The sequence below is a fragment of the Brassica napus genome, chromosome C3, assembly GCF_020379485.1.
Source record: "Brassica napus cultivar Da-Ae chromosome C3, Da-Ae, whole genome shotgun sequence".
NCBI classification, from domain to species: domain Eukaryota; kingdom Viridiplantae; phylum Streptophyta; class Magnoliopsida; order Brassicales; family Brassicaceae; genus Brassica; species Brassica napus.
The window spans coordinates 8,028,386-8,099,704 of record NC_063446.1 but is presented as its reverse complement, the minus strand read 5'-3'; the positions used below and the strand labels follow the sequence as shown (position 1 = coordinate 8,099,704).

The window sequence follows — 71,319 nt, the reverse complement described above, 5'->3', positions numbered from 1 at the left end:
GTATAATTGAGAACCCCGTTTCTATCAAGAGTATCGAGTGTTCTATTATAGATAAAGCCTTTGAGGAAGGGTGGATGGTACCAAGACCTCCTCTCACCAGAACTGGGTATACTTTTGAGTCTATTCTATGCTATGTTTAGGTAGAGTTTACATTTTGTTGATTAACATGTCTTTGCTTCTGGTGTTTGCAGGAAAAAAGTTGCTATTATCGGAAGTGGGCCGGCTGGACTTGCTGCTGCCGACCAGCTGAACAAAATGGGCCACTCGGTAACTGTGTACGAGCGTGCTGATAGAATTGGTGGGCTTATGATGTATGGAGTACCAAACATGAAGACCGACAAAATCGACATTGTTCAACGCCGGGTTGATCTTATGACCAAAGAAGGTATCAACTTTGTGGTCAATGCTAACATTGGAAAAGACCCGTCTTACTCTCTAGATGGACTTAAGGAGGAGAATGATGCAATCATTCTCGCTGTTGGCTCAACTAAACCAAGGTACTTGTTTAGCAAATTCTCATTACTAGAATTTGGAACGGTTTATAATGATTCAACTGTGCTATTTTTACAGAGATCTTCCAGTGCCTGGTCGTGATCTATCTGGTGTTCATTTTGCTATGGAGTTTCTTCATGCAAACACCAAGAGCTTGTTGGACAGCAATCTTGAAGACGGCAATTACATTTCCGCCAAGGGTAAGAAGGTTGTGGTTATTGGTGGAGGTGATACCGGCACGGATTGTATTGGAACATCTATCCGCCATGGTTGCACCAACATTGTGAACCTAGAGCTTCTTCCTCAGCCACCTTCAACGAGAGCTCCTGGAAACCCTTGGCCACAGGTTTGTTTCTACACCATCAGATTTATGCATTCTTAGATTAAATAGCTATTGACTAAGTTAAGTTCCTTGTATTGTTGTGAGTACAGTGGCCTCGTGTGTTCCGTATTGACTACGGTCACCAAGAAGCTGCCACCAAGTTTGGAAAAGACCCTAGAACCTATGAGGTCTTGACCAAGCGGTTCATAGGAGATGACAATGGCAACGTGAAAGGGCTTGAGATTGTGCGTGTGAGTTGGGAGAAGGATGAATCCGGAAGGTTCAATTTCAAGGAGGTTGAAGGCTCCGAGGAGATAATCGAAGCGGACCTTGTTTTCTTGGCCATGGGATTCCTTGGACCTGAGCCAGTAAGTGATTCATTTTCTACTCTATTATCTCTCTTACATTGTTGGCTATGATGATTGAATGGCTTGCGCTTGTATTCTGCAGACACTTGCTGAGAAGCTTGGACTAGAATGCGACAACAGGTCGAACTTTAAGGCAGAGTATGGCAGGTTCTCCACAACTGTGGAAGGTGTTTTTGCAGCGGGTGATTGTAGGAGAGGCCAGTCTTTGGTGGTGTGGGCTATCTCGGAAGGGCGTCAAGCTGCATCTCAGGTGGACAAATTCCTCAGCAAAAACGAGGATGACCTAGTTGACGCAACGGTTGGACAAAATCTCAACGAGGTGAAGCACCAACACTAGGAACAAGAGGAAGCCTTGAATCTGAAGCAAAAGCTTAGGTTGTTTTTGTCTTTTGTTTATTATCGTTCATATAGTAATAATGAATGTGGATTACATTTTTCTTGGTAGGGTTTCCTTAGCTTTATTCTGTTAATGCTTTTGGAATTGAATTTCTTTTGTTTTCTGCTTTGTATTTGAACATAAGGAATGGGTAATGCATAGTTCCTGGTTGTTCAGTCTTTTCTTTTTCTTTGTTTATTTTGAGCTTCTTAATCTATAAGCAATTGTAAATCTTATTTACATCAGCAAGAACTAGTTTACAGTATATAGTCAAATCTTATTTTGTTGACAAATGTAGTTCTTTTTCTGTTATATCGAACAATGTACAGTAGTTCTATGAGATGACCTTACGAAATGTTCACTTAGTTATAATTGTTAAAATCAAGTTGGTTTAGTGTTTTGCCAGATTGCAGACTAATTTATGAACTGCTTATGCCAGGAAACAAAACATAAAACTAAAATGGAGAACAGATTGTAAAACAAAATATGCGCATCCAGGGAATCGAACCCTGGTCAGTACCGTGGGAGGGTACTATGATACCACTACACCAGATGCGCTTTTGATAATATGAAATATTATTATATGTTTATATCGAATATAGAACATAAATGCACACTTAGAATTTACATAATAAAATTATTTATGTACTTTGATTGTTATATTACTGGGCCAGTTCACTACACCACGATTCAGCTATACACCCCACCAGTCCACCGCTATACTGGAATAACGCAATGGCCAATTTATTACACCGCAACCAATATTGCATTTGAGTTGTCTGTCTTCGGTTTACAGAATATGATTATCGATATTTGTTAGTTTCAGAAGGGATGGTTCATAAAACAAAAACAAAATCAAAATTACTAATTTGATCACATTACTCTACAAAAGGTTTGGCTGTATAAATTTACAGACACGAAACCCCGGATCCTCTGTCTGAGTTAGAGGTGACTAACAATCAATTGATTCTTGTTTCCTCTTCATCATACATAAGTGGAAATCAAATCCAAAAAATAATCTGATATAACTTACCAAACGACAACGTATCAAGCAACGAACGAATAGACACTACGAAACCAATCACTACCGTTAGAAACATTTTTCCTACAGCCACAACCACTCCTCCATGATCACTTGATGTCTCTTCATTGGACCCCACAAATCCGTACTCTTTTGAAACTATCTCCTCCAACCGACAATTACTGCCAAAAAAAAAACATCTGTTCCTCTGCGTCTACCGATGAAGTCTCTCACTCACCCTTCTTGATACATCTCCACAGGATGATAATTTTTACGAGTAAAATAGCATTTTGAGTCTCTTTTTGACTATTGGACAATAGCAGAAACGGTTCTGGTTTTTCCTTGTGGACCCACCATAGCTTCAAAGACGTGCCAGAACCATGTGCTTGTTCCTATCAATAAAGGAACAATGTCACCCTTCAAGTTACGGTCACAGGCAAGCCGTAGTTCTGAAATGTTCTGATCCGTCCGTCCCAACCACCTGTGACAATGACCATACCCCAAGCTAGAGAGCTACTAGTTGCTCTCTGGTATGAGGACTTGAGAAATTTGTACTGAGATGCAGTCATTGAAGAAAGAGGATTTTCGGTTAAATTTTCCTCTGGCCACGTCGCGTTTCCCTTGGGAACTGATCCACTTTCCTTGAGAGATAAGCAAGGTGGTGAAGAAAACGGGATAGTTCTGTTGTGATCTGAGAACCCACACCAGGTTGCTGCCACGGATGCATTGGTGGAGAAACGTTCAAAAGATCTAATCCTTTTGGTTTGAGAATAAAAAAAAGAAGAAGAATCTGACTCTTTTCCATTGCTCCATATATATACATTGGAGTCCTCACAAGCTGAAACAATGTACTTTCCATCAGACTTAGGAGACCCTAATGTGAGGCAAAAAAAAGAGAGAGATGAGACTAGTTTAGAATCAACCATAGAGGGGTGAACAAAACAAAAGAAAAAAGAATCAACCATAGAGGTATGCAAAAGAAAATGAAATTTGAAAATACATAACATCACTAGCAAAGGAGATTAGGACCAGAGGAGTAGTATTTTTCCATGTAAACCAAACATAATCAGATAGAGTTGTTATTCGGAATAAAACATTATTTTAGTTGACAAAAAAAGCAACAAAATACCTTTGTATCTTCTAACAACATCGTTGCCTTGGAGAATTCTGACTTTGGAATCGGCTGAAACAACCAAAACTTTGCTAGGGTCTTGAGGTAAAAACTGGAAGGAAAACATTTGTTAATATCTCACAATGGCAAGAGAAGTAAACAAAGGATCAAGGCAAGTATAAACAAAGAGTGATAATATAATTACCTGGAAACAAGTGATCCGTTTATTTGGAGATATCTTTTTGTTATGAAAATGTATCTGAGAGTCCAGCTCTAAATACTCTCCAGACATGTTAAAGAATCTGCAACTTCCAGTTAGAGAACCAACAACTCCTCCTTGTCCATCAGGACGATAACACACTGCTGATATAATGTCTTTGACATCCGCCCAATCAACAACATTGCAACCAGGAATGTTCCAGATTCTAACTTTTCCATCAACTGAACCGCTCATGAAGTAGTCCTCATTCACAGGGTTGAACTGAACACAAGTTACTGCAAAAACAAAGAAAGAAAGATAATGTCAGATCAAAGTAGTAATTAATTAATATGTAATAAAAGTGCTGAATTGGAAAGGATCCTGGCCATTGTGTCAGAGGTCCCCGGTTCGAGTGACCACTGGAAGGAAACTAATATTAAATGTTGCGGTTAGGTTTCGGGTGTAAGGAGATTACAGTATTCGGCATTGAACCTCCTTGTATTATAAAATAAAATAAAATAAGATGTAATAAAATTGTAAAAGTAACAACATACCATAACTATTGTGAGGGAAGACTCCAAGACAAGCATTGCTACCGACTTTCCATAGCCGAACAGTTTTATCCATTGAAGCTGAGAGAAGATACTAACACCAAGAAATTACACAACAAATCCCTTAGTTTTTTTTTTTTGTTTACTTGCATTAAAAGCAATATTTGTAAAGATTTTGGAAGCTTACATTATCCTTTGACCATGAGATGTCCAAGACTTCACATGTGTGGCCGCGGAACTCATGTAAAGGTTTCTCCATTATCCGGAAAGCTTTAGGAGGGAAGACAACACATGCTGAATCAGATTTTTTCTTGAACTTTTCTGTGGTCTTGTTTGGTTTCAACTGGGAAAGATCGTTTAGCTCAAAGTACATATACGAAGGGTTAAGGTAGTCCCTTGGTAGTTTAGATCTTTTTTCCTCAGTGACTTTCCACACGCGTACGATCCCATCTTCACCAGAGCTTGCAAGATACTTCCCATCGCAGCTAAATTTCATAGCTGAAATGGAACCATTGTGTGCTTTAATGTCTTGACTCTGATAGAGAGATGAAAGCTCTTTGGTCTGTTTCTTGTAATGCTTGACCTTAACTCTTGAAAGAACACCGGATTGGATTTTTGTATCCGCGGAACATCCCATTGAGAGCAGCCTCGTTAACCATCTTTTCTTGGAACTAGTGAGTCGGCTGGTGATACTTCTATGCTTCTCTGTTTCCTTAATTTGACAACATGTAGGATCAGAACACGGTGCCAATGAAGAGCTTTGCCTTCTCGTCACATCGCATCCCCCAACGTTTTTGTCCACTCTCAGAGACAATTCCTCACTTGAACCAGAGGAAGATACCTGAGTAGAAGAGAAGCTGCACCCTCCAGATCTCTTCTCAGTAGCTTCTACAGAATCTCCATCCAGACCAGAACCAACATCTGAATTGTTCTGCTGAACAAGAACTTGTTCGAGTCCCATCCACTCCAAGAACTTCTTCCGCCGCTCCACAACACTTCCAGGATCAAAATCAAAACAACTTGGAGATGCTTCTTCGTTGGCATCAAAGAACTGAAAATCTTCCTCTTGAGACAAGTGATCCATTGTTTATTGAGCGTTGTTCAAACCATGGAACCCAGCTTAAAGCACTTTTAAGTTTTTTTTTTTTCTTCTCAAAAGAGGAATGTTCAACTAAGGACCACAGCTGCCAGTTTTGCTTCCAACCAAGCAACCTACAATGGCTTTTTATTTATAACAATTTTACAAAATAAAATAATATAAAAAAAAGAAGTTTACAAAATAAGCAATCACAGAGTTCGAGAAACTGAGTTCAAAATAAATCAAAGCATTAAACTTGCATACGTGGGTTGGTTCTTCTTCACTTGGTTTCTTCGAAATGGGAACAAACATATCCCGAAGAAGAAGCAGTGGTGGAGAGACTAGACACAGACACCATTCTCAACTAAATTCTCTCTATGGTGACGACGAGACCAAACCAGACAGAATTAAAAAAGGACGAAATTAAAAGAAGTACGAAGAGATGAATTATTATTATTTTCGAAAAAGGAAGGATCAAAGGTTTATATTGAAAGCTGTGAAAGCAAAGAGACAGTTGGGAAGAAGAAGAAGATGGATTGTCCGACGAAGGGATTAGAGTTTTCTGAAGAGGACACGAATACTTGTGTTGTGTGTCACCGACCGTTTGCTTTTGCATTTTTTTTTTTGGGTGTAAAAACATCTTTTGGCAAAAGGGTTGCTGGCTTGCTGTCCTAACTTCGGCCACTGAGATCCAATTTACGCTGGGAAAACTATTTACAATGCTTGGATCCTAGCAAAAAAGTGAAAAAATAACATTTTCTTAATTGTTTCTGTTAATTAATCTACTAAGTATTACAAACATGTTTAGTTGTAATAAATTAGACATTTACTTGTTTATCATTTTTAGATCTTTTTGTGATCCCTCGTGGTTAGGAGGAATAGTTTAGACGTGAGTTTGGATTCTTTATTTTCTGTAACGGTTGTCAGTTTGTATACTCTTACTGTTTCATTTTACTTTTTTTTCGTCATCTGTTGGAATTTTGTAAATGATCGTTGTTATTTAATAAGTTTATAACGATTATACATTAATCTAATAAGTTCAGAGTACTAATTCTAGAAACAGCCATACGAACAGAGTGGGGTGTATCGTGTATTGATCCATTACATTGCATAATTACTGTTTACGTACAAAATTACAATGCCTGATGTATTCATTCTCAGGCGCATGCGTATTGTGTATTTGTGTTCACTCGACGTGGTTAAAACCTACCGACGTGTTCACTAGTCCACTACTCTACTTGTCATATTGCCTCAGAAAAATAGCAACTTTATTTCTCTTGTACGGATTCATTCAACATAGAATGGACCCACTAGATAGCATAATTACAATGGACCGTAGCATCTAGCCATTCGTGAAGGGAGATTGACGATACGTACGCACTTTATACATACGCGTATTTGGCTGTCGGGATATGTGAATAATATAGTCAAAGTTGACTTTGAATTTTAGGAGATGTAACATTGACATACATTAATTTCTGTGTTGATGCTAGTTATGCCGCCCATCAATTTTACGATCTCGATAGAAGACTATATAAGAGCATGATTAACCCCAGTCTCTTCGCCGGGGTTCTTAACTCATGATTTGACATTTTTTTTTTTTACACTTTTTGGCTAAGAGATGGTTCTTACCTTTTTTTAGTTAAAATATAAGAAAAGCTAAGAAACGTCTCTTAGCCGAAGATAAGAACCTCAGTTTAGAGACTGAAGTTAATCATGGTCTAAGTTGTTTGTTAAACCGTAGATGTCATAGATGATAAAACACTAATTATATGTATGAGTTAGAGCATCTCCAAAAGACATAAAAACATCAACAACCATCTTTGGTTACACAAATTTGTTTAGACAATATTTTGGAGGTGTTGGATCAAGTTTACCTGACTATTTTTTTTTTTGATAATCCAGGTAATCCAGACACCCCAGAGAGAACCCGACTAGCGCCTAAGTACACCTCCGCAGAAGGCATCTTGGAGAGCCGCCTTTTTCACCCCATTTTAATCGACGGTGGCCAGCGGGGCCAAAGCTCCCTCAAGACCACTGGGCCGTCCTCGCTTGGTTGTTTACCTGACTATTTAGTGTTGTTGTAATATTTAAATTTGTGTAATAGTTATGAGTAGTGAAACTTCAAATATAGTTTCACTCCTCAAATTTGAAGTTTTGAAATTTCGTTTTGGAGAGCAAAAAAACTTCATATTAGAAGTTATATAGTGTCTTTTGGAGATTCTCTTAGAAAAACAATTAGGCCAAAACAAATGATAATACTCGGATCAGCGTTTAATTGACTCCTTTTTGATGGAAATCAAGACGCTTCATGTGATTGTGTTTTAATTCGCTACGCGCATGAAAAAAACAGGGAAAAATTAGGTGAAATCACTATCGTTATCTATCTATACTATTATTTATGAAGTGATTTTGCTGATTTGTCACATTCTCCATAATTTTAGCTAATTTTACTTATTTGTCATATTATTATTACTTTTTAGCTTAAATATTTAATTTATTAATTTAAATAACATAAATATTTCAAAATTTCTAATTGGAATATAATTATTTTAACTTCCACAAGTTTCTTATTAGTTTTTAGCTTAAATCATTAATTTATTCATTTAAATAATATAATTATCTCGAAATTTCTAATTGGAACTAAAATTATAATTGTTTTAACTTTCACAAGTGAAGACCAATTCTTGTTTTCATGTAATGTAACATGTTTTAAATTTTATAGTTTGATTTTTCTCATTCATTCCAAGTTGTATCGGTTATAGTTTTTTTTTCATCCTCTAGGTATAATGTTTTCTAGTTGTTTCAATTGCTTGCGTTATCTTCATGATATCACTTTCATTCTGATGTGAACGTTCTCTTTTCAGTGGTTCAATCATTTTATGCAGATCAAACAATATTTTTTTATCAAACAATATTATTGGTGGAGTTGTTTGCATTAACGACTATATGAACAACATCAAAGCTTAACTCTCTCTTTAGCTTTAGATCCTTTTTGGGGTTCTTGGCACATATATTTATGTACTTTCGATATTTGTTTTCTGTTTAGTTGGACTTTTATGTTTTTCTTTCTTTCGTTGAGTTTAAAAGACTAGCAAGCAAATCGGTTTTGTTACATGTTCTAAATTATTTAATGACAGTTATTTCACTTATATGTTTTATTACTGTTTAATTTATAAGAAAACTTATTGTTTGATATTAAGTTTAGAGAGTTGCTTATGTAATCATGTTATGAACATGTGTTTAATGGTTTAATCTCTAAAACGGCTAAAGTAGATATATTTTTAATGAATAATTAGATTTATCGTTATATAATTAACTATAATAATAATAAAACTATCATTATCTATTTTTTTTTGTTTATTAAATGTAAACTTATGAAATATTTCGATAACTCAATGTATATATTTATCAAGTAAACCAATGAAATATTATCATTATCTCAATTTGTTTTTTTTTTAAGTTTTCTTCTAAATTATCATCGAACTTTATTTTTTATTTTATTTTTATTTGGATTTGTGTGTTTCAATGTTTTTTGGTAATTTAATACATTTTCCTGGTTCAAAAATACAAAGTAGATTAAGAGAGACCAAAAGTTCACATTCTTTGTTGTCCAAAAAAGAAGTTCACATTCTTATTTTAGTTTATTATGTGTAATATTTAATATGTAATTATGCTCTCATGATTTCATATTTTTATAGTTTTCCTTTGTACTAAGAAGACGTAGACCGAAATAAAAATTAAAAAAAAAACTAAAATGATTAAGAATATAAAGAATAAGTTATTGTCATGTTTAAATCATAAGAAATATATTAATAATTATTAGTAAAACGATTATGCCCGCATGTGCCGGAAAAACACCTAGTACTATAATAAATACTAAGAGAAACTACATTGAAATGTTATCGTTGCCTTGATTTGATCCAAAATTTGGTTGATCTAATTCATACTAAATCTGTCAAAATTCATGGGAAAATTATTATCTGAAAGATTGTGTGAAAGATATATGTTCTGTTTTGAAAATGGAACAGAATTTGATATAATATATATAAGCTTTAGATTAATCCACTAATTACAAATATATTTTAAACTGAAAATCTATGATATATTTTAATTTAACCTTGTGGATAAGCATCGCAATACGAACAATCCATTTTCTACGCTGGAAGTAGGTTTGAATTGAAGTTTTTTGCATTGATGGAAGTTTGGCTGGAATTCAAAATTGCAAGACACTACTCAATACTCAAGACAATCGGATATGGAGTTTTCTTTTGGCATTGATGAAAGTTAGGGTTTACTCAAACTGTTAAGACATCACACTCAAAATCCAAGACAATCGGATATGCATTTTCTCCGCAATTGAAAAAAAACCTAGATAGTTGTAGAAATTAAGGAAATTAATTGGAGATAAATAATAGAAGAGAGATTGTTCAAAAAAAAAAAAAAGAGAGAGAGCGGTTTGGTCCATGCAAGAGCAGTGAAAGAGTACGTGGAAGGACCACGAGATGTTAAGACCAGGTTTAATGGGAGTTTTTAGGGTAAAGTTTTTAGCGGAATATAAGAACCTGTTTCTTAACTTTTAAGAGCATAATTAACCCAGGATTTTTAGGATGTGGTTCTTAGCGGAAGTTAAGAAACTGTTTCTTAACTTTTAACTAAAAAAGCTAAGAACCGGTTCTTAAATAAGTATTTTAAGAATCGGTTCTTAGTTTTTTTAGTTAAAAGTTACTAAACAGTTTCTTAACTTCCGGTAAGAACACCACTCTTAGAACCCCGGGTTAATCATGGTCTAACTTTAAGATCCAGTTCTTAGTTTTTTTAGTTAAAAGTTAAGAGACGGGTTCTTATATTATGTTAAGAACTCCACCCTAAAAACCCTCGTTAAACATGCTCTTATGGACTTGCGAAGTTAGGAGTTAATTATGACATACCTCGACTTAAAACTCAAGACAGATATGTTCTCAGTTCTCGTACCAAGCAACTTGCTTAATTTAAGAATTACTTCTATTCAAATAAAATTTTATGACACTAATATAAACGATTTGGTTTGGATATTTTATTTTTGCAATACGGTCTTTTAAACCTGGTTTTATGTTTCATTTGCAATAAATATGTCATACAATTTAATACATGTATACACCACACCATCCATACACACAGCGACTCATGATCAGTTGTTCAAAAAAAAAAAAAAAAAGATAGATGCACAAGACCCGTCGGCAATGACAAATAGCCATCATAATTAATTCCAACTGTAGAGCGAGAAACTGAATTGCACTAGAAATTGATTATAGAATTATTTCAAAATCAGACAGCTGGTCGATATATACAGAAGAATAGAAGAGTTCATTTCATATGGAGGATTACTGGACAATTATGAAATAGGAACATTCTGTACGAGATATACTCTTAAACCCATTTAATCTCTTGATTTAGTCTAACATTGTCGAACACACAAAAACCTTCGTTGTAAATGTAAACAAACATTCTTTAAGTTCAAGTTTTTGTTTTCATTATTTGAAAAGGAATTTCCTCATATGATCAAAAGAACAAAAAGTGAGAGAAATGGTCACATCCCTTATGGACTGGACACTGGTCCTTCTAATCAAACCCCATTTGGCGAGGACCACCACTGACACCGTGTGGGCACGAACTAGCTGTCCTAAACACTTCTCTCCCTAAACCTCAACCTCAACCATTACCGTAACAACTGTCTTTCTTCTCATCATTTGTGGGTCCCATCTGAATCTGATTATAGGTGGACCTACATATATTTTTACCGTACAAGATTTCAGAAAAAGCAAAACCAAAAGAAAAAGTCAATGTCTGTACTTTGGTTGGTTAGTTTGTGCGCCTGTGGCATGTGGGGATGACATTTGGGAATCTTTTGCACATATTTTTAAAACGATGATTGAAACTATCTAATTGTTTTTTTAAAATGATCTGAATCATAACATTAAATATTTTTGTTTATTTATCGAAACAGATAAATTCAATTTGAATAAGAGTTTTGAATTTTCTTTTTTTGAAACACTAATAAGAGTTTTCTAATCTTTGATTCTTTATTAACAACATAGATGATGTATAGCAGCGGTCCAAAACTTTTAGTATCCGGCTCCTTCACATTATATCCGGAAATTAAAGACAGCCCAATTGATAAAATCTATTAAAAGCCTAAACCTAAATATCAGGTCCAGATAAAGCCCATAAAACTATCTAACTCTTGAGTTTTTGACAAGCAACCAGAAAACTATTTTGGCCAGCGGTTGACAATATCTAAGACTCGAGATTCTGTCTTTATCTATTCAGATATATTCGGATATTTAGGTTATCTGAATCCAAATATGAATCCGGGTATTTAAATTACAGATACTGCAAATCTAGATCCAAATAATAAAGAATTTTGAAAGTTGATATCCAGACCTAGAATAATGTAGTATATATAAAAAAAATTCAGTGTTATTTTTCTAACTATAATAAAGAATACTAGTGACTTTAAATTTTCAAAATAATTTTGCAAAGAAATTAACTTTGTTGGCAAAATATCTTTTAAAATTTTTCAGCATTTAACTTATAATTTTTTATCAACAATCCTCAAAATTATATATATATATATATATTTTTTTTTTTTTGACATCGCTCAAAATTATATATAAAAGTACAAAATCAACATTTAATCTGTAATTTTTGCTAAAAACTAGAAATTCAAAATAAGTTTACATCTTTTTACTATTCCAATCTTTTTTTGTGTGAAAATAAACTAGTATGATTTATGAAAAATATAATAGTACAATTTGAGAAAATTATTATATTATGTTTTGTGAAAAATATAGTATGATTTTAAACTTTTTATCCTAAAACGGATTCAAATGTCTGCTTTATATGCATATCCAAATTTTGGATAGCAAATATAAAGGTTTGATGGACTCAAAGTGTTTAAAAAGAAGAAGATGGATTCAAAATCTTCTGAAATTTATGGATATTGAAATTTAAAAAGAAGAAGATGGATTTCTATTTGGCGCATAGAGCTCGGAGACGAAATATGCAAATATACAAGAGACAAACACTAGCCATTTCTAAAAAATAAAAACTAAAGCTTTAGTAGGGGTTATTGGTTCTAGTACTTTAATAGATTTACAAATTCTCCTTAGATTTAGAAATCTTTGATAAATTCAATGATTTTCAAACCAAATAAGTGGATTTGAGAATTACTATAGTATGAATTTTAGAATAAAAATAAGTGAATTGTTATAAATCACTCAAATGAAATTTTAACTAAACGAGGAGGGAACGTGCTTAAGTTTGAAGCCGCTTACACATGACGTAGGAAGAATTACAAAGCTGAGTGAAAGAAAGACACAAACAACACCGAAGCATTGTTGCACATAAGTTACAGTCTGGAAGACCAAAAGAGTTGAAAATCATCTCCAAGAGAATATCATGTGTTAGCAAGAGAATATCATGTGTTAGCAAGAGAAGTAGGCCTTGTCCTTAACTAAGCAGATGATAGTCCAAGTCACTACTGTCTCAGGACAATGTCGTCCTATCATGTAGACGACGTCTATTACGTTCTTTCCATACCTTGTAAATGACCGATGTCCAAAACTGGATAATAGCAACAATTGCAGGACTGTTTCGCGGCAGAGAGAGTAACCACTGCACAACCTGATCCCAGACCCTTGGTATCACTTGAAACCCGGATTTTGACGCACACACTAGTCCAGCAATTCCAATTGATCTTTGTATTCATCCCAGAGACCACAAAGTGGACAAATACTTTTTCCGATCAGTATCTTGATTCCAAGCTTTTACTTTCAGTAATGTTGAATTCCTATTTAAAAGAAACAACCAAGCATTTGAAAAAATGTTTAGGAATGACAACACTGTGCCAGACAATCTAAAGCCCCTACCACTACAAGAAAACATCGGTATTCTGACGGACATTCCGACGGAAAATGAAATCCTCGGAATTTCCCGAGGAATTTCCGAGGAAATTCCGAGGAAACCCAAATTTTGGGTTTTCTCGGAATTTCCTCGGAATATACCGACGGAATTCCGAGGAAACATCAATCCGTCGGAATATTCCGAGGAAATTCCGACGAACTAGTGATCGATCGATGCGTTTTTGGACATATACCCATCGATCGATCACATTGTTACGCTTTGGTCCATCTTAGTGATCGATCGATGCGTTTTTGGACATAAATACATCGATCGATCCGTTTATAAAAAAACATTCGAGATTTTGAAACCCCAAACACTAGTTCCTCAGAATTTCCTCGGAATATTCCGAGGAAATTCCGAGGAACACTTGATATCCTTGATCGATCGATGGGATAATCTCATCGATCGATCACATTGTTACGCTTTGGTCCATCTTAGTGATCGATCGATGCGTTTTTGGACATAAATACATCGATCGATCCGTTTATAAAAAAACATTCGAGATTTTGAAACCCCAAACACTAGTTCCTCAGAATTTCCTCGGAATATTCCGAGGAAATTCCGAGGAACACTTGATATCCTTGATCGATCGATGGGATAATCTCATCGATCGATCACATTGTTACGCTTTGGTCCATCTTAGTGATCGATCGATGCGTTTTTGGACATAAATACATCGATCGATCCGTTTATAAAAAAAACATTCGAGATTTTGAAACCCCAAACACTAGTTCCTCAGAATTTCCTCGGAATATTCCGACGGAATTCTGAGGAAGAAAAGGGTTTCCTCGGAATTCCCTCGGAATATTCCGAGGAAATTCCGAGGAAATAGGGTTTTTAAACCGAAAACAACGTTTTGCGGTTTGAATAACACCTATATAACCCTTATTAAGTGTCTTACGTTCATTATGAAGTCAAAAATTTGTTCATTACCCTATAATAAACACTTTTCCGATTGTATGAACGAAATCCCCACAACATAAGAGAAACACTTATACACTTTAATGAACGGTAAAGGGAATACTTACAATTCATTTTGAAATTTGTTATTTCATGGTTTATGCTCATCTATACAAAGAATCCTCAATGGTATGCATTACAATTGTATAAGAAATGAAATACGGCAAAAAAAATTGATGTTTTGAAACCCCAAACACTAGTTCCTCGGTATTTCCTCGGAATATTCCGAGGAAATTCCGAGGAACAATATAAATTAATAGAAATACATGCACATGATATTCTTTTTCCTCGAATTAATGAAAATATTCCGAGGAAATTCCGACGGATATTTAAGTGGCCGTCGGAATTTCCTCGGAATATTTTCATTTAACCGGGCAAACAAGCCGCCAAATATTTCGCGAAAATTGAAATTGAAAATACTGAGGGAATTCCGACGGAAAATATCCGTCAGACCCAAAGTTTTATAAACTCGAACCGCATCTTCTTCCCCATTTCTCTCTTCTTCCTCATTTCTCTCTTCTTCCTCTCCGGCGATCTCTCTCTCCTTCCGGCGTTCTCCACCTTCTCTCGCGACGATCTCTCCGGCGAATCCTTTCCATTCCTTTACAAATCATGTAAGGACCTTATCTCACTCTCTTAGGTCCTATTTGTTAGGTTTTTAAGTAGATTTGATGATTTTAGAAGTTTTTTGATAGATTTTTGTTAGGGTGATTGGGTAGGATTGTGATTTGTTGTGTAATAGGTTTAGAATTGTGATTTGGTTGTGTTGAATTGATTTAGAACTTTTTTTATAAATTGTTTATTATTTTTGTATTTACAAAACGTTTATATAAATTCGATTTTACAAAACGTTTTTGTACATAAATTCGATTTTTGGATTTATAAAAGATGATTTCATATTTATAAAAATATTTATATTTATTAAAACTAATTTTTTATTTATAAAACATTTTTTGATTTATAAACACTATTTTTTATTTTTGTATTTATAAAAACTATTTTTAAATATACAAAACGTTCTTTGTATATAAATTCGTTTTTTGGATTTATAAAAGATGATTTCATATTTTAAAATTAATTTTGTATTTATAAAACATTTTTTGATTTATAAACATTATTTTATTATTTTTTGTATTTATAAATACTATTTTGTATTTATAAAAAGATGATTTCATATCAATAAAAATATTTATATTTATTAAAACTAATTTTGTATTTATAAAACATTTTTTTTATTTATAAACACTATTTTATTATTTTTTGTATTTATAAAAACTATTTTGTATTTATAAAAAGATGATTTCATATTTATAAAAATATTTATATTTATTAAAACTAATTTTGTATTTATAAAACATTTTTTTATTTATAAAAACTATTTTATTATTTTTTGTATTTTAAATATGTTTTCTATTTCAATTTTAATTTTATATTTTTGAATTTCAATTTAAAAAAATAAATTTATAAATTTTTTTTTGAATTTTGGAAATATTCCGAGGAAGTGTATCCCTCGGAATATTCCGACGACATATTCCTCGGAATATTCCGAGGAATTTCCGACGAAAAAAGTCCTCGGAATATTCCGAGGAAATGAATTTCCTCGGATTTCCGTCGGAAATTTCTGAGGGATTTCCGAGGAAAGATGAATTTCCGAGGAGTTATTTCCGAGGACTTTTTTCGTCGGTATGTCGTCGGAATAGCGTTATTCCGACGACATACCGACGATTTTTTCCCTCAGTATGCCGCTGTTTTCTTGTAGTGTACGAGTAGACCTTGTCTTGGCCTAATAGCTTCCCACAAACGTTTAGCAGAGAACCGATTGGTATCTCACCACCCATGTGATGGTGTCATGATGCAACCAAAGGGGAACCACATAAAAACTGAAAAACCCTAATAATACAAATGCAATGAAAATAACAAGGTTGAACTTGATATTTTTTCCTTTATATTTTCACCCTAATAACACTTTAAAATCCACTCAAATCCAATTCTAAATCAAATCTTTAAATAAATACTTGCCATTGAATAACACTTTGATTTTAAAATATGTTTCAAAATCATAAAACCAATAACAATGTATTTTAATTTGAATTTTAAAATCATAGAACCAATAACACTGAAGTTAGTTTAAATTTTGAAATCCATTAAAATACATAAACCAATAACACCCTCTTAATTGGTAGAGCATTAGCATTAGCATTATGCTCTACATTATCCAATCAACAATTGTTAGAAAAACATTTAGAGAAACATTTACTAAATGCTGATGTTTTCTGGCCAATGTTCTCATATGAAGTTTTAAAAAGAATATTTGCATTTATAATTTATAAAATTAAGAAAAATATATGATTAATTCATTTATTTTATTTAATAATATCATAAAATTATTTTTATGTCCAGAGAATAAAATTTTGATTTCTAAAATTAATTTACAATACAAATATTTAAAAAAATAGAATTTCACATTTAAAATATAATTTAATTTATTTTAAATGTGAAAAAATTATTTTTAAAAATAGATATTTAAATATTTTTCGATATAAACATAATTTTTAAATTATTAAATAAAATAAATCAATTATATATCATTTTAAATTTATATGTTAATATATTTATATAGATATTATAAATATATTCATTAAAAATAAATATATTATATATTATATACTAATTTTTATAATAATTTTAAATATCATACTCATACTACTCTACTAATCATCTAATTACACAGTTTAGCAAAAGTATAAAACTCCTGCGGCATATTGATACTGTTAATACTAATGTTAATCTAATTTTTTACCAATTTAGACTTTCCACTGAATTAATAGTAACTTATAGAAAAAAGTTGGCCGCAAAAATTTATAATTTTTAACGACCAGAAGCACGAGCTTCCTTTCACATTTTTCCAAGGCAAGCACTGTATAAAACAGTTTAGTTTTTGCTTTGTGCGTGGGGATGATACGGTCTTTTTTTTTTTTTTTTTTTTTTTTTAAGTTAGATATATATGATCACAAGTTCAAAAACTAAAGTTTATATGAACGTAGTCTTTTACTATAATTATGCTCCGAAAAATTTATAGTAGTTTATGCAATTTTTAGTGGAAATTAGTTTTTTAAATTCTTTTAAAGTTTTGTAAATTTTTGAATGTGTCCAAATATATCCAAAATAACTGATCCAGTATGTTCGTAGAATTCCTTTGACAAAAAAAAATTATCCGGTAGATTAATCATATACAAATAGAGTAATGCAACAAAATTAAAATGCTACATAAAAGAATTGTGACAAGATTAATTGCCTAAATATACACGTAAGACGTAGCATATGTGAAGAGATCGAGTCTCAGCAATTTGTCAAAACATTAGATCCCGATTGAACCGGTTAGACCAGTCCGACTATTGCCCCAACTATAATGTTGAGTCAATGTTCGGTGGGGTTTTCAAAACATTGCATAGATACACGAGTATAATGTTGAGTTTTAAACATTCTCGAGATTTTAAAAATATTTTTAAAAGGTAACAAACGAAAGCTAAATTTGATTGGTTCAACTTTGCTTTTAGATGATGTTTTCCTACTCAATTTTGTTTAAATATTTTTGGATAACAAGTGATGTTAACGATTAAGGTATATCTGTTAATTAATCAGTAAAACTAGTACATCGAATTTTACGGAAAAAGATGTGATTAGATTCAATAACGAGAATCTTCGCCTAATCTACATCTTTTTCTTTTCACCGTTAACCTTATATAAGATTCACCACACCTCCCACGATACTCATTACCAGTCCAAAAATAGCTTTCCTATCTTTTCCAATGGCGGCGACTGTAAAGGGGTCCACTGTAAAGCCCTCGACCGCAGCCATGGAAATAGAAGAAGGCGTCGATGAGTTAGACCGGTGCGCGGTGGAGGAGGTTGAGTTAACCGTCCCAAAAACCGATGATCCAACGTTACCGGTTCTCACTTTTAGAATGTGGGTTTTAGGTCTTGGAGCTTGTATCATACTATCGTTCATAAACCAGTTTTTCTGGTACAGACGGATGCCATTGTCAATAACCGGAATCTCTGCTCAGATAGCGGTCGTGCCGCTCGGTCATCTGATGGCTAGAGTGCTTCCAAATAAGAAGTACTTGGAAGGATCAAGGTGGGAGTTTAACATGAATCCTGGTCCTTTTAATGCAAGGAACATGTTATGATCACGATTTTTGCCAATTCTGGAGCAGGAACGGTTTATGCGACTCATATACTTAGTGCTATTAAGCTTTACTATAAGAGATCTCTTCCGTTTCTACAGGCTTTTCTCATAATGATCACTACTCAGGTAAAATGTTTCTTCTGTGCCCTAAATTTAAGCATGCAATCCCCTTTCTTCTATTTGAACTAAAGAATCGTTACTATCGTTTGTTAAGAATTTTAGAAATATGTAATTTGGTTGTTTTTGTTACAAAAAAGAAGAAGTAATTTGGCTGTTTTAAATTCGGATGTAGTTATATGTTACTGATTCTCTTTTTTCGTTGTTGTTCTGTTAGAGAATCCATCATTTGGATTGGTTTGCAATATTATGTATTTATTCATTCAATTTCTCTAGTAGGAATTTATATTATTTATATTCTAATAGTCAAGTCGAACATTACAAACATTTAACTAGCTAAACTAATAAATTTGTTACTTTATTTAACTTTTTTAAGTTAGAGAATTCATCGTTTGGATTGTTTGCAATATTTGTGTTTATTCATTCAATTTCGTTAGTAGGAATTTATATTCTAATAGTCAAATCGAATGTTACAAACATTTAACTAGCAAAACTAAGAATTTTGTTACTTTATTTACTTCTTTAAGTTTTTTGAAACTCATTTTTTGTCCAAGTCAAAGATATTGTTGGCGTTGGTTCGAAGTTTACTGATAATTACTTTTACAATATATGAGACCACTGGTGGATTATTTTCTTACATTTTTCACCTATGAAAACTCTTTTGTAGTTTCTCGGATTTGGGTGGGCTGGTCTATTCCGTAAGCACCTTGTTGAGCCAGGTGAAATGTGGTGGCCAAGCAATTTAGTTCAGGTGTCTCTATTCAGGTAATACTATTTATCACACATTTATATAAATATTATTGGGAAAATTATGTTTTTAGAACAAAAAAATGATAACTATTTCTTTTTATACTAATATCTATTTTGTGCCATTTTTGCCTATAATACTTTTTAATATTTTTGAAAATAAATTTAATAAATAGTTTTACAAACAAAAAAAATTGGAAAAAATAGAAATTATTGATAAAATACATATATGAACTTAGTGGTATTTTTTTAAGTTCTAAAAATGTTTAAATCATAAATTTTAGATTATGTTCTAAATAAAGTAGAAATGACATCGTACGAAGTAGAAAACGAAATCCACTATTTTCATTGAATCTACAATATTTAGAATACGTGATCTACGTAAATAAGAGTATTCTAAAAATATTTAGAATACACATTCCACGCTTAACCTACCGATCTAAAATCTTTAGAAATCAAAATCTACACATTAATATAAATCTAAAACACGTAGAAACCGACTTCTATAGATTTACTGTAAATCTAAAACGTGTAGAAATCAAAATCTACACATTACTATAATTCTAAAAACCTGAAACCTGTAGAAACTGATTTCTACATACTAGCTGTATTCTACGGATAAGAAATCAGTTCATAAAAATATGGAAACAAGATATTTGAGAATATTCACTTTTATATTTTGAAAAAAACGATTTAAAAAAAAACAAAAAAAAGTGGTAACCTTCTTCTCACACCGTCTTCTATATTCCATTGATTGTTCACAAAAATTTCACATTATTTCTACCATGATTCATATCTATGCTTCCACGGATCGATCGGTCTATAATTCGTGATCGGTCCATCTGTATGGAGTGAAATGGACCAGGTCGATCAGTATATGCTCCGCGTTTTTTTGTTCTGCATAATGATCAAGATCGATCTTGTAATTTCGGATCGATCGATCCCGCTTAATCGTACCCACTATTTATTATATTTAAAAATTATAATTTTAAGGGCATTATTGCCATTTTGAAAATAATTAGCCTAATGGGACATAACATATATGAGATTAGTCTAAAGGAACATAGTTTTCATTTTTTTGCTCTAAAAAACAATTTTCCCAATATTTTTTTCATGATTAGTGTTCAACTACTTAATTAGTTCACTATACCACTGTAGTGCCTTGCACGAGAAGGAAAAGAAGAAAAAGGGTGGCATGACCCGAATCCAATTCTTCCTCATAGTCCTTGTGACTAGCTTCGCATACTACATTCTCCCAGGCTATCTATTCACAATGATAACTTCCATTTCATGGGTCTGTTGGCTTAGCCCAAATTCGGTTTTGGTTAACCAACTCGGTTCAGGTGAACAAGGTCTTGGTATTGGCGCAGTTGGTATTGATTGGGCTACAATTAGTTCTTACCTTGGCAGTCCACTCGCTAGCCCGATCTTCGCTACCATCAACGTTACCGTTGGTTTTGTGGTGGTCGTGTATGTCGTCACTCCGATTTGCTATTGGCTTAATCTTTACAATGCCAAAACATATCCCATCTTCTCAAGTGGGCTTTTCATGGGGAATGGCTCGTCTTATGATGTTTTGAGCATCATTGATAACAAGTTCCATCTGGACCGAGACATCTATGCAAAGACTGGCCCTATCCATATGAGCACTTTCTTTGCGGTTACATATGGTCTTGGGTTTGCCACTTTGTCCGCAACTATGGTCCATGTCTTAGTCTTCCATGGAAGGTAACTAAACACAATCAATTCTTCATAATAAATTTTTTATATCTTGATTTTAGTTAACGAGGTAGTTTCCATAGACAGGGACTAGTCTTTTGGTATTAGTTTTTATTTTCTTGAACTGATCTTTTCACTACAAGAAAACAGCAAGGATACTGAGGGAAAAAATCGTCGGAATTTCATCCGACGACATACCGACGAAACAAGTCCTCGGAAATAATTCCTCGGAATTTCTTCTTTCCTCGGAAATCCCTCGGAATTTTCCGACGGAATTCCGAGGAAATAAATTTCCGAAAAAATTACGAGGATCACTAGTTTGTCGGAAATCTCCTCGGAATATACCGAGGGAGAACTTCGTCGGGATATTTCCTCGGAAGTTCATCGATCGATGCATTTTTGGACATATATCCATCGATCGATCCGTTTATAAAAAAACGTTCGGAATATACCGAGGAAGATCCGAACGTTTTTTATAAACAGATCGATCGATGGATATATGTCCAAAAACGCATCGATCAATCGAGTAAAAAATATAATTAATTTCCTCGGAATGTAAAAAATATTAATTTAAAAAAAAAATAAAATTTTTGAAATTTAAATTCAAAAATATAAAATTAAAATTAAAATTGAAATCATATTAATTAATATTCAAAGTTTCACAAATAAAAATAAAACATTCCGAGTTTTTGGAAAAAAAAAACTACGGGTCTGGCACGTCCGAGAACACCTCGTTCGGGTACATCCTCTGCATCATCTCCATCATTTGCTGGTTCAGCCTCCTCTGTGCCTCATAGCCCGCCTGTTGAGCCGCCATCTGGGTCTCCAACAAAGATATGCGATCATCCTTGTCCTTCAAGGATGCTGTCGAGGCCAAATAATAGTTTTTAATCACAAAAAAAGTTTTATAGATATTAAAAATGTTTTGTAAAATCCAAAAAATCGAATTTATATACAAAAAAGATTTTGTAAAATCCAAAAAATTGAATTTATATAGAAAAATCGTTTTGTAAAATAAAAAAATCGATTTTATATACAAAAATCGATTTTATAAATACAAAAAAAAAAAAAAAAATTTTAAAAAAAATTCTAAATCAATTCAACAAAACAAATTATTCAACCAAATCACAATTCTAAACCTATTATACAACCAAATCACAATCTTAACCAATCACCCTAACAAAAATCTATCAAAACTAAACAAAATCCTAACAAATAGAACCTAAGAGAGTGGGATAGGGTCCTTACATGATTTGTGTAAGAGAAGGGGGAGATAGCCGGAGATATCATCGGATTTCAGGGGGAAATCGCCGGAGAGAAGAGAGGAGTCGCGCAGAGGAAGAAGAGAGAAATGGGGAAGAAGAAGGGGCTCGCGGTTATAAAACCTAGGGTCCGACGGACATTATCCGTCGGAATTCCGTCGAAATTCTAATTTCAATTTTCGCGAAATATTTGCCCGGTAAAATAAAAATATTCCGAGGAAATACCGAGGAACTAGTGTTTGGGGTTTCAAAACATCAATTTTTTTGCCGTATTTCATTTCTTATACAATTGTAATGCATACAATTGAAGATTCTTTGTATAGATGAGCATAAACCATGAAATAACAAATTTCAAAACTAATTGAAAGTATTCCCTTTACCGTTCATTAAAAGGTATAAGTGTTTCTCTTATGTTGTGGGATTTCGTTCATACAATCGGAAAAGTGTTAATTATACGGTAAGGAACAAATTTTTGACTTCATAATGAGCGTAAGACACTTAATAAGGGTTAAATAGGTGTTATTCAAACCGCAAAACGTTGTTTTCGGTTTAAAAACCCTATTTCCTCGGAATTTCCTCGGAATATTCCGAGGCTTTTCCGAGGAAACAGGGTTTGGGGTAACAATGTGATCAATCGAGAACAAAATCTCGTACGTTTTTTTATAAACGGATCGATCGATGTATATATATCCAAAAACGCATCGATCGATCACTAAGATGGACCAAAGCGTAACAATGTGATCGATCGATTAGATTATCCCATCGATCGATCGAGAATCTCAAGCGTTCCTCGGAATGTCCTCGGAAAATCTTGTAAGTTTTTTTATAGACGGATCGATCGATGGATATATGTCCGAAAACGCATCGATCGATCACTAAGATGGACCAAAGCGTAACAATGTGATCGATCGATTAGATTATCCCATCGATGGATCAAACAAAATCTCGGGAGCCTTTTTTAAACACATCGATCGATCCGTTTTTGTACAAAAACGCATCGATCGATGCGTGTGCGGGAAACAGAATTATAAGGCAAAACCCGAACTTTTTGGATCAAAACCTCAGAACTCTCATCCCCTCCGATTTCCCCTATAATTCGACCCCCCCTTTTTTGGGCTCTATTCCCCTTGATTTTTCGAGCTCTACCTGATTCATACACTCGTTTTCACCCTAAGGCAGGTATACTCCGCGAATCTCCACATTCTCAAATCGTGTTCGGATCCAAATGAGGTCGATCGATCCAAGAACGAAAATAATTTGAAGAAGACATATTTTTTATGAATCAAATTCGTGTGTAAATAGAGTAAGAGGGAGGATGAAGATATGTAGTGAATGAAGAGGACGAGGACTGCTTGTATTTATAGTTTAAATCCTGCCGACAGACCGAGGAAATTCCGACGGAATTCCGACGCCAACGGCTAGTTCGTCGGAATTTCCTCGGAATTTTGTAAAATCCCCCAACAGCTCTCCAACGGCTATAATATTTCCTCGGAATTCATCGGTTTTTTCCGAGGAACACATTTTTCCTCGGAATATTCCGACGGATTGATATTTCCTCGGAATTCCGTCGGTATATTCCGAGGAAAGCAAATTTTGTGTTTCCTCGGAATTTCCTCGGAAATTCCTCGGGATATTCCGAGGATTTCATTTTCCGTCGGAATGTCCGTCAGAATACCGCTGTTTTCTTGTAGTGTTTTGGTATTACTTTCTAACTCTTCTCCTTATAACCCCTTTAATTGAAAGTGATCTATGGAAGCAAACAAGAGGAGCTTTTAAGACGAACAAGAAAATGGATATACACACGAGAATCATGAAGAAAAACTATAAAGAAGTTCCCATGTGGTGGTTTTTGGTGATCCTCGTAATCAACATTGCGCTCATCGTGGTCATATCTGTGTACTACAATGCAACCGTGCAGCTACCTTGGTGGGGAGTGTTACTAGCTTGTGCCATTGCCGTGGTTTTCACTCCTCTTATTGGTGTTATCGTCGCCACCACTAATCAGGTACCTAAAGAAACTACATAAGAGTTGAGAAAATATTAGGGTTTTATGAATTATTCTTCTGAATAATTTTGTTGAAATATAACCATCTATTACAAAAATAACAATTCATTCATTCCTCTGTGAAAAGCCGTTAAGAAAACAAATAAACTAAAAAGAAATTGTAGCTTTTATCAAATATTCATTTGTAATTCATAACCTATTCATATATGTCTCATGTAGTATCATTTAACTATTTAGAGGTTGACTTTTTATTTTATTTTTGTAAGTGACAACTTTATATTAATAAGTTTCCTTTTTTTTATCAAATATTAATAAGTTTCCTATTGCTTTAGGCACCGGGTTTGAACGTCATCACCGAATATGTAATCGGGTACATCTACCCAGAACGTCCGGTTGCGAACATGTGTTTCAAAGTGTATGGATACATCAGCATGACTCAGGCTCTAACATTTATCCAAGACTTCAAGCTCGGTCTTTACATGAAGATCCCTCCTAGAAGCATGTACATGGCACAGGTCACCAGTTACCACTTAATCTATCGTTAGTTATTTATTAAAACGCGGTATAATTAGTAACACAAGATTTTTTTTCAGGTGCTTGGGACGCTTGTGGCTGTGATAGTCTACACAGGAACTGCTTGGTGGTTAATGGCAGAGATTCCTCATCTATGTGACAAATCTTTGCTTCCTCCCGACAGTGAATGGACATGTCCGATGGATCGTGTCTTCTTCGACGCATCTGTAATTTGGGGACTTGTCGGACCAAGTAGAATGTTCGGTGACTTAGGAGAATACTCAAACATAAACTGGTTCTTCCTCTTAGGCGCTATCGCTCCTTTCTTAGTCTGGCTAGCGAGCAAAGCGTTTCCAGCTCAAAAATGGATCTCAAACATACATTTCCCGGTTATTTTAGGAGCAACCGCGATGATGCCACCCGCGATCAGGGCCGGCTCAGGAGGGGGGACAATCGGTGCGACCGCCCCGGGTCCAAACCCGTGTCCCCCCGTATAATAATAGTTAAGGAGTCCAATTTTTTTTTAAAATTCTATATTTGTATATAACAAAAATTATAAATATAATAAATAAAATTGAAAAGGGCCCACAAATATTCGATATGCATATAATTTTATTTTCATCACGAAATATACAAAATATTACTGATTAAATTTTAAAATTATTTTAAACATTATCTAAATATATATTTTAGAGGGTTAAAATTTTTTTTTTGCCCTAGGACCCATAACAATGTTAAGCCGGCCCTGCCCGCAATGGTGGTTAACTTCACGAGTTGGTGCATCGTGGCATTTATATTTGGACACTTCGTGTTTAAGTACAAGAGAGAGTGGTGGAAGAAGTACAACTACGTTTTGTCGGGAGGTTTGGACGCGGGAACCGCGTTTATGACAATACTGATATTTCTTGCGCTGGGACGCAAAGGAATTGGATTGGTGTGGTGGGGAAACGCTGATGATAGTACAAACTGTAGCCTCGCGTCTTGTGCTACCGCTAAAGGCGTTATAATGCATGGATGTCCCGTTTACTGACCTTGTCACAATTAAGTAAAAATCCTTATAGTTCGTTGTTCATTCTTATCTCTTAGTTATTTTATTTTTAAGAATACTAGGTCGTTTTCCGCGCTACGCGCGGATAATAACTATTTAAATTATACTAATGATTTTGTTGTGTTAATATCAAATATTGTACAATGTTTTTGTGTTCATAAACTATCTAGTGTATAGAATTTAGTATTTTAGGAGAGACATGCTCTGATTTTTGTTGTTTAAATGTTGCATATAACTTTTTTTCTCTCTCATTTTTGTAATTTTTTTTATTTGTTTGCCAAAATACTAAAATTGAGTTTAGAATACATAGAAAGCTCTGAATATATCGCATTAAAGTTGTTCTTAGTTATGTTTTCTTGATGATAATCTTCTTAGCTAAATAATAATTTTTTTTAAAAAAAAAATTATTAATCAGTCTGTATTATAAGCCTTTAAATTTATATTTGTTATTACCTTAAATATGTTGGAGATAATTTCTTGTCACCACAACAAATTTATATTTTCAATTACTTATGTTTTGCAACTCCCTGAATAGAGATGTTTGGCTGATCTATAGTGTAAGCTTCATCATCATTGATTAATAATATAGTTAAAATGAGTTAGAATGTATGTTTTGCAATGTAAATATTGTAATTCAAAGCAGTCCAATTATGAGTTTGTTTCTATTTTTGGATTGTAATGGTTAGTTTCTAACATCATGAGAATGTGTCCAACTACATTTGCTGTAGTTGCCATAGTTAGTTGGCTATTTAGTTTTATTTATTGTTAGGGCAAGTTTTTTATATCGTAACATGGAACGTAAATTATGAAAACTATTTCCTACTACAACTTTTTGTAGCAACATTTTTAAGATACTAATATACCATTTATGTAGCTTAATAGTAACTTAAAATTTATTTCATCTAGATATTTAAATACTAATTTAAATGATAAAAAATATTTAAAATAAATAATCTTAATTGATCAGAATTAAATGGTAAAATATTATTTTTTCGTGTTCATATCCAATTCACTCGTGTCATAAATTCATAAATTTCTTATTTGTAAGTCAAATTTGGAAAGTTGAATTATTGAATAAGGGATACGAACAATACATAATTGGCCGACAAAATTTATCTGTTTTCAAAATATAAAAAATAAGATGATAGATGTTTTATTCAGAATCGTAATACTCATCAGTTATCTTCGATTTAATTTTTTTTTTATCATCTGTGGCACAATGGCCTAGTAGTTCCTCTTATTAGAGGCAGTTGAAGGGTTCCAACCCCACTTGGTGAGATGGAAGCAGAGGTGGTACGACCTGTGACCCACTTGCTCCTCTCATTATCTCCGGTTTGATTGTAAGAAACATTAGCAAACAATTCACCTTACTATTATTCAACACAAAAACTTGCGTCTTGTGAATTTTGTTTCTTAATATTAGATAAATTGGAAAAGAAGTGCAACCTCGTTATCCTTTGTTGTTCTTCTCCCTCTATTAAAAGTAATGTTAGTGTTTGAAACTTTACATGATGGTTTTGAACCTCGAGGTTTGGTGATGAATTTCTTATAACTTAGGATCTCCTAGAAAGCACTCTTTCCAATAGATTGTCTATTGGTTGTTTTATTATCAATCTATGTATTCTTCTTCACTTCGTAATGAACTTATAAAAGATTTAAGAAAAGTTAACCAAATCACATTACAGACAATAAGACTATATTTGTTATCATCATCACTGGAACTAAAACATTGTTGATTACCTGAATTTTTTCATACTTTACTGAAAATTAGAAGATCTGAATTTTCTGCACGTTGGCGGGTGCTTGATATTAAAACTATATATCACAATAGTGAAAAATAAAATAAATATAATTACAAATATATTTTTACATCAACTTATATATCATATTTGGTATAAATATATATATATATATATATTGATTCAATTTTATTTAAGTTTATCGGTTTATTAGGTTAATTAACCTACTGTACCAGTTTAACATATTTTAATTAAAGAAAACAAAAATGTAAACTTATTAAAATTTATATATTTAAATAAAAACATATTTAAAATTAAGGAATAAGATATATTTAAAATAAATAATCATTAAATACAGTATAATATCATTTTCTGTAAAAAAAATAATGTTAACTCTCTTAATTTTTTTAAAAAAATAAAGTGAAATAGTTAATCTATCAAAATAAACAAAATAGTAAAAAGTATATTGATGGTTTTTTTTCAAACAGATGTAGTTAAAATATGAAAATAATAATATCAAAATGTAAAATATTTTTTTCGTTTAAAATAAACTAAAATTATATTTTTTTAAATCTTTCTTCGCATAGCAGAAAATTCCTATTTGTTTTTTGTATACAAAGAAATAATTTGTTTTCCATAAAATTGGATATGTTAAAAGAGCCCACAAAGAAATAATTTGTTTTTTTTTGTTTGTAATTTTTTTTTTTTGCTTTTTTAAATTTTTTTATTTATAATGATTTACATGTAGTTGTCTATTAACATAGCAATACATAATCTAAATTATAATCGGTGTAAGCGCGGGGTCGTAGACGTTGTTGTTGCTCTATCTAAATCTATAAAGGTTATGCTGTGTTTATGAAGTTGGTGTTTTGTTATTGTCACTGATTCTCCAAGATTTGTATTGTAATATGGTGGAGTTTGAGTGATGAACCGTGCTACTTTCTTTTGTAGCAAGTGTTGTGTATGCAGGGTAATATACATGGTTGAGTTCACTTGATGTTGTATTTATTTTCAAATTATGTTTATATTCCCAAATTTAGTAGATATTTGTGTTATTTATTTATAATTTGTAATTGGCCATAATTTTCAAATAATGTTTATATTCCCAAATTTAGTAGATATTTGCGTTCTTTCTTTTATTCATCTCGGCCGCATTACACCTAGAATACAGTTTTATATTCAACTCGGCCGCATTACACCTACTGTATTCTAAGGTCTCTCTTTCGAATGCATTTACTATATTTTGTATGTATAATTTGATGAGGGACAATTTAAAATGATGGTCAGACCCAATTCCTGTCTATAGTGACCAAACCAATATGGATATAATTCAACTGTATATTGCCCACTAAAGATGATTCTCAGGTATCTCTTGATCATAAACTCATAACTCTCGTACTTTTCTAAATGCAAAGAAAACATATGTATAAAACAGGAAAGCGAACCCGACGACGTTGAGAATCTCTTCATATTCTTGTTAGCAACACAGTTCAACATCAACTCTTCTTACTCTGAATCTTCAATCTCTTATTTCTTCAAAAACTCTTTGCACCACATTGCCCATATTCTTGGATTACGTTTTAAACCGTTGTTGTAGTCTAGGTAGAATAGACCGTACATAACACCATAACCAGCGTTTTATTCGCACTTGTCAAGTAATGATCATGCATAGTATCCATCTACCTGAACACCATCCTCCATCCTCCCTAAAATGAGAATTATACATAATTGGTAATAAGAAGCTAAGAACTTTGAAAAAAACTCAATTAAGCTTTCTGCACATGTTTCTCGCTTGTCAAGTAACTAAAAGAGAATAGAGACTCACTTGATGGCTTGGTGGATGCTTTGGAGATGTTTTTCGTGGTACTCTTTCCTCTGAACATCCATCAGATTCGAGAGTTTAGCTTTCTTTTCATACTATATATCACAGTGTCCTACATAATTGTTCGAACTTTTAGCACAAATAATGAAAAAGGGAGTTCAGAGGAGGCTACACATGGATATAAAAGAAATTTACCAATTATCATAAATTTGGGTTTCTGTATTTGCTTTTTGCATAATTTAGAAATTTTCTTAACCCTTGCGGTGTAAAAAGTCTCATTCTAAACCACCTCTCGAACCCAAAACTTCTCCAGCTTTGTTTTGTTCTGTTTGATAATAAAGTAATGAAAAACTTGTGAGCCAAGACACAGAAAAATAAAACAAAATATGAAATATCGAATCATGTGACTGAAAAAAGAGAATCATGTAACTGGAAAAATAAACTTACTTTTCCATTCAATGCGTGCGTCGGATCTCCAGTTTGGAGTGTTATGATCCACGACATTGACAGGCACTGTAATAATTTAATCCCACAAAGCCAAAAGATCCTTTTAATTTCTGAGAGTGAGCTGCAGTAAACGACAATAGTCTTTTTCCAATTGATCTTTTCATGACTTCTGGATAATATATATTGAAAGTTGTTGATAAGAAGAGATTGACCTTTGCATTCAAGATAGATGTTTATTCACTTTGCCTTCACAGCCTTTACAGTGACAAGGAAGAGACATGTATAGAAGCTGATGGTTACAGAAAAATCAAATTCTCACCTCTCTGCTCTGCGTCTGTTAAGTTTGGGTACTGAAGCTGATGATTACTCGAAACATGTATATTGCTACATTTTCCCAAAATTTATACAAAGATATCGATGATCAATCTCTATATTATGATACTGAAAGACATAAATATAAAAATAAAGATACAAAAGGTCTCAGTATCTAAACCAAAGTCAAATGTTTTTCATCAAAAGCAATATCGTTCCAGTAAAATTAAAATACATAAACATCAAACCTGGCAGAAATTGAAGGTATTGAGAGAACGGCTGCTTTCTCAAAATGAATGTTCTGATGAGTGCCTTTTTGCTTTTGCTTGAGGGCATCATACCATTGGAAAGAGGTTGACGTAATGTTTCTCGGGGGAGATTGGGAATCGTGTCTCCAAAAGGCAGAGAGCTTTGTAATAAGAGATGAGAAGGTCTTTCCGGGCGGAGGGAGATGGATCGTTGACTGACACGGTCTATATCGAAGTGGAGGTTTGCGCTCGGAGTAAGTGAAAGCAATGTAGTAGCGGAGAGGACGGTAGTGATCGAGTGAGTTCATCTTCTTCTCGTAAATGGCGAGCATCAGATTAAAGAGCACAAGCCATGGCTGATCAAGAGATTCTGATGATTGCTCTTCCGATTGCTTATGCAAACCTATGAGAAATCTGATATGTGGACTGTGAAACTGGTTTCACCATTTTCTGAGAGCTTCCAACCTACTGCCTGAAATCACCAGAAAAGCATAGCTATTTATTAGTAATTCAGGGATGTCCAATTTGGCCGAGATTGAATAGATTTTCATAGTACCTGGTTTGAGTTGAGGCTCATATCATGGAGCACCATTAGATGAATGAGGTCATAGAAAGTGGATCGAAGTGAGATTCGAGGAGGAGGAGGTTTATATAACAGTAGAAACAAAGGGAGGTGAAATGATATGGGTTCTCTCATGAAAATAGGATTGAAGGATGGAATTGAATGAGGAGGAGTGAATGGAGGTGAAACGTAAACAGAAATCAGCAGAGTTAGGGATGAAAGAGATTGAAGCAACGAAGGAGATAGGAAAGTGGTAGGTCATTGTGGGCTTTAACTTAAATGATTCGGTGGAAATTTTGTAAGGCCCAGATCCGATTTTTAATTTTTAATGTTTACAGAGGATGTGTCAAAATCGTGTTTTCTTATTGGTTTGAATTTATTTGCATACGTGGACAGGGTGAGAATGGAGTATATCTCCCTTTTAATATAGTTAGATTTTTTTATCATGTGGTAGTGAAGTTAGTTGGTTTATTGGATATGTTTTGTACATAGCTCTACAACAGCTTTTATTTTTATTTCGTTTTATTCGTGGATTATTAAAGCTTGTTTTCGTTTTTCTTTTGTTATTACTACAACATATATCCTAAACATTATTTGAGAAATGATTTGACACATGTCATTTCTACAATCATTTTGACTATAAAAATATGACATGATATGATGTCATGATTATAAATATGACATGACAATTACATTTAATGTAGATTTATATTTTGATAAATTTTTTAGAATATCGTAATAACTCATAAATCATCTTTAAATTAAGTGATATATTCAAATATGTCATTAAATAATGAAATAATAGAAATATAATATTTTAAAATTTTAGAAATATTATTTAAGTAAATTTTTATAATCATATAATTTTATTATCAAACAAGTTTTTCCAAATTTTATTCAATCTTTTTAAGAAATTATAAAAAATTTAATTGTAAATCATTTTTTTTTGTTTTTGATATCTACCAATTTTAGAACTTCTGTTTAGTTTTATATTTTGATAATTATAAAAATTATAATTATTTTAATTTATACAAGTTAATTTAATATTTCTTAACCAAAAATATAAATGAAAATTTATCTAAAACATAATTTTAAATAAATCAAATTATTCATTTTATCATAATTATATGTTTAACTAAATTAATATTTATATTAAAATATTGGCATAAAAATAATAAAATCTAAAATATTAAAAAAATATATTTTTAAATACAATTTAAATTTAAAATTGCTTCGCTGCACATAGGGCAGAAAAACACCTAGTTCCTCCTAAAAATGAGTACATCTATACTATTAAAATAGAAGTCATGACTTATTTTATGTGTGATTTTTTTAGTTGGACCATCCCTAAAAAAATATTAAATTTTACATAACTTAATTATAATATCTTTTAATATCTTTATTTTTAGGGTTTTTAGTAATTAAACCCCTCAACTAAAGATGAATCGTAAAAAAACCCTCAACTAAAAATCCTGTGAAATAAAACCTCAACATTAATTATGTTAACATATGTTACCCTCCGTCTAAAAAACCGTGACGGAGGGTGACATATGTTAACGGTTTATAAGTTGAGGGTTTATAATGTTGAAAACTTTGTTGAGGGTTTTTTTTACGATTCAAAAATAGTTGAGGGGTTTTATCACTAAAAGTCATTAAATATTATTAAATTATTTATTATCATTTATACATTGTTTTAGATTGATTTATAAGCCTTTAAAACTAATTTATAAATTTTAATACATTAATCTATTATAAAATTAATTTATACATCTTAAATTAATAATTTTCAACACTACTTACAACTTATTATAACTTCAAAATATTAAATTATTTGATATTTGGGAATAGTAATATAAAAGAATTTGTGTGTTTATATCGTCATTGTTAAATATCAAATAATTTAAAATTTCTAAGTTATATTAAGTTTTAAGTATTGTCGAGGATAATTCATCCATGAAGTCAATCTTTCTATTTAGAGTACGACACATTTTTTCCTATTTTCATGATTTCTGTCATTCGGCTCATATTTCCCCCCTCCCCTCCAAAATAATGCATGATTATTTTTATTCTCATTTATTTCTGAATAAATACATTATATTTTTATTTTCTTGATCAGTAATATATTTGAAACATAAAGTAATATAATAAATCAAGAACAATATAGGAAAATAGGAAAGTATGAGCCGGATGACAAAAATCATGAAAATATGAAAAAAGCGTCCTACTCTAAGTAGAAAGATTGACTTCATGAATGAATTATCCTCGACACTACTTATGACTTAATATAACTTAGAAACTTTAAATTATTTGATATTTGACAATGACGATATAAACACAAAATTTTTTATATCACTATTGCCAAATATAGTTATAATAAGTTGCAAGTAGTGTTGAAAATTATTAATTTAAGATGTATAAATTAATTTTATAATAGATTAATGTATTAAAATTTATAAATTAGTTCTAAAGGCTTATAAATCAATCTAAAACAATTCATAAATGATAATAAATAATTTGATAATATTTAATGACTTTTAGTGATAAAACCCCTCAACTATTTTTGAATCGTAAAAAAAATCCTCAACAAAGTTTTCAACATTATAAACCCTCAACTTATAAACCGTTAACATATGTCGCCCTCCGGCACGGTTTTTTAGACGGAGGGTAACATATATTAACGGAATTAAAGTTGAGGGTTTATTTCATATGATTTTTAGTTGAGGTTTTTTTTTACAATTCATCTTTATTTGAGGGGTTTAATTACTAAAACCCCTTATTTTTATTTGAAATACTAATAAATATTTTAAAGAAATGTCTAACAAAATCTTTCAAATATCCTTTAGAATCTTTTTAAATATATTTTTGAAATTAGTTATTTAAAAGTTAAATTATCACAAAGTATAATTAGAAACTAAATTTTAGTTTAGTTTTGATTGTAAACAAAAAATAATAATTATAAAAAATACTCTAAAAAATATTTAATGATAATAATAATTTCAAATTGGACTTATTTCAAAATTAAATTTAAGAAATATTTTTAAAAATGTTTTAAAAAGAAATATTCATTAGTATTTCGAATGTAAAAATTAACATATCCTATCTATTTAGCACATAAATTATGGCTTATTTCATATGTGTTTTTTTTTTAATTTAAATCACTTAGAAGTCATATCTTTAAATGCTTTTACCATGTAATACAATTAATTTACACTTTTCTTCATAGATGAAACATTTGATATTTATTCATATCGTATATATAAAACTTTAGTCTACTGTTATTAACGTTTGTGTATTCACCTGAATTAAAAACCAATTTGGTTTATTATTTAAACAACTATACTTATTTGATTTAATTAATCACTATATACCAAATTCTCTATTATGTAGGTTCAACTTAATTTAATTTCTACATATATTTTAAATTTAGAAATAAAACAAAATTTATGTAAATCAGTATTGTTACATAATAATGTTTTCAAAATAAATTTTATTACAAAAATACAAAATTTATAAAATTTATAGTAATAATATTATATGCCACAAAATTATTATTATAAAATTAGATAATATATAATACCAAATTATATTAATTTATTAATATATTTTATTGCATAATCTTAAGAAAATTATAAAAGTGTGGGTCAAGATCTAGTGTGTATTTATTTTCCTTAACTAATGGTATGGATCTTTCCAAAAGATAGCCAATCCATATAGAATTCAGTTTTTCTTTTCAGTTTTGTTAATTTTACCGAAAATAGAATTAAATAATCCTTTTCTTTCTGATAAAATTTTGGTTTGAATTCGGTTTAATTTTAACTTGAAAAGCATAAATGAATGATGAAACTTTTTATTTTCATATTTATGTTTCAGATGTAATAATGTAGCTCTTAGATTATGATGTTGTAAGTAATTTATATTAAGAACCAGATGTTAAAAGAAACATATATAAATTATAAATACATAATGAGTTATAAATCTAACATACATGACTTCTAAATTTTATATTTTCTCTAAGAAAAATATTAATGCAAAACTTCCCGGTCAATCCACCCTTTGATGCATCGGCTCCTAATTTTACCCTAAAGTACTCTATTCATCATACGCTGATACACTTCAATATCCTTTGCTAGTCAACTAATGAATGGCCGATGAAAAAAAAACTAATGAATGGCCTAAATCTCTCGGACCATGCAAGCTTTGTCATTTCTACCACAATTATTTATTTATTTTTATATTCCAATCACGTTGAAGTAATTAATGTACACGTAATACGTTAGTAAATGATATTGCGTTGAGTTAGACTGTTCTTATCGAATTTGTATTTAAGACTATATTTATTCAGTACGACTACATAACTACATGTAAGTTTAGACGATAACATTCAAACTTAATTAATGTTTTTACTTTTCTCACTCCTCGTCTTTAAGTCATTGAATAAAACATTTTAGTAAGATTCTCTTATCAGAATCAAATATTTGGCACATATAAAGCTAATGATTTAAGATTTCTTAACCATAAAGAAACATTTTGACCACGCAGGTGTATTGGGTGGTATGGCATGCTCGGAAAAGTGCTAAGCTCCGGATCTGAAACCTACCATTTAGATTTATCCGTCTGAATGTGGTCAGATAGGGTGGCTCTCTAACTCTCACATACAGCAACAGAGCTTTTGTATCATCGGTATGTCCCCCTCCATAAGATTATTAGATTAATCGGCCTTTCAGGATTGGATATTAATCCAGATTATCAAAAAACAATATATTTTACAAAAACTCCTATGTAAGGGAATAACTTTGCAGCTTATTTAATAATTTATTCATTTGGCACATATAAAGTTGATGATTTCAGATTTCCTAACCAAAACGAAACATTTGACTCCACTAATTAAAAAAATAAGTTTCCTTACGTCTGTGCACAAAAAGAAAGTTTCCTTACATCTTTATTTATTTTTGGTAATCTCCTTACATCTTAATTGTACAGTCAATGGTCATCAACACCACAATAAAGGTCTGATATGAATAAAATCCAATTCAATCCGTATCATACTTCCTTTTATAGTTTTATGTAAAAGCTCTTTAAAGATATGATACCAAAATTACTATAAAGTCTAAACAATCTTATTATCTTTATGCACCCAAAGAAAATAATATAACTCAATCAAGATCTCAAATCAACCACAACCTGAGGAAGAAAACTCTTCAGTATGTGAGTATCTTATCTATCTATCTTTATTGGTTTATCCTTTGTGTATATGATATTTACATGAATGTGAGCGTATATGTATTTGCATATTTAAAAAGAGAATCTCAAGAACGGTTACATAAACACACGGTCCACACAAACTTATAACATTACGTTTATCTTATTTGTATCCAAAGCAGAGAGACAAAACATTGTGTTTTTGAAGACCAATGAGAGACATGACAGAGATAAGATCGGAACTTGAGTCGGAATCTGATCTTATCGCCGACGATGAAATAAGTATAGTTCCACAAGTGGAGTTAACCGTGCCTAAAACCGATGATCCAACTGCACCGACGGTTACATTCAGGATGTGGGTTTTGGGCATAGCCGCGTGTGTCCTCTTGTCATTTGTCAACCAGTTCTTTTGGTACAGAACCAATCCTTTGACCATCTCATCTGTGTCTGCTCAGATTGCTGTTGTTCCCATTGGTCATCTCATGGCTAAGGTTCTTCCGACAAGGAGATTTTTTCAAGGGAAGAGGTGGTCTTTCACGTTGAATCCTGGTCCGTTCAGTACCAAAGAACATGTTCTTATAACTGTGTTCGCAAACTCAGGCTCTGGAGCTGTTTACGCTAGTCATATTCTAAGTGCTGTTAAGCTTTTTTACAAGAGAAGGCTTGATTTCTTACCTGCTTTACTCATTATGATCACAAATCAGGTAAATTTGATAGCTTTTTTTTAAATTCCAAATGAATTTCTAGGTTTAAGGATTTGGGAAAGAAAAAAAAAAGGATTTGTGAAAGAAAAACTCATAGGTTTTATTCTGTTGTTGCATGCAAGGTATTGGGATTTGGTTGGGCTGGTTTGTACAGGAAACATTTAGTTGAGCCTGGTGAGATGTGGTGGCCAAGCAATCTCGTTCAAGTATCTCTCTTCAGGTAACGATATCGAATACTTCGAAATGTTGCTATGTCTTATTACAGGCCGGTTATAGGCACATTCAGATGAAAAATTCAATTCTTACAGAATTACTACTCTGTTCCAAAACAGTATATTTTGAAAAGTTTTTAACTGTTTCAAAAAAATACATGATATTTGATATTTATATATTAATTTTAAATTTACTAAAAACTACGTGGCCAATGACGTTTTTTAAATTTTTTGATGATTGACTAAACTACTTTTAGTTTATATTTTTAATGTTACTTTTTATAAAAAAAAAGTGTATAAATTTTGTGACATTAACCAAAACATCAACTGTTTTAGTCGAATGACACTGACCCATGAATTATCAATTTTTTTTATTAAGATCAATCTTAAAAATGTTTATAGGCTCTATAAATCTCAGATCCAACTTTACAATCCCAAACTTAAAGAATCTCTTGTTTTGATCATATACAGAGCGTTGCACGAGAAAGAGGTGAAATCGAAATGGGGAATTACTAGAAACCAGTTCTTTGTTATCGCGCTAGTCACTAGCTTCTCATATTATATTCTTCCCGGTTACCTCTTCAGTCTCTTGACCACCGTCTCTTGGCTATGTTGGATTAGACCTAAATCTATTTTAGTAAACCAGCTCGGTTCAGGGTCAGTTGGTCTCGGTATCGGAGCCTTTGGTCTAGACTGGGCAACCATTGCGTCTTACCTCGGAAGCCCACTCGCTAGCCCGTTCTTCGCGACAGCAAATATAGCGGTCGGGTTCTTTCTTCTCATGTACGTAATCACACCCTTATCGTACTATCTAGACTTCTTCCACGCCAGAACCTTCCCAATCTACTCCGGTAAACTCTTTGTATCCAACGGACAAGAGTACAAGGTAAGGAACATCATCAACGACGAGTTCCGGCTTGATCACAAGGCTTACGCAGAGGCAGGACCAGTCCACATGAGCACTTTCTTTGCTGTTTCTTACGGGTTAGGTTTCGCCACCTTGACTGCTAGTGTTGTCCATGTATTGCTTTTCGACGGTAAAGATCTTTGGAACCAATCCAAAGGAGTGCTTCGTGGAAACAAGAAAATGGATATACATACAAAAATAATGAAAAGGAATTACAAAGAAGTTCCTCTCTGGTGGTTCCTTTCGATTTTCGCGGTGAATATTGCAGTTGTTATCTTCATGTGTTTTTACTATAAGACGCAGATTCAGCTTCCTTGGTGGGGAGCTTTCTTGGCTTGTTTGATAGCTATCTTCTTCACTCCTCTCGTTGGCGTGATCAAGGCCACTACTAATCAGGTTTGAAGAGAGAAACACATACATATTAAACCGGTTGTGATGACTAAACCGGGTTTTGTTTTGTTGTAGGCTCCGGGTTTGAATATTATCACGGAATACATCATTGGGTATGCTTATCCAGAGAGACCTGTTGCTAACATATGCTTCAAGACTTACGGATACATAAGCATGTCTCAATCTTTGACTTTCCTTGCTGATTTGAAGCTTGGAGCTTACATGAAAATCCCACCAAGAACCATGTTTATGGCACAGGTTAGTCTTATTACTTTCCCACATGCAAATCTTGTATACTTACTAGAAGTGCTGCCATAAACCAATCCAACCCCAGATGATTTAGCTTGGCCTTGATAATACCCTAATCTCTTAGGGTTTAATCTTGGCCTGGCACCATGCCCCCTGAGTCAATCCACATGCCATGGACTGGGCCAGTCCCGTAAATCCTCCACTTTAGACATTTAGGTGACGGTTCCACGAATCAGCTCGTGAAGATTTTGGGAGTTTTTAGACAATTTAGTAAGAACGTTAATTAAAAAAAAAAACTGAGGATATGTGTCTATAAAAATATATTCTTTTGAAATTTTGATGTTTCATTTGGTTGTGTTAGGACCTGACCTATTTACGGCCGAGCTAGCCTTGATTATTTACAAACTGGACCATGCATTTGGCTCTTCTTACTAGTGTGTCACTTAAATCTATAAAAACATAACAGTTTAACTAATTTATTGCTGTCGTTTTTCACAGGTAGTGGGAACTTTAGTAGCAGTTCTTGTTTATGCATCAACAGCTTGGTGGCTAATGGCCGAGATCCCAAACCTCTGCGACACTTCTCTCCTTCCACCAGGAAGTCAATGGACATGCCCAACCGATCGTGTCTTCTTCGACGCATCAGTAATCTGGGGACTTGTAGGACCGAGAAGAATGTTTGGTGATCTTGGAGAATACGCAAACATAAACTGGTTCTTCCTAGGAGGTGCAATAGCTCCAGCTTTGGTCTACTTAGCCACAAGAATCTTCCCAAAGAAGAAATGGATCTCAAACATTCACATGCCAGTTCTGATTGGAGCCACGGCAATAATGCCGCCAGCTACTGCGGTTAACTTCACGAGCTGGCTTGTTATGTCGTTTGTGTTTGGACATTTCGTGTTTAAGTACAAAAGAGAATGGTGGCAGAGGTACAACTATGTTCTGTCTGGAGGGATGGATGCAGGAACTGGGTTTATGTCTGTGCTTTTGTTTCTTGCGTTGCAACGTAGTGACATTACGCTTGGTTGGTGGGGGAATTCTGGTGAAGGCTGTCCTGTTGCTAAATGTCCAACTGCAAAAGGTGTGATTGTTCATGCCTGTCCTGTTTTCTAGACCATATATGTTTGTTCTGAAGAGCAGTAAAATTAACATAGTTTTTTTTTTCAAGTTATAAAAACGTTTACTTATTAAAATGTTGAGATGAAAATGCTTTAAAATCTCTATAGATAGACCAAATATACTTTCACATAACTACATTTATATAAAATTATAACTTTAATTATAAAATATTTTAAACATAAATAAATTTCATATTTATTTGTTCCTAAAAGTATTTCAAATCAACTCAATATACATAAATTTACATCACATAAGTTTCAAAACAATTGTTATACTAAAGTAACTAGGTAGTAACCCGCGCCTTGCGCGGGATGAGATTATTAATTTCGTTTTTAAATAAAAAGATATTAATTATGTTTAATCTGGATATCGGTTCGGTTCACATTGTTTTCGGTTTTTAGTCTCATAAAATATAATTACCATTCTAAATTCATATTTATTTTTCTTTGTTCGATTAAAATGAGTGAAGTTTTGATGTTCAATGGTTTTATTTTACAATTTTTAAACGAATGCAAATCAAATCAAATGTAAATAATAGTTGAAAAAAGACATTTAATATTATTTTTGTTGTTCGTACAAACAATGTTGGTGATGTTTTAAGATTATGTATTTTATATAAGATAATCTAATATTAGTTGTGTTGTTTGAACTTTCATATATGTTAGACATAATATAAAAAGTTGTATATTTATACTCATAGAAATTTGTTTTTATTGAGTTTAATAATATAATTTTTATTAATTGTAGTTTTTATATAATTTATTTTTAATAGTTATTTTTATTTTATTTAATTTTTTAATCCCTTAATTTTAATATAATTTATAAAGTAAAACAATTTGATTTTTGAATGGATATTGAGATTTTTATCTTTTTATTTCTATGTTATTGTTTTAAAAATGGATATTAAGAAAATACACAAACTAATTTTAAACAAATGGACTGTTGTAGGTTTTAAACCCAACATACCTTAATAAAAATGGACCATGTATTAATGAATCATTGAGTGAAAAGTTGATTAGAATCTTGGAACAGCCTTGTGAAAGAAATGAATCAAACTGATTCACCAGATCCTTTTTGATGGAAGTGTTAATCTCAACACCCCGCAGAATATAAAAAAAATCGAAACATAGAATCTGAGCATGCAAGTTTTTTAAAACTTAGTAATATGAAGAGTAAAGGATGCCTACATTAGAGTCGATTAGAACCATCTCAATGGTTAGACCACCAGCAACAATACTGCTACCACAAACGTATGATCTTCCTCCTAATCTTCCACATTAACCTGAATGGTTTCAAATCAGACACAAAAGTTATTGCAGCCACTATAGGAGAATGAGATAAATTTTGTAAGATTTTGAGTTTATGGAATAACTGAAATGAATGGGAGAAGCGAGTCTTATATAGTTTTACTATACCTAAGGCAATTCACGATGTATCTCCGTATAATACCAAATTTAATTTCATATCGTTTACCTTGTCAAGCAATCTTCGATATATATATTGCCATAACCTAAAAATGTGAAATATATGCCATCTAATATCATTAATTTACATTGCCAATCACTCACGACAATTAAATATTGTCCAAACCCATACGAAAACGGTTTAATTCGGTATGTGTACACTTGATTGATATCTTTTTAATATTCTTAACCATAATATTCTAATTTCGTCTAGGACAATCTTTTCATTCTCTTAAAAACACAAACTTAGGTTACGTGCATGAATAAACAATGTAAAAGAGGACTCCAATATGTATAGCATCAACAAAATCTTGCATTAAGGATGATAAGCTATAACACAAACATTGTTTTCTTCTTAGGTTGTAGATAAAGAAATTTTCATCTCTTACGTGCGTGTGAGATTTCTTTAAACGGCTGATTGTTGTTTTCTCGATAAGTATTATAATCAATGTCATTGATAGAAGTGAGAGTGTATACACTACAACGTCAGGTAGCATTGTAGAAATCGTTTTCGTTAGTGTATAACCCGCTTTTACAATGATAGCTTCTTGGACTGCAAGAGTCTACAGCAATCTGAGCGTCAGTATTGGCAGAATGCTACTTAGGTCCTTTCTCATTGTGATGCTACAAGTAACTACCAATGTCAAGTTTTGCATATTTGCTGAAACCTTTACCATTCAAGTTGCTACCACGAATTTTGTCTCTGAGTACTTATATTGTCTTTGGTGGGGTTTAAGAAATCTAAGGTATAACAACTTGATCCAAAATACTTATGGTGTATAAATTAAGATTATCTGGCGGTTTTGTTTTATAGTTCTTATGGCCAGAATGTAATCACAAGTGTATATTTTGGCGAGACCCTGTTCTGTATTACAATTTGTATTTTTGGGTTGATTCTCTTTACACTTCTGAACGGTAACATGCAAGTAAGCTTCAAAACTTAATTTTCATGACTAATTTTTTTTTTGTTTTTTTTTCTAACGAAAGATATTGTTTAACTTTGTGGAAAGACATCATTACAATCGATGTCCGTCAGAGTTGAGGAATGGAGAGTTAAGTGACAAGACACTGAAGAATGGATGAAGTATCGTCAACTACGTCCAGAGCTTCAAGAACGTGTCCGTTTATTCGTTCAATACAAATGGCTTGCATCCAGAGGCGTCAATGAAGAATCAATCCTCCAGTATTTACCTACAGATTTACACCGAGAGATCCAACGCCATCTCTGTCTCGCTCTTGTCCGATGGGTACATACATCAACTATCTCCTCACAAGATTTGATTGCTTTTTATTTCATAAAATCACAATGTTTTCCCAAGTACAAGATCACAATACAATTTCTCTCAAGTTTCTCTGCTCAAGTTTCAAGACGAAATGTTTCTCTGCTTTACCCTTGATAATTATCGGCATGAGCTAAATCACAGAAACGTGCATGTGATTAATTGAATCAAAATAGGAAAGTTTTTGTCACCATTTTATTAGGAGGTCTATCAAGCTGACACGTGGCCAAGGTAATGTGAACGCATTAAAGTCAATACTTCTCTTTTAATATATAAGGGATTTGTAGATGTTTTAAACTGAATATATCTAGTGTCCTGTTTTAGCTTCTGTTTTCAAAATTTTCCAAATTATATAAATATAATAAAACAGATAAATAATATTTTAACACATTAACTAGTTTATAACTTGAATTTCTTGTATTAAAATGGAGTAACATCACTCAGTCTCCATGTTCAAAATTGAGGGACAAGAAATGGTAAATGAATAACCACTTCTGCGTTGCTCACTTGCTTGCGACCTTGATGGAGTTATCAAACGCTACAATGTTCAAGGTGGCAATGCTGGAGAAGAATAAGAAGAGCGTCTTGTAACAGATTGGTTTAATAACGACAATGATGATGAGGAGGAGTCTAATGACATGAATAAAAGGTATGATACTCTGTTGGAGAAGCTGAATGCAATCGCCACTAAACTTGAAATTAAGCTTTCTGAGCTTTGTTAGTCACTGCTGATTTATCATCCCAGAGACTAAAAGCCTTGAGATGCCATTAATAACTGCTTGTACCTCGTCGCTATCCTTTGGCCTTCTCCAAACCGAACCTTGCAACCTTGAATCAGAGTACTCGCTTGCAGCAACCTGAGTTTTCTTTGAGGTAGCAAGCACCTTCTCCAAGTCCATTTGTGTCAATGCCCTAGGAACCTGAAAAATAATGCAGTTAAGTTCACAAAAATCAGGTTTAACATTCCCTAAACCCGGTTAACTACTAACCGGAATTTTCCTGCCCTTTCTCTCCTCCTCTAGTATCTCTCTGATTGGCAAGTAAGCTGCTTTCTTGCAAAGCTCAAAGATATCTGACCCGGTATAGTCTTCACACAACCTCGCTACAAGATCAAAGTCAATACCCTCCTCCACCCTCTCTCCTTTCAAAACAACTCTCAGTATCTCAGCTCTCTCCTTGCAATCAGGCATCCCTATCTCAAACGCCTGAGCAAAACGCCTCAATATCGCTTCATCCAGCTCGGAAGGTCTGTTTGTCGCACCAAGAACCATCACCCTCGCATTCTCTACAACACAAACAAACATACTTTAGAGATTGCACTAATTCAACAACGGTTAAACAGGACACAGTAGACTCACTGTCTGTAGCAACCCCATCCCATAAAGCCATAAACTCCGTCTTCATAATCGCCATCGCCTCATTACCCGTAGACCTTCGCTGGCCAAGAAAGCTATCCACCTCATCGATAAAAACAATCGCAGGCTGGAGTTTCTCCGCCAAGCTAAACACAGCAGCCACTAAAGAAAAAACAGAACAACTCACATCCCATTACTAATTAATAAGACCATCTCCAAAAGTTCATTCTATTTAAAGTTCATTCTATTTTTGTTCAACAAAAATATATAAACTATTCTATTTATAAAATTACTCGTTTTTTACTCTAGACTTTATTTTAGAGTGGAAAATAAAATAGCACGCTCCAAGCTTCTAACAGGGCCATTGTGATTGTGAGTTAGTAATAAACTAATAATTAACATGTCTACTACATCCTTACCAAGTTTTTGTGCATCACCAAACCACTTGCTCATCAGATTAGAGACCCTCACATTTATAAAAACAGCTCCCGATTCTTTCGCAATAGCTTTAGCAAGCATGGTCTTCCCGGTTCCAGGAGGACCATACAGCAACACACCCTTTTGAGGGCCAAGCAACTTCCCATAAGCGAAAAGCTCAGGTCTTTTCAGCGGTAGAATCACAAGCTCGTACAGAGACTGCTTCTTTGACTCTAACCCTCCAATAGAATCAAACTCCACGTCTATCTTTCGTGAGTTTATTACATCACCAGCTATTACATCCTGACATTTAAACAAAAAAAAAAAAAAGTAAAGAAACGAATTTATTTAAGTGGAAAAGACAAGACTTATTACCTCGTATTGATTGGTCTGGATAAGAGGACGACCGAGACGCTTGGCGATTTCTCTCTTACGCTTGAGGGCCTTGTCAGAAGCGTCACGGTTCGGGTCGGAATGACGGGCACAGACGTATAGAGACAAGCTAGCCAATGCAGCGCCTGCGACGTAGAGAATCAGTTGCTCTAAGAAACTTGAATCTCTCTTTCTTGAAGATGTCTTCATAACTCTTTTCTCAAGCAAAAACCCTTTGAAGAATATCAGGCTTAATTCTTGACGAGTGTATAACTTGATATGAACCAAAAAGCTTACTTTTTTTTAACCTAATCTCTCCTAGAGATTAAGTTAATTCTTGGAAGCTTGTTTACTATTAATCATATAAACCCGTTATACAGGGATACAAATTTGTTGAAAATGGAAAACTATTAAACATTTATCAAAAATGTAAAACTTCAATACTAACTATTAAAAAGAAAGTTACTGCAACTCTTAATGTAAAATATCCTAATCTATCTAACCATAGTCAAGTATCCTGTGGCTGGGTCGAGAAGAAGAAAGAAAACCTTTGACCGAAGTTACACCGGACAGCTCCCGGTGGTATTGTCGTAATATAATTTACCAGACTGTCTGACCAGGCCTTTCGTGGTATTTTAGTACTGGGTAGGAAGTTTCAAAGCCTCAGAAAGCCCAATTTAACGGCAGGGATTTTAGCCTCATCGATTTCATCACAAGATGTTCGCTGAGTTTAGTGGTTGGTCGGTGCGATAGCCGAGCGAACAGTCCGGATAACCCTAACAAGGTACTAATTTAACTAAAAACTACAAAAAATTCAGTACAGTAAAAAAAATCATTTGTGCTAAATAAAAATGTACAGTAATTTATTGTTAAGGGTTAAATTTAATAGTCATTTTTCAGTTTAATCTACTAACCAGTCCAACCAAATAATCCGAATCAAAATATCTGAAAAATCGATCGAACTTGCATACAAATCAAAACTTAATTAAACTTGAAACGAAAATAATGTTAAGGATCTTACCAAAAAATGTTAATTCATATTTAAATTTATGTTTAAGTCCAAAAAAGAAACTTAGTATTATCAGAATAAAGTTAAACTGAAATTAAAGAAGGACAAATCTCACCGATAGTCATACTCTAAATACCAAAATCTCTAAATTATGACCACTAAATCTTAAATTCAGACGTGAAATATATATTTATTGTATAGTTTATTATTTATATATTTAAAAGAAATAAATTTCAGATATTTAATTAGTTATTAGTCATAAATAGAAATATAATCGTCATTTTACTTTTTAATGAATAGTGAATACTATTTGAAATATTTTTTATATATGCTATTTTTTGATGAAATATTATTTACTGATATCTCTTATATATTAATCGAGGATCATTTAAAAAGTTGTAACCTTAAGTTTGTACTAATTAAAAAGAAACCATGCTTAAGTGTCACTTAATTAGAATGACAATTTTATCTTACGTGGCAGCTTAAGAATCAATTGAAAAAAATGTTGGTCCAGATCCAATTATTAGAAAACATTATATTAATCCAAACTATAAGAAACATGTATTCTTTCCTTAAATAAAAGCTACGGAATTAAGTAATATGATTAACATATATATGACAATTAATTTCTATGAATAATAAAGATTTGATAACAATTTTTGCATCCTTTTCATTTTTGTTTAATTTTATATTATTAAAAAAATTAAATAATCACATTAACCATATAATAAAAAAGTTAGATTTTTTTTCTTATATGTTATATTTTGAATTTTTTTAAATGACTTTAAATTACAAAAATGAGAAAACCTTATATGTTATATTTTAATTTTTTTAGAACGACTTTAAATTACAAAAATGAAGAAACCTTATATGTTATATTTTTCTTATATGTTATATTTTAATTTTTTTTAAACGACTTTAAATTACAAAAATGTAAGTTTTCCTTAAACATACGACCAAAATAATTAAAATGACATGTATCAGTTCGATGGTTGATATAAAACTTTTCAAAACTATATGGAAGATAAATGTCAAAATAATTCAATTGTGGAAACAATACTGTTTACCTTTTCAAGAATGTGTTCGGTGGAAAAAAATAAGGTTTTTGTGTCATAATTTGTTTAATGTCCAATCCGATCAATCCATGATATATTAATTATAGTTTAACTCTATAATTTTTAATGAAAATTGATCCGGTCCATCGGAAAAAAATTATATAATAACAACAAATAACATTGTATATGTATAAAATAAAGTGATCAAATTTATAAAAAAATATCGATAATATATGCAAATAAACTTATGCGTAAGTGGCAAGTCTTATGTCAGATGGACCGGATCAACTTTTAAGAATAATCAAATGAGTATTTGCAAATCGTGGAAAAGATAAGGTTTCATGAACATGCATGCATGTGTCAGAGATTTTTTTCGGTCTTATAAAATACTGGAGACATCAAACTGAAACCCACATGTCTCATGGGAAAAACTAACTTATCGTTACAGCATGGGCCATCAAATAAAAGATCAAATCACAACTCGATTTGCTCAAACCCCAACTCGATTTGCTCAAATCCCAATTTGATTTGCTCAAAGCACAACTCGATTAGTCTAAAAGTCAAAGCACATCTTGACCAAAAACTACCCCTGGTCATCTTTCCAGAAGCAAATTATTAAGGGCAGTTTGGTATTTTTCGGAACACAATTAGGTAGGTAACTAGGTGAGGAACCCCATGTTTACTTCCATGTTTAGCCTATTAAAGGGTGAGAGCTCCTGAATCTCAAAGCGGAAAGATATCAAAGGAGAGAGAGAGATGGCTTCAGACAAGAAGGTCTTTTCTTCAGATGAAGTTTCACAGCACAACAAACGCGATGATTGTTGGCTTATTATCTCCGGCAAGGTTAGTTAGAGCACCCGTAGTGATGTAATTTCTCATCATAGTTTCTTCCCAAATAAATTAATAAAAATTCAAAAAGTGAGAGAGATAATGTAGACAAAATCAGAAATGTTTCTTTATGAAGAAATTTTACACATGAGGTCTTTATACACTAGTCTTTTTGTAAATAGTTGAATTTCTTTTAACATAATAAATTTTAGTTATATAATTAAACTGTTTTTAGATATTGATATAATAATATGCAGAGACCTAGTTTAAGACATCCTCCACTAATGATGCTCTTACGTCTTCTCTTTTGTCTGAGAAATCATTTTACTGCTCATAGACTCATGGTTGAGTTCTTGAAGCTTATCTAGTTTCCATTCATGTGTATGTATGATTCTTTTACTTTTGAATTTAGGTGTATGATGTAACCCATTTCATGGATGAACATCCTGGAGGCGATGAAGTCTTCTTGTCCTCAGCAGGTTTTTGTACAAGTCTTCAAACTTTTCTCTGATCCAGTAGAATCTGTTCCATAAATTTGTATGCTCTGTTGTGGTGTTTGTTGACAGGGAAAGATGCTACTTTTGACTTTGAAGACGTTGGTCACAGCGAAGACGCAAGAGAACTTATGAAGGAGTACTACATTGGTGAGATCGATTCGTCTACTGTTCCAGCAACAATGACATACGTTGCACCTGTGCAACCCACTTAAAACCAAGACAAGACACCAGAATTCGTTATCAAGATTCTGCAGTTCCTTGTTCTAATCTTGATCTTGGGTCACCCTCTTGTTGTCCGTGAATATACCAAGAAAGAGTAGAAGCTAAGGCTTTGCTTTTTTTTTTTTCCTTCCTATATCTTTCTCATCTCTCCGTATTTGCGAAATTAAATATTACCGTTGTTGTGGTCCTAGACTTTTTGTGTTACCTTAAATAAATAATAAATGTGTTGCCAGTCTCGTCATGGTTTATCATCTGGTTTCTTTTTAGTGTTGAGTTGAGATGTTTTCTTAACTTTGATGGTCAAGGAAAAGAGTGCTTTTACCAACAGGATAATGTTTGAAACGTATCTCTTGCATTCTTTTCAGCATGATAATGTCTTGTTCTTTTCATTAGTACTACCTAAACGTGATGATTGATAATGATGTTGGATAGTTAAACTGTAACTATGGAATATTTTCTAGAATTTAATCTGTATAATTATTTGATGTAACTGTATCGGTCTTAGCTTTAAAATTTAAATGAGAAAAATAAAGCAAGATTTTTTTCTACAGTTTAAAACACTACAAGAAAACACAGTTTTAGCAAGGAAATTTAACGAGGAAAACTATTCCTCGTGAAATTACGATGACTTAACGATGAAATTGCGAGGAAATAAAGTTTCGTCGTAATGGCCTTGTAAAATACCGAGTAAAGATTTTCCTCGTAAAATCGTCGTAAGTTAACGTGGTTTTTCCGAGAAAAATGTGTTTCGTCGCAAATTCGTCGTAATTTTAGCATGATTTTTACGAGGAAATAACTTACGAGGAAAGAACGAGAAATCCACCAACTTAACACGTTTTTTTTGCCACCAACCTAATTTTTCGTCGTAAATTCCTAGCAAAATTCAACTACCAGATTCGAAAATTTTCTATATATATGGAGGTTTGAACATAATTTTAAGCACACCAACAAGAAAAAAAAAAGTGAAAAAAATGTCGGGCTTGGGAAATATTTTCGAGTTGCGGAGGTGGATGTATATGCATAGAGATGCTAACGGGAGAGTGACGAAAGAATATCTTGCTGGGTTGGAGCGTTTTATGCATCAAGCAGATTCTACACCGCTCGCCCAAGAAAGCGGTAAAATATTCTGTCCTTGTAGGAAATGTAACAATTCAAAGTTGGCAAATCGTGAAAATGTTTGGAAGCATTTAGTAAATAGAGGTTTCACGCCAAATTATTATATCTGGTTTCAACATGGAGAAGGTTATAGTTATGATCAGAATGAAGCTAGTAGTAGTAATAACAACTTTCAAGAAGAACCGGTTGATCATCAATTGCATAATGCACATAGTTACCATCAGGAGGATCAGCCGATGGTAGATTATGATAGGGTTCATGATATGGTAACTGATGCATTCGTAGCTCATGATGATGAAGATGAAGAACCTAACATAGATTCAAAAAAGTTTTATGAAATGTTAGATGCGGCAAATCAACCACTTTACAGTGGTTGTAGAGAAGGTCTCTCTAAATTGTCATTGGCTGCTAGAATGATGAATATTAAAACTGATCACAATCTACCTGAAAGTTGCATGAACGAATGGGCAGATTTATTTAAAGAGTATTTGCCGGAAGACAATGAGTCTGCTGATTCTTATTATGAGATTCAGAAACTGGTTTATAGTCTTGGGTTGCCTTCGGAGATGATAGATGTTTGCATCGACAACTGCATGATCTACTGGGGAGATGATGAGAAGTTGGAAGAATGTCGATTCTGCAAGAAACCACGATTCAAGCCGCAAGGAAGGGGACGTAATAGGGTACCGTACCAAAGGATGTGGTACCTACCAATTACAGATAGATTGAAAAGATTGTACCAATCGGAGCAGACTGCTGGAAAGATGAGGTGGCATGCCGAGCATACTCAGACGGATGGTGAGATGACTCATCCATCAGATGCAAGAGCCTGGAAACATTTTAACAAAGTACATCCGAATTTCGCTAGCAATAGCCGGAATGTGTACCTCGGATTATGCACAGATGGATTTAGTCCATTTGGAATGTCAGGGAGACAATATTCATTGTGGCCTGTCTTTCTTACGCCATACAACCTGCCACCGGAGATGTGCATGCAACGGGAGTTTTTATTCTTGACCATATTAATACCCGGTCCGAAGCATCCAAAAAGGTCACTTGATGTTTTCCTACAACCACTGATAAAAGAGTTGAAGGATTTGTGGTCAACAGGGGTGAGGACGTATGACTGCTCAACGAAGAAGAATTTTACGATGCGAGCTATGCTTTTGTGGACCATAAGTGACTTTCCTGCCTATGGGATGTTGTCTGGATGGACTACACATGGGAGATTAGCTTGTCCATATTGTAATGGAACGACAGATGCATTTCAACTGAAGAATGGTAGAAAGACAAGTTGGTTCGATTGTCACCGTCGATTTCTTCCAGTTGGCCATCCGTACCGAAGAAACAAGAATTTGTTTAGGCACAAAAAGGTTGTGAGAGACACTCCTCCTCCATATCTAACTGGAGAACAAATTGAAGCGCAAATCGACTACTACGGAGCTAACGAAACAGTTCGCTGGGGTGGTAATTGGCATGTCCCTCGTAATATGCCTGATTCTTACGGTGTTCATCACAACTGGCACAAGAAGAGTATATTTTGGGAGTTACCATATTGGAAGGATCTCCTTCTGCGCCACAACCTTGATGTGATGCATATAGAGAAGAATTTCTTTGAGAACATCATGAATACAATATTGAATGTCCCAGGGAAGACAAAAGACAACATAAAATCGAGGTTGGACTTGCCGGATATTTGCTCAAGAAGTGAGTTACATATAAAAAGCAATGGCCAAGTTCCCGTTCCAATTTTTAGATTGTCTTCAGAAAAAAAGTCGGTTTTGTTCAATTGGGTGGCATCAGAAGTGAAGTTCCCTGATGGGTATGTTTCAAATCTTTCAAGATGTGTTGAAAAGGGTCAAAAGTTCTCCGGGATGAAGAGTCATGATTGTCATGTCTTTATGCAACGACTTCTGCCATTTGCATTTGCGGAGCTACTTCCAACAAACGTACATGAACCACTTGCAGGTAGTTTACAATAGGACAATAATATTAAATTGGTTTAGTTTACAATAATAGTATTTGACTAACAATGTGTTTAATTGTTTTTGGAATAGGCATTGGAGCATTTTTCAGGGATTTGAGCACACGCACTCTTAAAGAAGAAGTCGTAGAACAGCTTCAGGAGAACATTCCTATCTTATTGTGCAACTTGGAGAAGATATTTCCTCCAGGCTTTTTTGACGTGATGGAGCATCTAGCTATCCACCTCCCATATGAGGCATTGCTTCGTGGACCGGTACATTACGGATGGATGTATCAGTACGAGCGAGCCATGAAATATTTGAAGGGAAAAGCAAAGAACCTCGCCAAAGTTGAAGGTTCTATAATTGCTGGAAGTTTGACAGAAGAAGTTTCTCACTTCACATCGTACTACTTTGCGTCAAAAGTACGTACACGAAGAAGAGCTCCAAGAAGATATGATGATGGTGGCGTTGCGCCCACATATGCAGTTGTTGGTGTTCCAGAAATCTTTAGCCAGATTGGACGACTTGGTGGGAAATCAAAACAGGTTTGGTGGTCGAGTGAAGAAGACGCTCATAGTGCACACACCTATATTCTACTCAATTGCGAGGATCCATTGATGCGTTATTTTGAAAGGTAACTTAAATTGAGTATACATTATATAATTGAGAGAGATTAATTCATGTAAAATGTGAATTTACAGCATGTTTGTTTCACAAGTCGAAGAAACATTTCCTGGTATATCCACAAGTGACGTAGACAAAAGAAAAGATCAACACTTTGTTAAGTGGTTGAAGAATCAGGTATTAATCAAATACTTTTAAAATTTTCATACATGAATGATTTGTATTTCAACGTTCTTTTTATTTTTAAATAGGTTGATTATGACGACGATGCAGATTATCCTAAGTGGTTACACGAAGTAATTCAATCTCCACTTGTAAAGGTCACCACATCACAGATGTATTTCACACGAGGCTATACTTTTCACACATATGAGTATGGTAAACAGCGGGCAACCAGTAACTATGGAATTTGTGTGAAAGGAGAAACAGATTTCTACGGAATCTTGACGGAGATTATTGAAGTCGAATTCCCAGGGATATTGAAGCTAAAATGCGTCCTCTTCAAGTGTGAATGGTTCGACCCCGTCGTCAATAGAGGTGTTCGGTTGAACAAATTCGGTGTAGTAGATGTCAACGGTGGCCGGAGGTACAACAAATTCGAGCCCTTCATCTTAGCTTCACAAGCAGACCAAGTTAGCTTCCTTCCATACCCACGGATGAGAGAGTCGGGTATAAATTGGTTAGCCGTGATCAAAGTTACACCTCGAGGACGAATCATCGTAGGAGAAGAACCACCATTGCAAGAAGAACAAATAAATGAAGTTCATGAACCTGAACAAGAAATTGATGACATCCTTCTCATTGATCCGCATAATCACGAGTATGAAGATCTTACCGAAGATCCCACGGAGGAAGCTGTTGAAGACGAGTTTCATGTAAATGATGATGTTTCAAGTGATGACGAGAATGTCGATGAATCCGATTAATGTATTTCATATTTGTATGAGTTTGATTTATTATATATAATTAAAGATAATGGGAGTTTATTTATAAATAAGATATCGACATTAATTATAAGTAAAGGAATTGTGTTTTTATAATTTTCGGTTTGGATTAGAATGAATTGCTTGAGGTTAAAGGATAGAAGTGTTTGATATATGAAGTAGAAGATAAAGAAGATGTGGTTTGGGATTTGGGGTTTCGTTTTAGGGGTTTAGAGACAGTCGTCGTACTTTCCACGTTATCTCACGGGAATTTTACGACGATTTATAATACATTACCTCGCATATTCCACGGTAACAGTAAACGTCGTAAGAGCCTCGTTAACTTACGTGGAATAAGAGACGATTTATAATTAAAAAAGCGGACCTCGCTTATTCCACGTAAGACTAAAACGTCGTAAGAGCCTCGTTAACTTACGTGGAATGAGCGAGGTTAGCTTTTTTATTTTACTTTTCGTCGTTAATTCGTCGGTAAATATACTAAAATGAAACCCAAATCCCTAAACCCCAAATGTGCAAACCCTAAAACTCCCCATCCTACTTCATATAAACTAAAAAAAAATTAATTTTCAATTTTTTTTTTTATGTTTTTAAACCTTTCATATATGATTTGTAGAGTGTGTTTGATTTGTTGTGTGATATGTCAAATTCAAAATTTGTAAAATTGTTTTCCAACGTATTAAACCTTTCAAATTCAAAAAAATATATATATTGAAGTTAAAGGGTTAGAAATATATGAAGTATAAGATAAGAAATATAAGGAAGATAGGGTTTGAGGTTTGGAGATAAGAAAGATAGGGTTTGAGGTTTGGGGTTTAAAATTTTAGGGGTTAGCAAAAAAAGCCTCGCTATTTGCACGTAAAATCGATGATAAAAACAAAAATCGTCGCAAGAACGACGTTAAATAAAACACGGGCCTCTGTATATCCTCGTTAATTTGCTTGGGCCTTGCGACGAAACGAAAGACGGGCCCACGTAAAATCGATGATAAAACAAAAATCGTCGCAAGAACGACGTTAAATAAAAGACGGGCCTCTGTATATCCTCGTTAATTTGCTTGGGCCTTGCGACAAAACGAAAGACGGGCCTCTGTCTTTCCTCGTTATTTTGCGACGAATTGTCGACGAACACTAATCCTATATATAGGCGAAACCGCAGCCCTCTTCATTTCCTCTCTAATTCCTCTCTAGAGCCTTTCTATTTCCTCTCAACATGGTAACTCTCTTTCCTCTCTAAGTAGTTTAGGGAATTTAGATTAGGTGGTTAGTTTAGGGAATTTAGTTTACGAAATTAGTTTACAAAATTTAGGTTTCCTCATTTTATTAATTACGTAGTTAATACTGTTCATAATTTTTTATTTACTCTTGAATTTAATTTAGAAATTTAAATTTTGCAGACTATTCGTAGGCACCAGCGTAGTGCTCACTACTCGCAGATGTTCGGTCCACCGGGTAGTCGGTTAGACCCGTCTTCACTTCCCGGTTCTTCTTCAGCTCCTGGTTCTTCGGGTCAGCAGGAGACCGTCCCCGAGACTCAATCTTCTCAGAGAGTCTCGCCTTCTTCTACGGCATCGCCATCAGTTCCTCATGTGCCTCCTCCGGTAGCTCCTCCTCCGATGCCAGCTCCTCATGTGCCTCCTCAGATGCCCGCCCATCAGGTTCATGCTGATTTGATGGTGCCAGCGAGTTGTCCTTACTCTCAGTACACTGTTGAGGACATTCTCGGTTTGCCAGGCAGAGAAGGCTTACCGATCATAGACCCCGACCGACCTGAAGGAACTCTTTGGTATGTATGTTACATTTATTTTTTAAAATTCATTTGTGACTTTAATAAATATTTAAAACTTTGAATTTGTTTTTTTTTTCCAGGTTTGGGGTTGATAACTGCCTTGCAACAGAAGTAACCGAGACGATTAAAGGTTACTTCTCCATGGCACATCCCAACTGGAAATCCACTCCGATCTACATCAGAAGGACGTGGTTCAAGATTTACGCTGTAAGTTTTTACAATTTATTCCTGATTTATATTTTTTTAAATTTTATTTTTCTAAACTAATTATTAATGTTTTTTTTTTTGCAGCAAAAATTTAATTGGTCCATGGGGGTCACTGAGAAGGTGCGGAAAGAGTTTATCGACAAGGCGAAGAAACGTTTGTTGGACACGGTCTCCAACTGGAAGGGTGACTGGATCGTGAAGGGCTATGAGCGGGGCAAACCCTCAACCATCACCACGGACGTGTGGGATGGCCTCATCCGTTACTGGAGGGATCCTGATGCCATGAGAGTCGCCCAGTCTTGCTCCGCCTCCCGTAACTCGGTAGATGAGCATGGCCACAGGGCGATGCAACATAGTACGGGCCAAAAACCACACGCCCGCGTCCGTTTGGAAATGGTACGTAATTTAAATATTTAACTTTTTGATTTTTAATATATATATATATATATAATAAAAACTTTCTTAACTATTTTTAGGCCAAGGAGTTGGGACGTTTACCGACTCTTATGGAACTTTTCGATCGGACCCACAAAAACAAGGCGGGCGCATTTGTAGATGAGAGGTCTGAGAAGATCTACAATGATGTGGCAGCTCGTATTGACGAGCGTGAGACCCAGCTGGCGCAGGAGTCCGCCGACGGATTACCCGTCGTCTTATCCACAATAGAAGTGGATAGAATTTACGAGGAGGTAAATTTTATATAAATTTTTTATTAATTCCATTTTACTTTAAAATTTAAATTTTAATATATATTTTATTGTTTTTTAAGGTCGCTCCTAAGAAAAAGGGACGTGTGTTGGGGATTGGTTCCGTCAACGATGTTCCGAGAGCGACTTCCTCTTATGGCCAGAGACGGGATGATGAAGTCTCTCAGCTGCGCGACGTGTTGGAGACGACACAACATCAGCTGTCGTCGACACAAAACGAGTTGGCCTCGACAAAATCGTCGTTCACAGCTCGTATGACTGGTCTCGAGAACTTCTTGGACGTCATAGCGGCCACAAATCCGGAATGGGAGGCCATGTTCAGGACCATGAGACAACAAAACCCCATTCCAGGCGAGACATCCGTGCAAGTCAACGAGGAAGATCTCTCGAGAAGGAGCGAGGAATTCTACGACGCGGCAATGCAGCATTAGTTTTTTTTTTGTTATTGTATTTTAAAATTCAAAACTTATTTATATATTATATAATTTCATTTTAATTCGGCCAAAAAAATTTTTCCTATTCGATTTAATTTCAATTAAAATTTTATTAATAAATTAAATAAATATAATTTTTATTTATAAATTCAGTAAATAGAAAACAAAGTAATTTCGTCGCTAATTCCCGATGTATTAACGAGGAAAATTAACGACGAAATATCGAGGAACAATTATCGAGGATTTTACGTGGATTTACTTACGATTCTATTACGACGAATTATTTTCGTGTTTCTTACGTTTTTATTACGACGAATTTATTTAGAGGTTTTTGCGTGTCTTTTACGACGAATCATTTACGAGTTTCTTACGAGGAAGCACAACGACCGCGTTACGTGGAAACCCCACGTGGTCTTTACGACGAAAACTTAATTCTTCTTTACGAGGAAAATATAACCTCGCTAATTAACGAGGAAATGGCGACGAATCTTCTCTTACGACAATCATATAACGACGAAACGCCTTTCATCGCCATTTCCTCGTAAGCCTTCTTTTCCGAGGAAATAACGACGATTTTGGCCGTCGTTAAATTTGTGTTTTCTTGTAGTGAAAATTTTGCTTAAAAAATATTCTTAAAACTTTTGTATGTAGATTTTTTTTTTTTGATCAGATAATTAAGGAAACCCTCGGGTTTTGAGGTAATCATGAATCTTGAAAAGCTGTTGAGGTCCATAGTTACTGACTCCAACAGCTCAAACTAGCTCCTGAAAAAGATAAACCAGTATGTCAAATTTCCAAGGGCTTAGGGTTCATCAAGAGAATGCGTGTTTGAGTAGATTTTTCTAATCAAGCAACCTTCTCGTAGGTTTGCCACTAGAGGCCCGCAAATTTGAAGTTGACCAATGAATGTCTGATCCCGAGCTGGTCTATATGAAGCTTGTCTAGCTCTGAAACATGATAATAACGTTCACTTACCATCGATCTCCATCAAACCGGAAGTAGAATAACACAAGAGAGACAAAATTAAGACTTATAGAGACATGCATGCATTCACAAACTGTCCTGAAGTTAATCTATAGAGATATATGGGTATTATACAATAGTTATGGACTAAAGTTGTAAATATGCATTAATATTTCTAGGTTTCCTATATGTAGTCAAAAGTTGGCTTTGTAAAGAACAACAAGAATTAAGATAGAGAAATTTAATGCATATTTTACAACTTTTTTTTTTTTTTTTTGGTAACTCTGGTATCTGGGTAGCCACATTCCCAACTATCCCTCCGTAAGGGATCCAGCGTACCAACGGAAGGGATGTTAAATCCGCTGTGGCCGGGGCTCGAAGTCGTGATGGCGGGCACCTCAACTGAGGTTCCTTTACCACCAGACCACGAGGTCCGGTTTATTTTACAACTTTAATACATAACTATTGTATAATACCCATATATCTCTATATAATCACCGTGTGTAAGCTGCAAACTTTGTAGCTATCAGAATCTCAGTGGCCGTCATTATGCAAACAACAAGGAATCTCTTGTCAGAACTAGCATCAGAATCTCAGTGGCCATCATTGTCGGCATCTCACTCTTCTCAACGTCAACATCTGATTGCATCTTCAGGCACTTTGAAATCTCCATCTCTCAAAGGGAATGTTGCTCCTGCTGTATAGCCCCTCTCTGTTCAAAAACTCTGTGGAGCAAATAAACGAGTATCCATGGAGAAATTCTTGGGTTCACCCCTTAGGTTGAACCTCTAGATTTACCAACCAATAGTGTTTGAGTATTTGATATTTGATATCTTTTAAAAAAGGAAAAAAAATTGAATTTCCAAATAAGATTATATTTTTAAAATAAAACAATAAAAATACATAAAAATAGTTACAAAAAAATAAATTAATAAATATTGTTAAACCGTTAGCAAAATACTAAATCCTATACCCTAAATCCTAAACTCCAAACCTTAAATTATAAACCTTAAATCTTGGATAAACCGTAAACCATTGGAAAATTTTAAACCCTAAATCATACATTAAAAACTAAATCTTAATAACACTAAACCCTAAACCCTAATCACTAAACCCTAAACCCTTGGATAAACCCTGAACCCTTGGATAAATCATAAACTCTAAATCAAAAATATTTAAAATTAAACCCTAGAGTTTATGATTTATCCAAGGGTTCAGAGTTTACCCAAGGGTTTAGGGTTTAGTCATTAGGATTTAGGGTTTAGTGTTATTAAAATTTAGTTTTTAATGTATGATTTAGGGTTTAAGATTTTCCAACGGTTTAGAGTTTATCCAAAGTTTAAGGTTTAACGTTTAGGGTTTAGTATTTACGGTATAGGGTTTAGTATTTTGCTGAAAACTTAACAATATTTATTTATTTATTTTTTGTAACTATTTTTATGTATTTTTATTGTTTTATTTTAAAAATATAATCTTATTTGGAAATTCAATTTTGTTTCCTTTTTTAAAAGATATCAAATATCAAATACTCAAACACTATTAGTACTACAATAAACATGCAAAAATATATTCCCTCTGTTTCATATTAAATGTCACTTTAGCTCATTTTTTCTTGTTTCACAAAGAGTGTCATTCCACGGTACCAATGCAATTTATACAACCTTTCAGCTGAAAATTAATTGCAAAATGCATTGATTTTATAAATAATCGATTTACCTAAAATGCTATTGTTTAGATATGTGATATTAATGAAAACATAAATACATTTTAATGAGTTCCTTAATATGTGTGAAAAGTGTCTAAGTGACACTCTTTGTGAAACGGACGGAGTATATGTCAAAGAAAACTCAGACATAACAGACCTTATAATTCTTCTTCTTTTTTTTTTTGACATCAACCTTATTAAATTAAACTAGAGCTTGACCCGCACACCCGTGCGGGTTTTGATTATTTTTAATTTAAAATTAATATTTATTTTTCATAATTAGTATCATATATTTTAGATGTATCACTATATAACTAAATGTATATTGGTTATTTGAATATTTTAGGTTTCTATACATCATAATCGAATCCATACCAAAACGGATAATATGATTACTTTTGATTATTTGATTATTTTTAGGTATTTTTAGTTTGGATACAAAATATATCAACCGACTCGAATAATATGGTTATTTTTTGTACAAATATTTAAAGTTTTAGATACATTAGTTATTTGGATATTGTATTCTAAATTTATTAAATAGATACCTAAATTTATTACTAATAAATAATGAAAAATATAAGTATGTAGTTTTTTATATAATATTGTATTTTTCTCTCTTCAACTGCATAATAATTATTATTAGTGCATATGTCTAATATATTTACAATATTGTATTCTAAATTATTATTACTACATAGCTTTCAAACAACGTATTTAATAAATACCTAAATTTATTACTAATAAATAATGAAAAATATAAGTACGTAGTTTTAATAAAATATTGTATTTTTCTCTATTCAACTGCATAATAAGTATTATTACTGCATATGTCTAATATATTTACATACTAATTTATATTTTAATTATATATTATGTAAATAACTCCTTCATGTGGTTTTTGCTTTTTAGATATTACTAATAAATAATGAAAAATATAACTACATAGCTTTCAAACAATATTATATTCTAAATTTATTAAATAGATACCTAAATTTATTACTAATAAATAATGAAAAATACAAGTATGTAGTTTTAAAATAATATTGTATTTTTCTCTATTCAACTGCATAATAATTATTATTACTGCATATGTCAAATTACATATAGTTACGATATATTTCCACAAAAATTCAAACCATCATCATGATTAAGTGCATGAGACTGAGTGTACTAAAACAACAACAACGTAAATAACCATTACTCATTCTTCAAGTATTTTGGTCTATCTAACGTTTTACATTGTTACACTGGATTTAAATAAAGAGAATGCGTGTGTTTGTCAATATTGTACAATAAAAATTAGGAGTATATTTAATTACAACATAAAAACAATAACAATAATAGAAATTTATCTTTAATTGATTGCAAAAGTATCAATATATGGTAACTGTTTGGTTAGCTAGATTATAGGAAGTAATAGTTTTAATTTTAAATAAATAAGGAAAATACAATAAATACTTAACATTAGATTTATTATTTATTTCAGTGGCATATGATTGTAAATAAGTTGTAAATTTAAGAGGTAATTCAAATTTGTACTCCTATTTTAATAGATTAGATGTCAACGTTTTTGCATATATTGTTTTTTGCCAAATGTCAATAACCATTATTACTATCAATAAACAAAGCATTTTCAGGTATTAGTAGGAGAACATTCAATTTCGTATTTTAAACGTACATTTCGTTTCTTTCTGTATTGAATATCGGCTAAGTTAGATGTGTTTGATTTTCAATAGATTCGATTCAAAACGTCAAAATCCTAATGAAGACTAAACTAGTCATTTATATAATCGTTCAATCTAACGACACTTGGTTTTTGAATTGCGTTTAGACTTAGTTCTGCCTCCTCTGCCGTGTATTAAGAAATATAAAAACTGAACACATGATTCCAATTTTCTTGGTCATCCAACGCTTGTAGTCATCTGTCAAATCGTTTCGACATGATGGTCGGCCGGCAAACTCTGAACGCTTCTTATACCATCTCCAATGTTAGAACCCATCATGAGTTCTAATGTTTAATTTAATTGTAAATTTTATAATTTTTAAAGTTTAAAATCTCTTGTAATTTGTTACTAGATCTCGATCTGCGCAACCGCGCGAGTTTTTATTTTCATTTATTTTTATATAAATAGTTTGTTTTCAATTATAAATTGATATATATTATAATATATATGTGTCTATCAATTTTTAAAACATAATAAGTTTACGGTATATTTTTTCATTGAATAAATTGTTTCAAAATTTCACATATATTTGTATTTCCTTATACATATATATTTTCAGATTATTATTTCATTATTAATCGTAACTATATATATAAAGATTAGTAAAATATTGTTTTATTATCATATTCAAAAATATTGTAACATTTCACCAATTTAGAAAGTTTTTAAAAAATTAAACTTTTCGCTTCATAGATTTATATTATCAAGTAAATAATTAAACATTTAGTTTTTGTTTAATTTTTAAAATAAATTATATAGTTTAAAATTTGTTTTCATTGGTTTAAGGTAGTAAATATTAATCATTGTTAGATAATTTAATTTTTGTGATTTAAAAAAAATCTTTATAATTTTAAAAGTTAACATCGACAAATATTTAAATAATTGACATATGGATGTATAGTATTACAACATTAAATTATATCTATTTAATTTATAGTATCTATAAATCCAATGGATCATCTATTGTTAAATCCAATTATTGATAGCCCAATAAAAATTTCGGTTAGGCCCAAAATTTGAATGATAAGATTATATATTAAATGTAACATGACTTTCTAGGAATATGTCCATTAAGTTCATTTTTTAAAAAATCACACATAAATCAAGGTTGTGACTTCTGTTTTAATATATAAGATATGTCCAATATAAAACCCTTTTAAAGTTCTTAAGAGAAAAAAGAGACAACAAAAAGAGAAAAAAAAAACAGGGGAGAGAGAGAAAGACACAAACACAAAAGGAGCCAATAAGAAAATGACACTTTAGAGGTTCTTACAAATTTTAAAAACTCTATTTTAAAAACCTGGTTCTTAGCTTTTGTTTCTTTTTGATTTATTTTTTGGGTTTTTATTTTTTAAAAACCTCTCCTTAAGAACCTCCATTGGATGTGCTCTTATTCCCTTCGTTAAAAGGGTGTATTATGAAACGAAACCAAATGTTTTTCCTATTGGCTCTCTGTTTGCTAATATGGATCATCTGTTCTGGAGAGTTAACCCACAAATGGAGGACCATCAGTTCGCATGGATACTATGGTACATTTGGAATGGTAGGAATAATAAAGTTTTCAGCAACATTGATATTGATCCGAGGAAAACGCTTAACTTAGCAGAATTGGAATCTACACTTTGGGCTGAGACACATGTTACCAATAATTCCAGGGGGTAGATGTAATCCAGACCAGGCCTAATACATGAACTATTGGAAGATGGTGCTTCATAGACGGTTGTTGGAAAGATAAGGATTTATATTCCGGGCAGGGCTGGTTCAACACACTACCGGGATTTGAGGGGTTATTAGGAGCAAGGAATTTAAGGGCAAGTCTCTCACCCCTTCATGCGGAGACGGAGGCTTTAATTTGGGCAATGGAATGCATGAAGAATTTAAGACAGTTTTGGGTTACGTTTGCAACAGATTGTTCTCAACTGGTGAAGATGGTTTCGGAACCGGAGGAATGACCAGTATTTAAAAGCTACCTGGAAGACATTAAGCTTTTGAGAAGAAGCTTCACCAACTCATATATCGTTCATGTACCTAGGCGGAAAACATAAGGGCGGACCGCATGGCACGCAGTGCTAGGACACAACCGTCTTTCGTCGTACACATTGATGCAGAGTTACCACATTGGTTTACAGAGTCTACGTGAGTCTGTGAATTTTTTGCTGTAAAAAAAAAAAAGAAACGAAACCAAACTAAACTGAGTGAAAAAAAGAAAAACTAAACCGAGTGGACGTGACCGGTCTCAAATTTTGGCTTGATAAAAATTCTCACTGCAATACCACGAAATTCAACCGTGATATATTATTTGCAATTTTCAAACCAATATCTATTGAACCAACTCTGGTTCGAATTTTTTCTAAACCAAATAGTATGATAAGATATTAAGATGAACCGGATAAGAAGCAAACCAAAAAGTATCCCACAAACTAAGTAAGCAACATGTGTCTTCTAGTTGTTGGAGATACGATGTATCGGCGCCAATAATGGCACCTGAGAGAAGGCGACAAAACACACATTTTTGTCATTTGTGCTGAGTCTGCTGACGCGCTAGCGACATGACATCCCATGTTTTCAACACATCTAGATCGAAATTTGAAAAGTAATTTGGTAAAACTTTTCCAGCACAGTAAGTTTTACCACGTCAATTCCAGTTCATCAATCAATAAAACAGACGCATAAAACAAAATTAAACAGGAGAAAAAGGCTTAGCGGTGTGCGCGTTAAGCAAAACCCTAAACCAGTGTGTAATATATATATACCCTTATATCTCTCTCTCTAAAAATCCTCCCTACCTTTTTTTCCCTCATAAACATATATGTATAGACTGTCATGAGCAACATCCCCAGATCTCTCACCGACTCATCACTCTCTATATTCCTTCTCATTATTTCTTCTGCCGTCGATCCTTGGCCCTTTCCTAGCGGTGTCTTCTAACATGAGCAAGCAGATGGTGTTCAACTTTCATTTTCATGTTCCGCATCTCCACATACTCCATCATCATAACCATGTTCCAAAAGGCTGTGTCGCGATCATGGTGGGACACGAAGGAGATGAAGAAGGGTTACACAGATTCGTGGTTCCGTTGATGTTCTTGAGCCATCCTTTGTTTGCTAGTCTCTTGAAAGAAGCTGAAGAAGAGTACGGATTCAAACACGCAGGTCCGATTACGATTCCTTGCCGTGTCAATGAGTTTAAGCATGTTCAGGAAATTATCGACCAGGAGACTCATGGCCGTCACAGTCACGGTAACGGACACAACCACCACCACAATAACCATCTGCGATGTTTCTGAAGATATGTAATTGGATTTGTTGGTTTGGTTTGACATGCGATTGGTATTGATTTGACTTTTCTTCTGAAATTGGTTTGGTTTGCTTAATTTTCGGTTTTAGTTAGTGATGATGATGAAAAAGAATAGAGAAATTGAATACAATGAATAATGATTCTCATCTCTTACGAATGTAGTCGTGAGGAATATGGAATTTCAATTTTGTAATGGGAATGCCATATTATTTGAACTTTATTTTATTAAAAGAAATGTGTACACTTTTTAATAATTTAATTGATTTTAACGCGTTTGGCCGTCAATCATGTTACTTTTTGTTAAACATTTCCTTTACTCGTTAGGATCATACGTCTCTCGAACAAGTATTTTCTTACGAATGTAAAAAATTCGACATATCGCATTGATTACGTGGTGATTGGTAGTTGCTGTAGGTGTTGTCCATAACTCTATTTATTTCTACAACACCAAATTTAGAGCAATCAAGTTTTAAATTTTTTTTTGAAACCACAACTCTTGAAATAATCTACAGCTGTACAAGTGTTCTGCACAGCCAAATATCCAAAACAAATTTTTAGTGCTTTCAATAAAATTCTACAACAATAAAATTTAAAGTCACAACAAAAAATCTACAGATTTTTTTCTACAGCAAAAATTTCAAAACTACAGTCATTACCAATCGGACCCTAATGCATTAATTCCTGACTTGGATTAAAGTTGTCACAAATTATATCATAATCACAACAATATCTATTATATTAATTATTATTTACTGAATCAGTTTGGATTCCAATATAATTCCGTATCTAAACTGACCCTGAAACAATATTTGGTACTTTCCAGTTTTCAGTTTTGAATTATTTGAGTTTGGCCGCTTAACAATGTTTAAATTTAAAGGAAGGTTTAATTTTGCTAGAAAAATAAAATATAAAATCCACAATAATATCGTACATTGAAAATTTCCGGAATTTTCTCACCTTTTATTTAAAATTTAAGAAACATATTTTATTCAAGAACCACCTAACCATTACCCAGACTGTTTAGACACAAACAGTATTTGTATACTAGGTGATTCTCGTGCTAATGCACAAGTATAAATCTTTATAAAGTTAATATATTGTAATTAATTGAAATTTTAATTTTGGTTTTAAATCAATTTATAATATTGATAATTTATATTAATAATATTATTTTAATTTTAAGATATATAATAGTGAGCTAAAGATTATAAAAAAGCATTTCAATAATAATAATTATAAACTATTTTTATTCAATTAAACATATATCTATGTTCTTTAATTATTTTATGTAATAATCTAAGAAAATAGATAGATATAAAGAATATATTTCTATTAGTTTGAAAATATATTTATTTTATATTGTATAAAGTATGTTTTAAGGGATTAATATTAATTTTTTGTAAGAAAAAGTTTAGATATAAAGAAAGTATTTTATGTAAAAATATGTTTTAAACTGAATATTACTATTTTGTTAACTTTCTTTTTAATGAAATTATATTATATATACATATATTTTCATTTTTAAATTCGTTTTTAAACTTTATGAATGTTTCCTGTTTATATATGTTTTGGAAAAATTAAAAAGGAAACTAAATTAAAAATTAACAATAGTATTTAAATTTAATATTTTTAATTTATTAATGATACCTCTGTAAATAACCGTCGTAAGAATTAACATGAACATGACACGTAAAAAACTGACTTCCAAAATAAAATTATAGAGATTCATATAACTTTTTTTATCAACCGACAAAATAACACTCATAAATATTCCTTTCTTACGTCTCTTATGAATCCATTGGAAATCCTAATGGCGATTAATATTGGTTACAAAACACGCTATCGGTAATACTTACGCATCCAAATTTTATATCTGCAAACTTGTGTTTTCAAAATTGTATGTAGATAGTTGGTCTGAAAATTCTTCTACTAAAGAAAATGCATTATTGGTAGAAGATGATAAGGTCAAGCCAGAGATTGAAGGAAAATAGGATGAGCCAAAAGCAGGACAAGTGTTTTATCTACCACATGGAGAAGCCTTTGGCTTTGTGTTCGGAGTTGAATCCCGTAAATTCACATACTCCAGAGCCATTGTGAGTTTTCGATTTTTCTCTTAATTATACTATTAAAGGATCCATAGCTTCTGGTATAGAGCCTCGGTGTTTGAAATCATCCGTAAAGTTTTGTTACGTTGGAAATTTGGACATCAGGGTATGAAATAGATTGGAGCTAGTAAGATAGTTATGGTCCTTGGTGGATTCTTCTCATGCAATCACCAGTTACCAAATATAGTTTGACTTTTGATGCATAGTTCCCCAAGGTGTTCAAGCACTAACTGGGTCTTTATGTATGTGTAGTGTAAAACATTGACCAAACTGAACGACCCAAAATAGTCAAAAAGGAGAATTAATTAAGATAACTAGTTAGAGAGAGGTGAGAGAAACTTTCTCTCAAATCTCTCCCCACCCAAAGTCGTCTTTTCTCGAACCTCACCATCTTGATTTCGATTCCGGTGGCCGGCGGTGGTTGCTAATCGTCGGTCGCCACCCCAATTTTCTCCCCTTATCCAAACCTCAACCCCGTCGAGCTCCGATTTGCGCACTTCCTCCTTGCTTCATCACCTCTGGTTCTTCGTCGGATTGCGGCCGGATCCGGCGAACCAAACCGGTTTCTGGGTGTGTACCTAGCTTCTCCGGAGTGATGGCGAGGTCGTGGCTGGTCGGATCTCTTCAGGAGGCGTCGTTGGGATAGTAGATCTAGGGTTTGACTCGCGGTGGATCTGGGTCATTTTCACCTCGGAGGGTTCGCCGGACGTGCAGTGTGGCGCTGTCACTGTGTCTCTGGTCAGCTTCGCTGCCTCCCATGTCCTCCCCTGTCTCTTCCTTCCGGTGCTCTCGCTAGAACTTCCCCGTCGAGCTCTTCGGATCTGTGACGAAACGCAAAGTTGAGGGCTTTGCTGGGGACTTCTCTTCCGTGTTGACTCCATAACAACCACCATGGCGTCGGATGGCTTCAGATCTGTTTGGGTGTTTCGAGATAGGTCAGGGTTTGCCGTTCTTTGGTTTTGTCTCTGCCTCCATGTGACGGGTCTTCTCCATCTTCTCTGCCTGCTGATGGGAGCTCCGCCTCCTCCGCTCTTAAAGTTTCAGAAGGAATTTGACAACCGTTCACTGCTTCTTCGTTGCGAAGCAGCCAGATTCTTCAGTGCTCTGCTCGTATGACGGGACCGGAGTCGAGCCGTATAACCTCCGCTTCCGTCAACCTGTACCTCACCAGTGCTTAATTGTTGGCTTCTTCGTGTCGGTTTGGATTATCAGGGAATGGTCTTGTTGTATTTCTGGAGTGAGCAACGTCTGGAGTGGACTTCGTAGGTTGCGTTTGCCGGACCAGGGCTTGGTCTCCCCTGCTTCGCCGGTCCTCTTGTCGGAGTCGCCTTCGGGACGGTCTGCGGTCCCTCAGACTGTTCTCCGGTTGCGAACTCTCTTGATTACTTCTCTTGTTGCAGGTACCGGTGGCAAGATTGAGTTGTGATCTGCTGATACTTAACGGTTGTTCTGTTTTCTTCCATATGCCAAGCTTTAGTCTTGTCTTTATGGACTGTGGCTAGACCTTAGTTTGTTTTAGAGAGTTCTTTTTAACTTTTTTGTAGCTCTTTCTAACACTTTTGCTTTGATAAGCTTCTTAGATTCCTAAGGTTTGATTTCATCAAACTCTTGTAATCTCCCTGTATCATTAACAAGTTTAATGAAAATTCACATACTTAAAAAAAAAAAAAAAAAAAAAAAAACATTGACCAAACTGCGCTGGTCCCACTCAGACAGTTTGGATTTTCCCGGTTCGGGTCGGGACAAAACTAGCTGGTCCCACTTAGACACTCCCAAGAGGTATTGTTTCTCTGACATGACAAATTTGAACTTATAATACCTGAATGGGAACATCACTAACAGCATTTTAAGTAATTTTATTTGTCAAAACAATGTTAAGTGCATTTTGGAATTTCCGTCGGAAAAGTGATAAGCTAATAAAGAGTATAGACAAAGGAGAGACATAACTTATTAAGTTCTAATTTATCTTATTAGATTTCCACAAAGAAATTTAAGTCGGACGGGAAGTGGTGTTTCTAGTGGCGGAAATGTGAATAACGCGTAAGAACCTGCCTTTGAGAGAGGAACAACAGCTGGTTGCTCTCCATTCTTTCATCCTAATTGTTACAAAATCCTAATTTTGATCAATAGTAATATTGAAATGGTTACATTTGGTAAACTCTTTATGATATCAATATATTTGATTTGTCGAAAAACCGACGTCGTTTTTCAGGATCACTAACCCGACGCACCGTTTTCATCAAACCATAAACTGCTAGGCGTTTTTGCATTCAACGTGTCCATTTCCCATTTCTCATAAAGAAACCCTAAACTCATACTGGTCACACGAAAGAATCCTATCTTTTACCCTTATCCCTCATCCCTCGTATATATACGTTACACAAATCATCTGCTACAGATAAGAAAGCATGACCGTGAAGGCGGCCGATGAGGTTTGATCTTCAGTGCTAATCAAAACTCCATTCAGGTGCGTTCTTCTTCTTTTACTGTTCCTTGGTTTTATCGTCGACCCTCTATCTATCTCTTTAGGGTATCATTTAGACTTAGGTTGGTTGCAATTCATATGTGACCGTAACTTCTACGCAACCTTATTTCGTGTTTGATTGGAAACTAGATTGTTGTGTCTGTAAATTTCAGTTTACATTGGTCTAAAACTTGATGATGCAGACTAGTTGTGTGACGGAAAAAAAATGGTGGGTGGAAAGAGAAAAACAAAAACATGTGACAAAGGGTCGCAAAGACGCTGGATATGCCAACTACCTAATGTTTTGATAAGTGACATACTTGCTCGTGTTCCTACAAAGATTGCTGTAAGAACAGGCGTTTTGTCCAAAACATGGATTAATCACTGGAAGAATGTTCGTGGATTGGACTTAGAGTCCTTTGAATTCTCTGATATGGATACCTTTGTGAGTTTTGTTCGAAGTTTTTTTGATTCACACAGGGAATCAACGATAGACAAAATAAGGTTAAGTGTTCACTATTCTGATTGTCACTCCCTTCTCACCCAATGGACTGATATTGCGATTAGGCGTAGGATTCAGCATCTCGATGTTTGTTATTATGGCACTTGTTGCGATGTTACGATGCCCGTCAGTCTATATACATGCAAGACGCTGGTGCACTTACGCCTTTGTTGGGTTGTCTTGGCTAACCTGGAGGTTGTTTCCTTGCCATGCCTAAAGACCATGCATTTAGAATGCATTAGAGATCTCACTGAGCCAACTGTGGAGAAACTTATCTCAGGCTCTCCAGTTCTGGAAGATTTAATCATTATCAGACGAACTAGTGGTGAAAGGTTTATACAAGTGCGCTCTAATACGCTAAAGAGAATCCACATAGATACCTATACAGAAGTTGAGATTGATGCTCCTCTACTCGAGTGTTTGAGGACTACGGTTTATTTAGAAAAGAACTTCATGATCATCAATTTGGGTTGCTCTACCACACTAGATATTGATATGGTCTTTCCTGATGTGACTTGCACCAAACTTTTAATTTGTGATACTCTCACCGATATTCCGAGGTTCAGAGGCCTTGTTACAAGTAGTTACATTTTGAAGGTAGTCATGTTAACTAATATTAATTTGAGCATTTCAATATTCTTCCTCAAAAAGTTTCTAACCAACATTTTGTTTTTGTTTTATTCTTTTACAGAACATCTTTCTACACTCCGAACCAGGACCATTGCTTCAGTTCCGTGACCTATCCCGTTTGCATGTTAAGTTCTCTAAATCCGATCTTGAAATGTTGCCAGCCATTCTTGAAAGCTGCCCAAAACTACAATCTCTCATATTGGTAATGATGCTTTATAACCCTTCGAGTCAGTAGCGGCCCTGACAGGAAGCATAGCAAACAACAGCTTCCAGCCCACTAAAAAAACTTGAAAAAAATCAGCCTCTTTTTAGAAACAAATCATTGGTATACATATGTTACTTTTGCTACACGTATATAGAATAGGCCACGTTTTTGAAAAATTGCTTGTGGTCATTGCCATGTCAGGACCGGCACTGCTTCGAGTTATGCAAATTGTATGTGAAAAGCTTTAATCTACCACTTTATTCTCAATTTTTTTTATCTTATGTATTTGCAGGAGTTGATCAAGGACCCAAGTTATAAGAAGAACAGAGAACCAAAGCTGATGTTTTCAACAGTGCCTCCGTGTTTGGTATCATCTCTCAAGGTCGTGGAACTGAAACGTTTGATCGCAAGGTATGAAGGAGAAGTAGAGCTAGTAAGATACTTCCTCAAGAACTCACCAATCCTGGAGAAACTAAGGCTTGATACTTACTATACCAAAAAGGGCATGCGTGATTTCCTTAAAGAAGTCGTTGCATTGCCAAGATGTTCCAGCGCTTGTGAAGTCACTGTTCTCTAAAAAAGACATTTTCATTTGAGGTAAATTTGGATGTTAAAAAATGGTTGGTTTGAGTAACATTTCTCATGTATTAATGACCGATTTAAAACTTTATTTTGAATTTTATAAACATTTCCGCATATTATTATAGCGTTACTTGGATACTTATATCAATATGTTCTTTTGCTTGCTCTTTGCGTGTTTAAGTGTGTCAAGTTCCAGGACGCTGTTGCGGTAGACATGAAAAAATTAGTTATGCTACGTATGGCCTGACTGGTTCAAACACAGCGGTTGCGGTTGCGACTGCGGGCGTTTGTGGATGCGGGTGATTGCGGTTTCTAGCGGTTTTAAGAGATTTGTATGACTGGTTCTGCGGTTAGAAATTGTTGCGTTTGCGGGATACTTATGACTGGTTAACTACCAAATACAGCAGCGGTTAAATAATAAATTAACAATATTTACATTTTATATAATTATAAATAAATTAAAAATCATAATATTATAATAAATATGAAAATTATATTTAGAAATTATAGTTTCAAATTTTTAAAATTTTAGAAAATATTTTTATTTTAAAATTTTATAATATTAATTAAAATATAATAGATATATTTTAGAATTTTTATAATTCCATTTTTAAAAAATTATTGAATATTTTTATTTTTGTATTTAAATGGTTTTAAAAAAAAAAAAAATTATCCTCCTGCAACCGCCCGCAACCGCAGACGCTAGTTGGAACCAGCTTTTGATTTTAAGAGGTTTAGAGCTGTTTGAAGCGATTTATAGCGGTTTGTATGATTGTTTTGAAACGCTGTTAACCGTTACCAACCGCAAAAGCTGCGTTTGCGGGTGGTACCGGGGAAACCAGCCAAGCTCGTAGTAGAGGGAACTTATAGTGAGGTTCTATTTGATCTTTTGGTACGTAGGGAGTTGGTTAAGTTAACAAAAAAA

The 71,319-nt window shown here is 33.5% G+C and overlaps 6 protein-coding genes, 1 long non-coding RNA gene, 1 other non-coding gene and 1 pseudogene across 18 annotated transcripts in view; 5 read left to right on the top strand and 4 right to left on the bottom strand.

The window, feature by feature from the left end:
- Positions 1-1,738, top strand: part of LOC106387482 (glutamate synthase 1 [NADH], chloroplastic) — a 9,349-nt gene extending 7,611 nt beyond the window's left edge. For all 4 annotated transcript variants that reach the window (XM_013827345.3, XM_013827347.3, XM_022698911.2 and 1 more), the window contains 5 exons: positions 1-106; positions 192-497; positions 571-838; positions 925-1,182; positions 1,265-1,738. The exon at positions 1-106 is cut by the window's left edge and continues 163 nt beyond it. In XM_013827345.3, coding sequence (XP_013682799.2) covers positions 1-106; positions 192-497; positions 571-838; positions 925-1,182; positions 1,265-1,519 — 1,193 coding nt within the window. In that variant the 3' untranslated portion in view covers positions 1,520-1,738. The remainder of the gene's footprint in view (positions 107-191; positions 498-570; positions 839-924; positions 1,183-1,264) is intronic.
- A 307-nt stretch (positions 1,739-2,045) lies between these two features.
- On the bottom strand, positions 2,046-2,116 carry TRNAG-CCC. The gene has a single exon. It is a non-coding gene; the product is annotated as a tRNA-Gly (tRNA).
- A 288-nt stretch (positions 2,117-2,404) lies between these two features.
- On the bottom strand, positions 2,405-6,216 carry LOC106387484 (WD repeat-containing protein 44). The gene is made up of 6 exons (XM_013827348.3): positions 5,783-6,216; positions 4,628-5,652; positions 4,444-4,534; positions 3,896-4,185; positions 3,709-3,802; positions 2,405-3,453 (listed from the first exon to the last, which is right to left on the bottom strand). Exons 2-6 carry the CDS (start codon positions 5,522-5,524, stop codon positions 2,999-3,001), a joined length of 1,827 nt encoding a protein of 608 aa, XP_013682802.2. The 5' UTR covers positions 5,525-5,652; positions 5,783-6,216; the 3' UTR covers positions 2,405-2,998.
- Positions 6,217-18,231: 12,015 nt separating this feature from the next.
- On the top strand, positions 18,232-21,207 carry LOC106386632 (oligopeptide transporter 9-like). The gene is made up of 4 exons (XM_048749357.1): positions 18,232-18,583; positions 18,640-18,737; positions 19,396-19,493; positions 20,634-21,207. The coding sequence occupies exons 1-4, from the start codon at positions 18,232-18,234 to the stop codon at positions 21,205-21,207; spliced, it is 1,122 nt and encodes a 373-aa protein (XP_048605314.1).
- A 7,824-nt stretch (positions 21,208-29,031) lies between these two features.
- On the bottom strand, positions 29,032-31,528 carry LOC106449994. Of its 7 annotated transcripts, none has more exons than XR_007321201.1 (7): positions 31,147-31,409; positions 30,591-31,062; positions 30,243-30,414; positions 30,031-30,151; positions 29,779-29,908; positions 29,587-29,695; positions 29,032-29,467 (listed from the first exon to the last, which is right to left on the bottom strand). It is a non-coding gene; the product is annotated as an uncharacterized LOC106449994 (long non-coding RNA). The 7 variants fall into 7 exon arrangements; XR_007321202.1 differs by having other exon boundaries at positions 30,031-30,096; XR_002664605.2 differs by having other exon boundaries at positions 30,031-30,096; positions 30,243-31,062; positions 31,147-31,525.
- A 4,870-nt stretch (positions 31,529-36,398) lies between these two features.
- Positions 36,399-39,977, top strand: LOC106387466 (oligopeptide transporter 8-like). Its single transcript, XM_013827328.3, has 5 exons — positions 36,399-37,055; positions 37,178-37,275; positions 37,739-38,570; positions 38,640-38,822; positions 39,312-39,977. The coding sequence occupies exons 1-5, from the start codon at positions 36,564-36,566 to the stop codon at positions 39,924-39,926; spliced, it is 2,220 nt and encodes a 739-aa protein (XP_013682782.1). The 5' UTR covers positions 36,399-36,563; the 3' UTR covers positions 39,927-39,977.
- Positions 39,978-43,397: 3,420 nt separating this feature from the next.
- On the bottom strand, positions 43,398-45,029 carry LOC106386019 (outer mitochondrial transmembrane helix translocase-like). The gene is made up of 5 exons (XM_013825911.3): positions 44,823-45,029; positions 44,450-44,750; positions 44,034-44,192; positions 43,665-43,960; positions 43,398-43,595 (listed from the first exon to the last, which is right to left on the bottom strand). The coding sequence occupies exons 1-5, from the start codon at positions 45,027-45,029 to the stop codon at positions 43,398-43,400; spliced, it is 1,161 nt and encodes a 386-aa protein (XP_013681365.1).
- A 2,513-nt stretch (positions 45,030-47,542) lies between these two features.
- Positions 47,543-48,681, top strand: LOC106386020 (annotated as a pseudogene).
- Positions 48,682-67,674: 18,993 nt separating this feature from the next.
- On the top strand, positions 67,675-70,798 carry LOC106386708 (F-box/FBD/LRR-repeat protein At1g51370-like). 2 transcript variants are annotated; one of them, XM_022698068.2, is made up of 4 exons: positions 67,675-68,478; positions 68,679-69,574; positions 69,669-69,731; positions 70,105-70,798. In XM_022698068.2, the coding sequence occupies exons 2-4, from the start codon at positions 68,702-68,704 to the stop codon at positions 70,387-70,389; spliced, it is 1,221 nt and encodes a 406-aa protein (XP_022553789.2). In that variant the 5' UTR covers positions 67,675-68,478; positions 68,679-68,701; the 3' UTR covers positions 70,390-70,798. The 2 variants fall into 2 exon arrangements, with proteins under 2 accessions (XP_022553789.2, XP_013681975.2); XM_013826521.3 differs by having other exon boundaries at positions 67,676-68,478; positions 69,669-69,809.
- Positions 70,799-71,319: the final 521 nt, after the last annotated feature.

Excerpts from the sequence above, each read along its gene's own strand:
- LOC106386708 (XM_013826521.3), top strand. The coding sequence starts at position 68,702 with ATGGTGGGTGGAAAGAGAAAAACAAAAACATGTGACAAAGGGTCGCAA. Across the intron at positions 69,575-69,668 it reads CAAGTAGTTACATTTTGAAG|AACATCTTTCTACACTCCGA; the intron begins GTAGTCATGTTA and ends ATTCTTTTACAG. Across the intron at positions 69,810-70,104 it reads AACTACAATCTCTCATATTG|GAGTTGATCAAGGACCCAAG; the intron begins GTAATGATGCTT and ends ATGTATTTGCAG.
- LOC106387484 (XM_013827348.3), bottom strand. The coding sequence starts at position 5,524 with ATGGATCACTTGTCTCAAGAGGAAGATTTTCAGTTCTTTGATGCCAAC. Across the intron at positions 4,535-4,627 it reads TCTCATGGTCAAAGGATAAT|TATCTTCTCTCAGCTTCAAT; the intron begins GTAAGCTTCCAA and ends TCTTGGTGTTAG. Across the intron at positions 3,803-3,895 it reads AACGGATCACTTGTTTCCAG|TTTTTACCTCAAGACCCTAG; the intron begins GTAATTATATTA and ends TTTTCCTTCCAG.
- LOC106386632 (XM_048749357.1), top strand. The coding sequence starts at position 18,232 with ATGGCGGCGACTGTAAAGGGGTCCACTGTAAAGCCCTCGACCGCAGCC. Across the intron at positions 18,584-18,639 it reads GGAGTTTAACATGAATCCTG|GAACGGTTTATGCGACTCAT; the intron begins GTCCTTTTAATG and ends ATTCTGGAGCAG. Across the intron at positions 19,494-20,633 it reads GTTCAGGTGTCTCTATTCAG|TGCCTTGCACGAGAAGGAAA; the intron begins GTAATACTATTT and ends ATACCACTGTAG.
- LOC106387466 (XM_013827328.3), top strand. The coding sequence starts at position 36,564 with ATGAGAGACATGACAGAGATAAGATCGGAACTTGAGTCGGAATCTGAT. Across the intron at positions 37,056-37,177 it reads TCATTATGATCACAAATCAG|GTATTGGGATTTGGTTGGGC; the intron begins GTAAATTTGATA and ends GTTGCATGCAAG. Across the intron at positions 38,823-39,311 it reads GAACCATGTTTATGGCACAG|GTAGTGGGAACTTTAGTAGC; the intron begins GTTAGTCTTATT and ends CGTTTTTCACAG.
- LOC106386019 (XM_013825911.3), bottom strand. The coding sequence starts at position 45,029 with ATGAAGACATCTTCAAGAAAGAGAGATTCAAGTTTCTTAGAGCAACTG. Across the intron at positions 44,193-44,449 it reads TGGTGATGCACAAAAACTTG|TGGCTGCTGTGTTTAGCTTG; the intron begins GTAAGGATGTAG and ends TTTTTTCTTTAG. Across the intron at positions 43,961-44,033 it reads GGATGGGGTTGCTACAGACA|AGAATGCGAGGGTGATGGTT; the intron begins GTGAGTCTACTG and ends TTTGTGTTGTAG.